The 72,089-nt window shown below is 39.4% G+C and overlaps 1 protein-coding gene across 11 annotated transcripts; it reads right to left on the bottom strand.

Moving 5' to 3' along the window:
- Nucleotides 1-43,116: 43,116 nt before the first annotated feature.
- Nucleotides 43,117-57,747, bottom strand: LOC116056535. Of its 11 annotated transcripts, none has more exons than XM_031308950.1 (23): nucleotides 57,645-57,747; nucleotides 57,422-57,502; nucleotides 57,197-57,293; nucleotides 54,885-54,918; nucleotides 51,413-51,608; nucleotides 51,184-51,312; nucleotides 51,019-51,075; nucleotides 50,852-50,905; nucleotides 50,713-50,736; nucleotides 49,546-49,584; nucleotides 49,412-49,450; nucleotides 49,275-49,313; nucleotides 49,145-49,183; nucleotides 49,007-49,045; nucleotides 48,877-48,915; nucleotides 48,733-48,798; nucleotides 48,609-48,647; nucleotides 48,478-48,504; nucleotides 47,842-47,907; nucleotides 47,339-47,505; nucleotides 45,412-45,476; nucleotides 44,054-44,154; nucleotides 43,117-43,836 (listed from the first exon to the last, which is right to left on the bottom strand). In XM_031308950.1, exons 5-23 carry the CDS (start codon nucleotides 51,603-51,605, stop codon nucleotides 43,727-43,729), a joined length of 1,332 nt encoding a protein of 443 aa, XP_031164810.1. In that variant the 5' UTR covers nucleotides 51,606-51,608; nucleotides 54,885-54,918; nucleotides 57,197-57,293; nucleotides 57,422-57,502; nucleotides 57,645-57,747; the 3' UTR covers nucleotides 43,117-43,726. The 11 variants fall into 11 exon arrangements, with proteins under 11 accessions (XP_031164810.1, XP_031164897.1, XP_031165321.1 ...); XM_031309037.1 differs by having other exon boundaries at nucleotides 48,733-48,783; XM_031309461.1 differs by lacking the exon at nucleotides 48,733-48,798.
- Between the last annotated feature and the right edge of the window lie 14,342 nt (nucleotides 57,748-72,089).

Genomic DNA, 72,089 nt, shown 5'->3' with positions numbered 1-72,089 from the left:
CTTATCTGGAATATATGTGTGAAGGGTTGATATGAAGAACATGCAAACAAGATCATTAAAGCTCCATTGTGTAATTTTTTGAGTTGATTGTTAGCAAAAAAAACCTTTGTTCTTTCACAAATGTGCTCATTCATGTGTAATTACTTCCACCAACTAATCAAAGTATTCTTGTACGCGTAGTATCTGCCATTCAGAATCATTCAGAATACATACGAGTGAGTCGCTCTAATGCCAGCCGCCATGTTGCGCCTCCATCTTTAAAATACATTAGCCAAAGAGGGACATACCTCTGCCTTTCGTGCTTTTACACTCAGTGGCACGGTGACGAATGCCAGGGAGGGGAAGAAGATTACTTGTGACTGCCAGCAGATTTGAAAGTCTGTTAATGATGGAGGATCACACCTATTCTCGAGGACATGTAACAGATTCGCCAAGGAAGTTAAAAAGAGAATTAAAATGACAACGCGACAGGCAAAGCAACAAGACCAAAGATAATATTGGAGTGGCTTTTCCAAGATGGAAAGAGATCCTAAGGAGCAATGATTTTAAAAGGGATGTCAAAGTTTCCTGCTTTCTTCTCAAAAGGTAATTCTGCCTATTTCTGTAAATTTGAAATTTTATAGTTGCTTGGCTAACTATAGCATGGTTGTGCATAATGCTAGAACGACGTCTAGGATACTTTTCCTTGCGTCAATGATGAAAAAGGATTGTCTACCTTGTAACATAAACATAATCATATTTGTCATGATTTCCCTGGCAGACAACTCACGACATGTGCAGTTGTAACACAGAGGTCAGTGTATCTTTTGGTCATTCGATTTTCATTTCAAAAACAGGTATTAAAAAACAAAAAACGAATGGTCGTTTGATTTTTGTTTTAAAACACAAAATTTGAAATTGAAATACAAGGCGTTTTTTCCCTTTCATGGTCAAAAGTGGATGAGAGATATTTAAAAATATGCTTTGATTTTCATTTTCTATTTCATATAACCAAAAATAAAACAACAGCGCCAGTGTACCAGTGTTGCTTTCAACACAGGCTAAAATGACTTTGGAACATAGACTGTTAATATTAATATTTACAGTATATGCTTTGGAACTTTTGCAAATGACTGATGTATTGTCTAATTAAATATGTGCTAATTTGCATAAAAAATGGTGTTTCAGTATTTTTCAACTTGGACTTGAACTTATATGTTATAAAGGTTGTTTTTTTATGAGTAATAAACATTTGTCAAATTTTCTGTTGCAATTTGTCGGAGATTCACTCCTTTTTTTCTCACAAAATGCTTGTACTATCTCCCCCCGCGAAATGGTAACAAAATAACGTAAAATTATTATTACACTGGAAGGAACACTCACGGACAAAGTCGTACTTCTTGGAATAATACGGCCACCATAGGAGTTAAAATGCACTCGGAATGGGAGGGGCTAGAGAGTAATATTCAGTTGGTTGTCATATACAATTTCACCGCTAGATGGGAGAAATTATTACACAATGTAGCTTTAAACACTAATGGTACAGTTAATTAGCTAAAAAAAAAGTAAAATACATATCTATTGAATGCCAATGTCATTGTGATCTACTTGTTGTTACTGTTGCTCCGTGCATAAGCAAAGTCCGCATGCATCAGAGGGTGTACGCATAGGCTCTTTGCGGACATTCACGTACCTCCAATTTGTTTTGACCGTACGGACAAGTACACTACAAATGATAGCATAGTGATCCACTGTTCATGTGTGGAATGCGTCCTCCAAGCAGGAAGTGGGAAAGTAGCATAAACAGAATTACTACGCATCTGTGATTTTGGCAGCTGCACGAGTGTCACAAATAGACAATGAGGTACTTCATAACTCCACGCCACACACATGCACGCACATCCGCACGCACACAGGGTTAGTTTTTTTTAGCTGTACACTTAATTTTAGTAGACAAAAACAGCTTTAATACAGTCTGTACTTAAGAGGGACTACAGTTGTGGCCCAGTGTTGCCAAGTCCGCTTATTATAAGTGACTTTGGGCTTGTTTTTCTGTAAAGTCGCTTACAAATATTGGTAGTCGCGGGTCGTGGTTTTTTTGGGCTTGTTTCTAAAGTGTAGTTGCTTATTTGGGCTTGTTCCTAGCTCCATAATAAGTTGTCAAGCAGATATTTTCTAAACGTAGGAGTTTGCCTTACCTGTTCCTTCTGGTCCTCCCCTTTCCCCATACACACAGGAGACAGCAAAGTTTTTTCCCACCCACATCCTGCTAATTGGCTCTGACCCAGATGGCAACGAGTACTAGCCAATCAGAGGCAGAGCAGGGCAATCTTTTTTTCTGTTTAGGAAAAGGTCCGTGAGTGATGAGAAAGATAATGGTGGTGTTATTCTTTATATATATGAGGGTAAAGTGTTAAGAGTCTTAAGAAAAATGTTTTAGACCAAGCCTCATCCTCACATGTTTAAATGGTTTTGACTGGAATTGTTTTTAAACCAGTTTAGTTTGTTTAAGTCTTTTCTAACTCACTCATTTGTTTAGCAGGAGCCACTTTATTGCTACACACTAAGATTGTTAATAATTTCTCCTGTTTCTGGGTTATAGTTATTTAAAAATGGGATCTTCTGCAGTCCCTGCAATAATAAGTAACGAATTTGTGAGTTCAGGATGATATTTATTTGTGTGTGCAAATTTTAATTAGGCTATCAGAGGTTTACTGTGTATATCATGTACTTGGTACATCAGTCTATATTTTATATCCCATCAGTTTTCTAATGTTAAATAATGTTAAAAGGTGGTTTAACTAACTCTTGTGATCATTGTCCTGAAGCTCAGGGGGGAGAAAAATAAATAAACTACCGTGTGTACAGTTTTGCAAAACTGCGCACAGTTTACCAATCTGTCCACATGGATGTAAATTGACAATCTGTACCCACAGTTTAAAATCCGTCCCCACGGATTGTAAAACCGTGCACACAGTTTATTTATTTTTCTCTTCCCGGAACCTAGGGGGGCTCCGTAGAAAAAGTCGCTTGTTTTGGGCTTGTTTTCACAGACCTGGTTGCTTATTTGTCTCGCAAGATCTGGCAACACTGTTGTGGCCAGGTTGGGTCAGTGGGTAGAGCAGGCACACATATACTGAGAGGTTTATGCCTCAACACAGAAGTCCAGGGTTCGAATCCGACCTGTGACGATTTCCTGGATGTCTTACCCCTCTCCCTCCCCTTTCTCACCTAGCTGTCCTGTCAACAATTAAATGCAGAAAAGCCCACAAAATAATTGTAAAAAAAAAAAAAAGAGGGACTACAGTGTCAGTAGAGTCACCCTGTCAGTAGGCAGGGAAGGGGGCCGCTGGCACCCGTATTGTCCAGCTGACTCTTCCTGGTCGCTGCGTCCGTGCAGTGCCGGTGGCTAGACGTACTCAGCGCACTCCTCGCTGTACGACAGCCTGCCCCTTCATCCTGGGTTCAGCTCCGCTGTCCCATCGCCCGTCTCACTGCGCGTCAGTCCTGCACACCCAAAGGGTGGCTCAGCAGTTCTCGACATGACCGCAGATCATGACCCCCATCTGGACCAGCACCATCTGGCCCTGTCCTAGGCCCAGCTGTGCTCTCTACGCCAGTCCCACTGTGCGTCGTCCTGCATATCCAAAGGGTGTCTCTGCACTTCCTGACCCCTATCTAGCACCACACCATCTCTGGTCTCTTCTACAGCTGAATCTCTCCTGGGGTTACGTCCCATAGAACTTAAATTACCTCCACTTGCCTCCCTTCCTTAGTCCCTCCCACCGAGGAGGCCCAGGAGAGACGCGAGGAAATCATCGGAGGATAGAGGCAACGAGCAAATGTGTTTTAGAGGAATGAGATGTCCTTTCCTCTGAAGCGTCACATGAATTTATGTATTTATCAAGCCACTGAGAATTACTCACAAGAACACTGCTAAGAATTGACTTAAAGTGGCCATATGCTCATTTTCAGGTTCATAATTGTATTTTGAGGTTGTACCAGAATAGGTCTACATGGTTTAATTTTCAAAAAAACACCATATTTTTGTTCTACTGCACATTGCTGTAAGGTGAATTTCTGTGTGTTGTAGCAGTGTTTTGCCATTGAGAACGAGCTAGCATGCTAGCGATAGCATGCTAACGGTTAGCCCCCTAGGCCCCTCGTCTCGGCTAGTGACGCAGAAAGCCGTGCAGATTTTGAACAGCTTGCCCGGAGACTGAAGGGAGGACACATTCAGAAACCATATCTCACTCAAAACAGCATGGGTGGTTTTTTTCAAAGTTTGTATGTGTGTGGAAGCACCAGAGACACAACATAACACCCCAAATCCCAGATAAAGTGATTTTTTCATAATATGGGCACTTTAAGAGTAAAAAAAATCTTGGCTCAAAGCTGCGCTTAAAAGTTAGTTATCAAGCATCTCAGTCGGAATTTAAGTGAAGTGTAGGACTATATCTTAAGTGTCAGTCTTAGAGATGATTCACGACACTTGTGCTGTACCACAAACGGGATTTTGGATGACAACATGGACCAATCACTGAATAGATTTCCTTATTTAAGAATATTCTCAGATAAATTCACACTGAATGGTGAAATTCCTAAGAGGAGTTTACATTCAACACACGTTTGACAATAAAGAATTTTCTAGAGAATACATTATGATATACACATTGGAAATGAAAGATAAACGCATTTTCCACCATGTATTAATTACTAATTTAAAACTGGTGTGCTGTTAACTGACCTAATTCTCAGCACTTAAGACTAAAATGGCACTTTGAGAAGCTTGATAAATATAGGCCCAGAACTCATATTAGTAGCTCCCAACTCACTTCTCTCCCCTGATTAGGAGATGCGCTTCAGGTGCGTTTGGAGGTGTTCTCAGTGTCTGTGCCAGGCAAGGAAAGAAAACCCAACAACCCAAAGAAAAGCACCACACTCAATATTTACACTAACAATAATATGAAACAACACTAGCTGCCTGTCTATACTCTGTGACGCGTGTATGCATCCGTTTGGGAATATAATAAATAAATCCTTCAGTTGAGCTGAATACCTTTGTAGTAATGTTGTGAAAAAATTTATTTAGCTACAAACTAGTATTCTATGCTAGCAGACCTGATAGCACAACTGCTGTGGGTATCTGCTTTCTTCTACTTTGCCTTGCCCTTTTTTTTGTGTAAAAATTGAGTTTTGGAACACTATAATATAGGCCTATAAAGGGAACCAATATGACAACAGAAGAAAATTAAATCCATGAGGAGAAAAGCTCATTAAATGGGCTGTTGTCATGTCAACAATACAGGTTCTCTCTTGTGAGCCATGTTTTTTTTTTTTAGCCTATAGTTGTTCACATTTTGGTACCATTTAAAAAAATGCCAACCTAACTTGTTTCTGTTGGCAATGTACCAATGCATGTACTGTACAGACAACTATCACAGGATTACTTTGAAATTGAAAACTTCAAAAGGCTTCAAAAGCGTCTTTTTATTTATTTTTTTATGAATGCTAAGCAGATTCATGGATGTTTATTCACAATGATCGATGAAAGAGTACAATTTTTCACTCAAATTCATTATCTTTGCCTTGCGTCGCTCCCTCCCCACCTCCTGTTCAACTCCCACAAACCCCCCCTGGAGAGGCTTTTGGTTTCTTCCTCTTCTCTCACAGACCACAGTGGCTGCTAAATGCCATAATTCACCACTTTTCAGTTGAACTACCTCACCTGCAAAATAGAGATCTACAGAGGCATGTGTCTCCTAAATAATAGATGTTATACCCAAATGGCCAGAAAAGGAGACACATTTACCACCCACGGCCAAAACTGACTGCAGCATCGCAGTTATTGTGTCCACACTCCAATGTTCTAGCCTCAGACCTAGTTTTCCACTCCCTGTCAGGAACACACTGGGGCATACTGTGATAGCAGCCCTGGAGTTTAGACCAGCATAACAGGCATGTGAATACCTCCTGGCAGGGTTGTAATGGTACTTTTACATAACAGTTACCTCAAAACCACAAGCTAAATGCAGGCACATGTGCAACAAGGGTAAATTGAATCATAACAAAAGAATGAAGAAAGAGCAATGTGACACACAGCGATTAGCATATTTGAGTTGATTCTAACCTAAGGATGACATTTACAAATTGTAAGCTCACACCAAAGAATATCAGTAAATGTGTCAAATGAATGACTAACCCCCATATCTGTGAAATATAAAAGTAGCCTGCATTCCTTATTCTTTATCAAGTTATATTTTAAAACCTAATTTGTTCCCTGTTAGATACTTTGCAACTTTGAAAAGAGCTTCAATAATGGTACCATTAGAACTTATTGTACAGCACAACTTAGGGGTAATGTAAAGACGAAAAGAATTCAGGCTTCTGCTCATCAACAATGACAAATCACACTTGACCCAATTGGTGACTTAAAAACTAACTCGAAAATATGCATTTCCTGCAGAAAATGCAAAATTAAAATGGCAAAGCATTGCTGAAAATGTTGAAATCTTAAAGCCCAAATGCACTGAACTGCTGTAAAACCCAGAAACTAAAATGTGAAAGTCACAGAATTGGTAAATGAACTGTATCACCTAAAGAAGCAAGGATCTGAAATGCATTGCTAGAAGAGCTGGAAATTTGAAACATGATTTTTCTTTTCAGTATTTTATTTTCAGTCAAACTGCTGACCCTACAGTTCCCACAAGGTGTGCCATGCACTCTAACCAGTCTACCACTGAGCTGAGAGACAGAGAAGACTTAAACGGCTTTACATTTTATAAAGCATAAAGGTAAAAAAACTTTTATCGGAGCGTGTGTGCTGTAGGGCCTGAAAATATTTGTTCATTGTTGAGCAGAACTGGTGATAACCCTGCCGAGGTACAGCTCGAACAAGACGCCAAAACTCAAACTGTAGGTCGTATCGCTGAACTACTTTCACCGTGTGCTTCAGAAGACTTTACAAAAGATGTAGACATGATAATCTGTGTAGATGACGTTAAAAAATGACTGAGAAATCACAGTTTAAAAAGTCTCAACATTTGTGTTTTTGCTCAAGAGTGTCAAGCCAGGGGCCAAGTGTCCAACTCTCTCCTCTGCATGTACAGTATGCCGACTCTTATTATTCTATTTTTCAACCCAGGCTCAGCTGTAGTGTTGCAGTAACTGAGTCTACCATCAAATTATTTTCTCTGTCGATCGTTTTAAGCAGTATTTTTTTTCACCAAAATCCCTGCTCCATCTATGCTAGCAAAAACACATTTTGTAGAGCCATCCGCCCACCTTAATATCCTCCCTAGAGGGCTTTCACGCTTTAGCATAAACATATGTTGTGTTCGGTCACTTGCTGAAACGACTGAAACCCTAACTTTGTATGGATTAATTGATGTGAAGACAGTGCTGGTGAGTCCCTTCACTTTCACAGTTTGAAGTTACTGATCAAGAGGTTTCAAATCCCCCTTTCTTTACTTCAGGAGACTTGTCATAATGTCCTCTACAGCAGCCAGCTTGCAACATCATGATTCGACTGCAGTAAATGCAATATGACATAGAAGATGGCTTTTTTTTTGTTGTTGTTTTGGAAAAAATAAAGCTCCCATTCTTTGGCTTCTTGGAGAAAACATCACTGCTGACTAATATCTAGGTGGGCAGCTATTCAGGCTCAAGCTGGGTCATTTGAGTCATTTGCGCACTAGACTGTTGTAGTTTCAATGGCCGTGCACTTCTGCTTATCATCAGGCTGCCTCTCCTCCTTACCCTTCACATTTAGCAAAACAAGTACAATATGAGCCCTTGATGGCATCGGTGGGATGGAGGTTTGTTGCCTACAAGCCAAAAATGGTTATGTTCCATAAACCTTGTCTGTGCTCACCTCAGCACATCACTGGTACAAATGGACCATCACGCTAATGGAGCCTAACAGACAAAACACACGTTCAGCTGCCATTTTTTAAAAAAACTCAGAGGGAGCCAATTACAGCAAATCCCTCTTGAACAATGCAGCACAGTGCCTCATCCCAAGAAGCTTTGCAGAGGTAGACTGAAAAGGCCAAACCACAATTAACATGAGCAGCAGTTACAATAACCTACATTCACAAACCTGTCAAAACAAGAGCTAGTTGTTGTTTAAGATGTATGTATGTGGAACAGATTGTACCTTTTTTTTTTTTTTTTTTTTTTTTTTAAAGGGACAGTTTAAGATTCCAGATAGGAAAACACCTGAGTAATGATGGTTAGAAACATTTGGAGGCCCTCAGACTCTCTTTGGAGTTTTCATTTTGACTTTGACCGTGACCAAACCACTGGGTTAAACGTGACTTTTTCAATTTAGTGGTCAGTTTATTTACTGTATAGGTTTATAAGCCAGGCAAAGCTTATAAACAAGTCCAATGCACTCGAAAGTTGTCAACTTGTAACTTCAGTATTTTTCAACCTGGACCCCATTTTCCCCTGTTTTTGTGTCTCAGTGACTAACGTGAACAGTAATCTTTGAAATTAGTCCAGTATTGAGCAAGACCACTACAGCCGCAGCCGCGATGCAGGCTGCATTGTAACCACTCAGGACATTTATGCACCGTCAATTTCCATCCAGTAAAAGTGCATCTTACTCTTTACAAAAAGGTCTGCCTTTGTATGAATCCTTTCCATAATGTTGTCAGACATTTAGAATAATAATCTGAGCATGTCAGAGGCAAAACATGCACGTTTTGTGGACGTAAATTGAGGGTGCACATATTGCCCATTAACATTACATTGCAGCTTGTTTCGTATGGAGCTAAATCAGGGCCAAATGTTTTGTTAATTTGAAAAAAAAAAAAATATATAAAAAAAATATATATATATATATAGTTGAAAACCTAAAGCTTATAGAAATTGAAAATTTAAGTTTTGGTTTAAAACTTGAAAAATAAAACCATGTATTCAAACTAAAAATAAGTGCACCAATTTTTCTTTCAGTTTAAATAAAATTTAGATTAAATTCTGGAATTATTTTGAATAAATTATTAATTTTCATTTTTCACTTTTATATTTGTTTTCAGTTCCACATTTCATGTTTTCACATTCAAAACTTATTTTTTTTACGGCTTCAAATCTTTTTTTTCAGTTTCAGATCAGTTTTTTTCAGTTTCAGACTTTTGGCCCAGAGTTTGCGTAGGGGGCGTGGCTTCAACTCAGAGGGGCGTGGAATTATGAGTGACAGCCTAACAAAGAAGGCAGAAGACTCTCCTCAGTCATGTTGCCTTCAGGAAATTGTGTTACTGCGAGAACTTTGACTGAATGCTTTCTATCCACTATATACACATGTGATTTTTACTAAACAAACTGATGCCAGTGACAAAGTTCCATTTAAAAAAACTGTTTTGGACAACACGTGGTACCAATTACACTATAAGAGCAATAAACTGTGCCAGATTGTGCAGTTAAGCAGGAACAATGACCTCTCCCACTTCCACGTACGACTTTGAATGAATGCACCACAGTATTCACTCGGCAGTCAGCATGGCGTCCGCTCCGCCAAGGCAACCCTGGTGCCAGCGCACAGGTAAGACGTGAAAGATATTAGCATTTTTGAATAGATACTTTGGGATTATCCCCGCAGTGGCATTTTTTTGTCAGTAACGCATAAAGGGAAAATAGGTGGACAGCTGGACAAAGCTGGAAATGAAGCATCGCAGCCACTGTCGAGTTATGGTCATTCTGACAAACAGAGGTTAACAAAGACACTACACTACACTACAAGTCAAAAAATTTGAGCTGGACACTGAAATTAGTGTAAAAACACCAGCTAGTGTGAAGCTAACATTAGTTAATGCTAACTTTAGTGCTAGCAATGCTTCATTTCCAGCTTTGTCCAGCTGTCCACCTATTTTCCCTTTATGTGTTAATGACAAAAAAAAAATGCCACTGCGGGGATAATGTATCCGCAGGTATCGATTCAAAAATGGTTGCCTTGGTGGAGTGGACGCCATGCTGACTGCCGAGTGAATACTGTGGTGCATACATTCAAAAACATACGTGGAAGTAGGAGAAGTGCCACAATCTGGCACAGTTTATTGCTCTTATAGTGTAATTGGTACCATGTGTTGTCCAAAACAGTTTTTTTAAATGGAACTTTGTCACTGGCATCAGTTTGTTTAGTAAAAATCACATGTATATGGTGGATAGAAAGCATTCAGTCAAAGTTCTCGCAGTAACACAATTTCCTGAAGGCAACATGACTGAGGAGAGTCTTCTGCCTTCTTTGTTAGGCTGTCACTCATAATTCCACGCCCCTCTGAGTTGAAGCCACGCCCCCTACGCAAAATCAGGGCCAAAAGTCTGAAACTGAAAAAAAATGATCTGAAACTGAAAAAAAAGATTTGAAGCCGTAAAAAAAATAAGTTTTGAATGTGAAAACATGAAATGTGGAACTGAAAACAAATATAAAAGTGAAAAATGAAAATTAATAATTTATTCAAAATAATTCCAGAATTTAATCTAAATTTTATTCAAACTGAAAGAAAAATTGGTGCACTTATTTTTAGTTTGAATACATGGTTTTATTTTTCAAGTTTTAGACCAAAACTTACATTTTCAATTTCAAGCTTTAGTTTTTCAACTAAAATCATATTTTTTTCAAATTAAGAAAACATTTGGCCCTGATTTAGCTCCATAGTTTCGCTGCTGCAGGTCTTGCATACTGCAAGGCCCTGCAGTGCCCTGCTATGACATGAACTACTATGACTACTATTTCTTAGTCACTGTTCCATTATCTTCATTGTAACTATTATTTCCACTGTTCAGCACACCCCCAACCGGCATCGTCAGACACCGCCTACCAAGAGCCTGGGTCTGGCCGAGGTTTCTTCCTAAAAGAAGTTTTTCTCATTACTGAGGTTTCTTCCTAAAAGGGAGTTTTTCCTCGCCACTGTCGCACTGAATGCTTGCTCTTGGGGGAACTACGTGAATTGTTGGGGCTTTATAAATTATAGAGTGTGGTCTAGACCTACTCTATCTGTAAAGTGTCTCGAGATAACTCTTGTTATGATTTGATACTATAAATAAAATTGAATTGAATTGCATAATACTGGACCAGTTTCAAAATGTGTTCCCACCAGTGACTTAGACACAAAAACATGGGAAGATAGTCTAGGTTGAAAAATACCGAAGTTACCCATTAATTCCAATATTTGCTTAAACCCCTAAGCATTCAAACCCTCACAGACTTTAAATAATGTCACAAGCATTATCAGTGTAAAAGCCAGAATGATGGAGGATATGAAGACATTTATAGGGTCCTACTTAAAATACAGTATAGTCAGTCGACGGCCACGTATCTGCCCCCCTGAGGTTTGCATTAATCAAATGTGACGTTGAAGTTTTGCTAAATTATATTTACCTTCACATACTGGAGGCGATGTGAAGGTGCCGTGCAGCACCAGTAAAGGGTGCATGTTTCTTTCCATCTACCATATTCCATCAGTTTTTTTGATTGACATTAATTTATTTAAGTGTCCCTTCACCACATTGTGCCCCTCCCAGCATTGGCTTAAAAGACACTAAACAACTGCACCAGGGTAATGCCCATGAACCATTTCATCTCAAACAACAGGCTTCTTCGTGATGAACTGCGCCTCGCCTGTAAAGTGGACGAGAGCAGGCGGCAGCAGCTGGGGGCGGAGACAATAGTCCGCCGTCAAGTCAGACAGTTTCCAGCCGTTTCCAGCAGCCTTCAGGCTGAACAGGAAGTGACAGAAACACTGTGGTCCGATTTAATAAAATGTTATCAGACCCATGTATCAGCTTGTATAGAAGTCTCCAGTTGTTTTTATTAAGACAGAGTAGCTGTTAAAATGTTCTACATGCGATCTGTTGCTGATTTTAATTAACAACACACTGTAGATGATCTGTAATCAGAACAGATTTAGTCTCTCTGACTTCTAAACGTAACTATCAGCCACATGACATATGGTTTGTACAGAATAAGCCTTTAAATCATACAAATAGCAGTTAAAATCCCTCCAATTCAAAATCAATGAAGTTTATATAAATCGTCATCATGTTGAGTCGATTCTGAACCAATCAGTTGTTAGATCAGCTGAGAGGCAGGCATTTCCCAGCATGCCCTGGGTCCGCCTAGGTCTTGCAGTCGGTGAAAAGCAACTGCGCTGCCTGTGTCTCAAACCTGCGGCCGCCTTGATCTCGTGAGGTTATTGTTGCCCACGTGTGCATGACGTCAGAGCAAGTAGGGATCAAGTCGGAGACCTGGCTCATCTCGAACGAGCCTACTCTCTCAGACACGGAGCAACATGCAACTCTGACTTTAAATCAGTCATCTCATCTCAGCATCAGAGTGTCAATACAATCAGCCAAGAAGTGCATGCTGAAGTGGTGGTGCCAGTCTGGTTCTTTCCATTGAGCTACTGATAATCAATTCCCCCTACTCAACATAAGAGTTTCGAAATAAGAAAACTTGATGGAATTCTATGTGCAGAATAAAAGCACTTGGTGGAGGTGGACAACGTGTTCATTAAAGAACAAAGAATCCTTCAGCTGACAGTCACACTGTTGTCCCTCATCCCAAAACAACTATGACAGCATGCATTGTTTTTTGCCACACTAGAGCGGTGTTGCTGTAAGGATGGCAATGTTGGTCGGTCACTTAGACCACAACTTTGGTCCAGGGTGAAATATCTCAACAACTGTTGGATGGAATGCCATGAACGGCACAGATATTCATGCTTTCCAGAATATGTAGGTCTAATACTTTGGCATATGACAAAATACCTGCCAAACATTTCTATTGGACTCAGCTGTATGTTGCGTGCCAATTTGAAACTCTAACACGCTGTTGAGTGATTTGATACACAATTTTGAAATTGTTGAGTCAAAGGTAAAAAACGTTTCTAAAATGTTTAACATAGTAAATACTGTTTGAGAACATTTGTATATGTAGGCTGTAGCTACCTGTTAAAGATTTCGGATCTGTGATCTGTTAGTTTAACCTTTTTGAGAAAACTGATCCGTGATTGATTAGTTATGTCTGCAAGGTCGGAAGCCTGAGCTCTCAGCGCGATGTCTCATTCTCGGTGGAGCTACCGAGAGAAAACATCGTTGCCTGAGTGATCATTTCTGTCTCGCATTTCCAGGTATGAAAATGAATGTTTATGTGCTTAAACTGTAAGAAATATGTTAGCGAAATTCTTTGTGCATTTTGGTTTTGTTTTAGATGTATTAGAAGCTGTATATTCATGTTAAGTGCTTAGTGAAATATTACTAGTCTAACATGACTCCTAGCGGCCATTACAGATTGGTAAAGGTGGGACATGAAAGGTACACGTGGTGTATGTATGCACAGACTCTAAACTACTGGCGCACACAGAGCCTGAAAGGTTAAATGGATGTGTGTAATAAAAAATGACTGTGTATTGTGTTGCTATTTTTGGAAACTGTTCATTTGAAGTAAGAAAGACTTTACAGAGAAATTGATATGTTTAAATAATGTTTTGGTTATTTAAAGTATATTTAAGAGTGTATATATAAGGGACTGTTCGTTATTTTATTAAGGGGCCACCGGAGGAGTTTTGTGGCCTCTAACCTAAAAAGACGTGACCCTCCCCTCGTCAGTAATAATTTTACTATGACCCTCCAAAATGATGTGAAAAAGAGGAATGACCCTCCCCTCGCGTGCAAGTTTGCACTTAGCAAAGAAGTACAGATACCATTTGATTTTTACAACCATGACGTACAGGAGTTAACCTCTGCATTCTCATCTTACACATCCCACTCCTCTGTTATGGTGTGGTGGCCATTTCAGTAGATTTACTCACTAATATTGTTGTGGAAACACAATAAGCATGGATACTAAATGCACACTTCATGCATTACTGCATTACTTCAAATACTAAGTTACTCCTCTAGTAAACTAGTATTCATATGAAATAAAACAATAAAACATTGAGACCATTCAGCAAAGGATGCTGGGATATAGGCTAACCAATTCAACACTGGTTGCTATGGACTTGTCACTAGGCTTCGTCATTTGAAAAGGTGTCCGGCAAAAGGCCTTCCTTTCTCATTTCATATATCACAATGCATTTAGAGAGAGAAGCGTTAACGGAACTGGAGGATCAGGGCATGGCAGAGTTACTGACACTTAAGGATAAAATTGCCGAGCTGCAACAGGTTGTTAAAAATACAGCACAAGACAAGGTAACCTTAAGTGAAAAACGGATAGATTCTGCGGAAGAGCAGGTCGCTAAGACTTCAGAGGAAGAGCGATTAGAAAAAGAGATAGAATCATTACAGCTAGCATTAGCATTATCACTGCAGGAGAAAGCAAATAAAACCAGAGAAACAAAAATGTCAGTCAGTGGGGAGGGTAATCGTGTTCATCATGAAAATACCTCTGCTCAGCAGACCCCCCAGCCTCGGATCTCACTACAGTGGGGTAAAGAATTCAAAATATCAGGCCAGGTTGGTGAGCCAGGGCAGAAGGATAAACTTACCTTTTCTAGTCTCGCACACCAGATCGAACAAGGCATCAGTAAGGGGTTTCCTGAAATAGAAATAGTTGATGCAGTTATAAGGGCAATAGCACCAGGTTTACAACTGCGTAGCTATCTGGAGGGCAAAACCAGCCTTACCTTACCTATCTTGAGGAGGATCCTGAGATCCCATTACCAAGAAAAAGGCGCAACAGAACTGTACAAGCAGCTCACGTCGGAGGTTCAAAGTACTAAGGAAACTCCACAACATTTCCTGATACGTGCTTTAGACTTGAGACAAAAGCTCCTGTTTGCATCACAAGAAGCAGAATCTGGACTAAGATATGATCCTGTCATTACATTACATTACATTACATGTCATTTAGCTGACGCTTTTATCCAAAGCGACTTACAATTAAGTGCTTTCAACTGTGAAGGTTCAAACTCCAGACCACAAGTAGTAAGTGCAAATACAGTAGCTTTAAATAAGCAAAGCTACAAAGAGACATATGAAAGTGCAGGTTCGAAAGTGCAAGTTCAATATATTTTTTTTTTTTTTATCCGAGGTGTACTCAGAAGAGATGCGTTTTTAGCCTTCGGCGGAAGATGTGTAGGCTTTCGGCCATCCTGATATCGATGGGGAGCTCGTTCCACCATTTGGGAGCCAGGACAGTGAACAGTCAGGATTTCGTTGAGTGATTAGTTCTCCCTCGCTGTGAGGGAGTTTGGCTGATGCAGAACGAATTGGGCGGGTTGGGGTATATGGTTTGACCATGTCCTGGATGTAAGCGGGTGCTGATCCGTTCGTGGCCCTGTACGTAAGTACTAGTGTCTTGAAGCGGATGCAGGCCGCAATTGGTAACCAGTGAAGAGAGCGGAGGAGAGGTGTAGTGTGAGAGAACTTGGGGAGGTTGAAGACAAGCCGAGCTGCTGCATTCTGAATGAGCTGCAGGGGTCGGATGGCACATGCAGGCAGGCCAATCAGGAGGGAGTTGCAGTAGTCTAGACGTGAGATGACTAGAGCCTGAACCAGAACCTGAGCCGCCTTCTGCGTTAGAAGGGGACGTATCCTTCTGATGTTATGCAGCATGTATCTACACGATCGGGTGGTTGCAGCAATGTTAGCAGTGAAGGAGAGTTGGTCGTCAAGTGTTAAACCCAGGTTTCTAGCAGTCTTGGTGGGGACTAACTCCTTGTACAAAGTATGTTTCTCCATATGGTCTTAACAGGCCTGCAAAGTGAGAGCATTAGGAGCGATCTCCAGCCGTACCTGCAACAAACAACAACAAGTGACGAGCTGCTCCTTGAGAAACTCAATATTGCCTGCTCCAATGAAACAGAAAGACAAAACAAAAAGAAACTACTTGCCCAACAGCGACCAACCACTGTGCAAGCAATCCAGTCTCCTGATACACCTGCCAATAAAAAAGGTAAAAACATGGATTCAGAACGTCCAAGCAACATCCAGTCAGATGTGTTAAACGAACTGAAAGAAATGCGCTCTGACATGGCAACATTGAAAAACTTAAGTGCTGAAGTTGCACAAATCAGAGAGTCAATCCAACAGCCCAACTCATCACAGACACAGTATCTGACCGCACCTATAGTGCAGGAATGTGCCCCACCTTCTCAGTTTCAGTATCCACCACAAAGCTACTGGCCTCCACAAGGACCGGGACGAAGAGGAGACACAGCACAATATCAACAAATGTTTGCTCCACAGCACTATTATCCCATCCCAAGTCGTGCACGCCGGAGAAAATGTATTGGCTGCCAACAGAGTGGAAGTGAGTATTGCACCCATTGCTACAGATGTAGTAGTACTGAACACTTTCTCGCTGGTTTCAGAATGAGAGTAACCACGCAGAATAAGGACAGTCCTTTAAACGAAAGAGGGTTACCCCCGCGGGACAGGGAGTAGCCAACAACAGAGTAAAGTCCCCACATTATTGCTCTCATTGTGGCATTGCTGAGACAGACCAAAGACTCAAAAGATGTGCATCCTGTAAAAAACACTTTTACTGTTCAAAAATATGTCAAGCCGAACATTGGCCAAAACACAAGAAACAATGTAACCAGTATTTTCACCAAAAGGTAAGTGTCACTTGCACCAAGAAAGAGGACAGCCAATCTCGTCTTGTAGCTCTTGTAGGTAAACAATGTATTGTTGAGTGCTACATACAAGGCCATAAAACTCGTGCATTGTGGGATACAGGCTCTCAAGTCTGTATTGTTGATGAAAAGTGGAAAAGGAGACATTTTCCGAGAGAAAAATTAAAAGATGTCTCTGAATTACTTGATGCATCTGATGGTTTGAAAATAACAGCTGCTAATGGACAAAATATGCCTTATATAGGTTTCATTGAAGTCACTTTTGGACTAGCTGCAGAAGGCCCTAACCCCAAAGAACTTGTTGTCCCCATGTTAGTGATGAAAGGTGGAAGACTTTCGCAGCCCATCCTAGGCTACAATGTCATTGAGCAAATAATAAAAATATGTACTGCAGAACAACTGGATGCTGCAAAAAAAGAGCAGTTCCATGAGACATTAAAGGCTGCTTTTCCCACTCTCGAGAAAGGAAGTATTCCAGTCTTCATTGATCTTGTGACTACTGAACAGCTGTGTGACTACATGGTGAGAACAACAAAAGGGAGAGTCACCGTGCCCAAACACACCTCTGTCCAGATTGACTGCAAAGTGCAAACATGGCCATTGAAGAAAGACACTACACTTCTCTTTGAGCCTGACCTTAACCCACAATGGGCTGAAGGCCTCGAATTTTGTGAGACTTTGGTGACAATCAGAAGAGGTGTTTCACCTTACATTGTTCTTGATGTACAAAATCCCACTGATCACGATATTGAGTTATCAGGAAAAACTGTTGTGGGCACAGTACAGCAGGTCCAAGCGGTTTATCCAGCCACCATTTTGGAGAAACCTGATAATTCCCCCCCAGTCTCAATGTGTCAAGCGAATGCAGATACCGAACAAGTTGCTGAGAGCTTATGGGATCCACCAATCGACCTAAGCCATCTGAATGAACCAGAGAGAGAAGTGGTGCAGAACATGCTTCGAGAAGAGTGCTCATGTTTTTCCAAGTCAGATGATGACATCGGACAAATAGAGAAACTGAAATGAAGCATCTCATTGAAAGACATGGATCCAGTAGCACACACTTACCTAAAGCCAGTACCGAAGCCCCTGTACAAAGAGATGAAAGATTACCTACACAATCTCATTGCACAAGGTTGGGTAAAGAAATCTAACTCACCTTATGCTTCACCAATTGTCTGTGTAAGGAAAAAAGATGGAAGCCTACGTCTTTGCATCGACTACAGGGAATTAAACAAGAAGATTCATCCTGATAGACAACCGATTCCTTGAGTGCAGGATATTCTTGACAGTCTTGGTGGCCACTCATGGTTTTCCTTATTAGACCAAGGAAAGGCCTACCACCAAGGTTTTATGGATGAAGACAGCAGGCCTTTGACTGCATTTGTGACTCCATGGGGCCTATACGAATGGATAAGAATTCCATTCGGGCTAATGAATGCACCAGCAGCCTACCAACGCTGTATGGAGGAGTGTCTGGAGGAAGCGCGTGACAACATCTGCGTCCCTTACCTGGATGACACGCTAGTCAATCATCGGTCACGTCAGAAAAGTGCTCCAGTTATTGAGGAAATTCTGAGTCAAATTAAAGCCCAGCAAATGTGAATTATTCAGACGTAAGGTCTGCTATCTGGGAAGGATTGTTTCAGCTGAAGGGAGTCAAATTGACCCAACTGACACTATTGCTGTGAGAGCTTTGAAAGATAAGAGACCAAGCAACGTAGGAGAGCTACGAGCAATCATGGGCTTATTAAGCTATTACAGGCAGTACATACAAAACTTCTCACGGATAGCGGGGCCACTGTATGACTTGCTGAAAGGGACAACAGAGGACAACAATGTTCCACAAAGTAGGACAAACATAAGACATTTCACAGGAAAGGGGAAAGGAGTACCATCATACAAGCAGATTGAGTGGACTGAAGATCATCAACGCATTTTGGAGCAGCTGATAGACTGTCTGGTTGAGCCTCCAGTCCTCGGGTTCCCAGACTTCTCACAACCGTTCATCCTTCACACAGATGCCTCGAATCAAGGCCTTGGAGCAGTTTTATACCAGCAACAAGGTGGCAAACTCCGGGTGATAGCCTACGGTTCCCGTACATTGACTGCTGCTGAGCAAAATTACCATCTCCACTCAGGAAAGTTGTAATTTCTTGCATTAAAATTAAAAATTCAGAGATTATCTGTACTACGCACCAACTTTCACTGTCTTTACCGATAACAATCCACTTACATACATCCTGTCAAGTGCTAAACTCAACGCAACTGGATGTAGATGGGTAGCAGAGCTAGCAGACTTCCATTTTACCATCAGAATGCCTTTCGAAGTTGAGGGGATGATGGAACAATGTGTAGAAGAGCTTACATCAGATTGCATAGCAGCGACAACCCAAGCTATTGAGACTCAAGACTCCAGTTCACCGTGGGTTTGTTCAGTGCTTACCTCTCTGCAATGTTCAAAAGCTAATGCAGACACACGAAAAACATTGTCAATTGCTGAGATCAAACAAGCACAACAAGATGACAAAGACATTGCTCCAGTATTGCAGTGCAAATTGGAAGACAAAAAACCATCAGGACAATAATTTAAAGCCCTCAGTATGCATAGCAAGTGTCTGCTACGTGAGTGGGAAAGACTTGAAATTGATGAAGAGGTACAGCTTGTATTACCTGAGCAGTATAAGACCACAGTACTAAAAGAGTTGCATGATGAGATGGGACATCAAGGCATTGGTCGAACAACATCACTGATTAGAGACAGATTCTTCTGGCCTTACATGCAAAAAGAAATTGAACATTATGTGGCAAGGACTTGCACCTGTCTGAAACAAAAGACACCATGTAAGGAGACACGGGCACCACTTACCAGTATCATCACAACGCAACCCTTTGAACTTGTGTCAATTGATTTTCTCCACTTGGACAAATGTAAAGGCGGATACGAATATATATTGGTAATCGTTGACCACTTCACCCGTTTTGCCCAGGCTTACGCCACCACCTCCAAGTCTGCCAAAACAGTAGCTGATTGAATATTCAACGATTTTGCCCTAAAGTTTGGACTACCAGCGCGGATACACCATGATCAAGGCGGCGAGTTTGAAAACCAGCTCTTTGCCCAGCTGAAAAAGAACTGTGGTGTACTCGGATCATGAACAACACCATATCACCCTCAAGGTAATGGGCAAGTCGAACGTTTCAACCGGACGTTGTTACAAATGTTAAGAACACTCACTGAGAGACAGAAGACAAACTGGAAAGAATCCTTGAATAAGTTGATCTACGCATATAACTGTACACGATGTGATGTAACAGGTTTCTCTCCTTTCTTCCTGTTATTCGGAAGATCCCCAAGGTTACCTGTTGACCTTCTATTTGGTTTCACTTCAGAAACAGGAAAAACAGATCACCGAACGTACATGGAGAAATGGAAACGAGAAATGCAGGAAGCCAATAACATAGTACGAGAGAATGTAAAGAAGTCCACAGAGAGAGGTAAAAGACACTATGATGGCAAAGTGAGAACATCAGTCTTGTATCCTGGTGATCGTGTCCTTGTTCGAAATCTGACACCAAGAGGAGGCACTGGAAAGCTCTGTAATCACTGGGAAGAGAATATCCATATTGTGATCCGGCAGGTTGGAGAACACATCCCAGTTTATGAAACAAAACCTGAACAAGACAGAGGAAGATCAAGAATCCTACACCGAAACTTATTACCATGTGATTACTTACCTTTGGACATTCAGCCGAAAGCAACATCCAAACAAAAGAACAGTACGACAGAGACACCTGCAGAAAACGCAGATCAAGACGATGACGAAGAGGAATGTGTCTACTTCTATAAGCCAGTAGTAGAGTATCAAGTGCCTATTGCAGACAGTACTACTGAACATGACACACAAAAGGACAGCTACCAAGAGACACCATCACTGGACACTGATGAGCCCAAACTCAATACAAACAAGGCTGAGATGCAGCAGGAGGATGTACTGTTGGAAGAGGAAAATCAGTGTGATGATGAACCACAGGAAGAAGCACAGGATGACGTTCCAATGTTCCCATACTCTGATTCTGGTGAAAACGAGCGACAAGAACAAAGACGTGACTTACCAAGGAGAGAAAGACAACCTCCTAAAATTCTCACCTATGATCATCTTGGAACTCCTACATGCTATAGTGTGTGTGTATATATATATATATATATAGCACATACAAATAGAATACCTTACCAGTATCAGCCCTTACCATATAGAGAAGTTCAGCCAGCGACCGTGTGGATAAATCCATACCAAGTTTACCAATCTTACTGTATGCAGGGATATTCGGCATAAAATAGACTTGGAATCATGTGTGGTACATCCAGGTTATTTGTTAAGCTCATAACACTTACAGGGTTATTACTACCAACACACAGTTGACAATTAGGAGATGCTAGGTAGTAACTATTTGTTCATAAAGATTGTGATGTCGGGACGACATCTAATTTTGCAGGGGAGTGTGTAATAGAGTGATTTGATACACAATTTTGAAATTGTTGAGTCAAAGGTAAAAAACGTTTCTAAAATGTTTAACATAGTAAATACTGTTTGAGAACATTTGTATATGTAGGCTGTAGCTACCTGTTAAAGATTTCGGATCTGTGATCTGTTAGTTTAACCTTTTTGAGAAAACTGATCCGTGATTGATTAGTTATGTCTGCAAGGTCGGAAGCCTGAGCTCTCAGCGCGATGTCTCATTCTCGGTGGAGCTACCGAGAGAAAACATCGTTGCCTGAGTGATCATTTCTGTCTCGCATTTCCAGGTATGAAAATGAATGTTTATGTGCTTAAACTGTAAGAAATATGTTAGCGAAATTCTTTGTGCATTTTGGTTTTGTTTTAGATGTATTAGAAGCTGTATATTCATGTTAAGTGCTTAGTGAAATATTACTAGTCTAACATGACTCCTAGCGGCCATTACAGATTGGTAAAGGTGGGACATGAAAGGTACACGTGGTGTATGTATGCACAGACTCTAAACTACTGGCACACACAGAGCCTGAAAGGTTAAATGGATGTGTGTAATAAAAAATGACTGTGTATTGTGTTGCTATTTTTGGAAACTGTTCATTTGAAGTAAGAAAGACTTTACAGAGAAATTGATATGTTTAAATAATGTTTTGGTTATTTAAAGTATATTTAAGAGTGTATATGTAAGCTTTTGTTTTTACTATTTTTACTATTTTTGTTAATGTTCACCTGAAAGCGTGTAATTGTTGTAATTGTGCATTCAAATATCTTTTTGCATTTATTTTAAATACAACAATTCTCGGTGGAGCTACCGGAGAGAAAACATCGTTGTCTGAGTGATCATTTCTATCTCGCATTTCCAGGCTGTTACACTGTAAGATATCAACCATTAACATGTTAACATTGTCACCCTAAAGGCAAGATAGCTGAGAACTTGTGGTGAATAAATCATTGTATAAACTGCAGAAGAGTTGTGAGATGTGTTTTGAATTTGGATGGACAAACATTGGTAACAAAACGCTGGCAATAGCATTTAGCTCAAAGCACGTCTGCTTTTTCCACCTCTGGCTAAATTAAACACTGTTTTCTAATGGTGTTTCTTTTTTAATGATCCGCCATACGCCCCAGTTTTTTAATAACATATTTCTGTAATTAAAAAAGAGATTGCATCAAGAAAGAACTGAAACTTGTCTCTCAGCTGTTATCGCTCACTGCAACTTGTTGAATGAAATATGGTAGTGACGGTGGTTTCCTCTGTAGCGTCTTCAATCAAGTTTGCTGTCAACTTTGATCACATTTATGCTCTGAATGGGAAGACCCTTTTTTATTATAATGACCTCATTGCCTTTCCTCACCCCTAGGACACGGTTTACATTATCAGCCCTGCTTACAAATAAAGCTCTGAAATCAATAGTATTCCTTTTGATTTAGAATTCTTGAGACAGAAAAATAGACTTTATTTTTTGCAGTGTTTCGACATAGACAGTATCTTTGAATTGGCAAACATGAATGATACTGGAGGTAGACAGGAATACTTTAGTTGTTTGCATAAAACATGACTACTGCTTTAAATTTGTGCTCTCTGTAATAACTCAAAAGTGTGTTGTTGATGTCCCACAGCTTGTAAATTGTGCATCTGTTTTATCACCCCACTGAGACTGCTGCAAATTTACAAGACGATGGGGCTTGTGATAGGAGGACTCTCTACTTCTGTAGGGTCTGTTTCCTATCGGTCCCTCAGGAAGCCATTACTGTGAACTACCTCTGTTTATAGGGAGTCTCGATATGAACGTAGCTGAGCTTGCTGGGTTGGACCATAGTGAAGTATTGTTTGTCTGGTCTCCCAAGATAAAGACAGTTTTTCAAATTTACTCCTTGTTTTACAAAAGCTGTCAGCATAATTGCTTCATGCCTGCAAAGTATTGTGAAGATAACTCCAGAATATGAAGAATAAGTGGAGCAAAACAAAAATGCAAACACTGGTACTTGTACACACACACACACACACACACACACACACACACACACACACACACACACACACACACACACACACACACACACACACACAGATGTTCAATAATAGCCTCAATTAGCTCTAAGAAGGACATTACATCATGATAACATCTATATGACTTCAGCTTCTGTGTATAACAATTCAACTGACATATTAGTCGAGCTGTGCAGTAGAAAACAAATTTGTTTACACAGGAACGCACAGCTACATCTGCTTACAGTCAAACTGCCTGCTGCCATCAGCCAGTGGAGTTCTGCGCTCCCATTTTTCTTCTCAGTGGTCCTTTGTCAACCTAAGGTGGCAATATGACTTTGTTTGCTCATTACCTGAACACATGGACAGCCATTACAGTAAAAAAAGGCTTTCATTTCAAACAGTATCCGACTATATAAAAGAAACAAGTGAGAAATGAGGTGTTTAACCAGAAGGCTTCATTTAACCGTGCATATTGTGGCTGTGATTATTTATTCAGCCTTCGAACTTTTTAATTAAGAAAGTTAGAACATCATTGATTTATTATGAAGCTCAAGTTATAAACTGCATTAACTAGGCATGATCTAAACTTAACAATTTCCCAAACCAATTAAGAATTGGAATAAACAATTTTCTTTCTTTTTTTTTTAAACCTTTAGACAATTAGACGCTCCCTTATAGTTGCACAGGCCAGAACCCTCTCACTTCTGCAACACATGCTTTAAACATTTTTGGTGTTCAGTGGCTCAGTGTCTAGCACTGTCACCTCACAGTAAAAGTATTGGGTTCAAATCTAATGAGGCGGCATGTGCCCCGACAGGCATAAAATTGTTTTTTACAAAAATGTGAGATTTTTCACTAGGTGTCTCATCCCCATCTGCAATTTATTTGAATGTGTTGCATCTGTGAGCAGCTCATCCATTTCATCAATGCACTGTGGGACAGTGTCTATCAACAGCAAACGTGTTTTATAGCATGCTGACTTGTTAATATACTTTGAAGAAACTTCTCCCTCACACTTCTTCCTCAGCGAGGGGGGGGGAGTACAGTGGACGCGGGACCAAAAGCGGGACCTGTGATGATGGCTACACCTTAAGTTAAGGGTTGCTAGTTCTTGTAGTGGAAATGGCCTAATATATGTGCCAGCCTTGTTATACACAAGCAATTTGTCCCTGGGTGTACCAAGCCTCTTGCCCAAGCTGGGCATGAGCTGGGATAAGTGCCAGTCTCCTGTAATCCTGCACGGGTGATGGGATGGGTTGTCACTCGGATTGTCAGTTCTGGAAAGTTAGAAAAAAAATTGCCGTATTAACACCGTTATCTACACTACATGTCATTGATATGATCAGCTATTGTTAAAAAAAGAATACCCACAGCAGTAACACGACACCAGCTTCAATGCTATTTTCTATTCTTACAATACCTGCATGTTAACAATGCCTTTAGACAGCAGATGGCATTTATGCTGTTGCGTTGTAAGACGCGTTAAATAGAAACATAACACTAAAAGTGTTGACACGGCTTGTTCATTATTAGAAATTCAATTTGGTACTTTCAAGTGAAGTGCCTGCTTCACGATTTGACACGAAGATCATCAGCAACGCACACTAAGCTGTCAGAACTTTCTCCTAGAGACATTGTACTGTGCAACATTTCAGATCAATGTGACTTAATGTTGTGAAGATGATGAAGGGAAGGTCAACATGAACAAATCTGACTATTCTGAATTGGAGATGCAATGTTCAAAAAAGGCCCTTTGAGATTGATCTCTGCTAATGATGCTAATGAAGCCCTTTGATATCCTACTGCATTGTCTCATTCTCCTCTCAGCCTTCCTAATCACATCATCACTAAATATTTTCTCCTTTTTTTCCACAATAACGTTGATAGATGTGAAGGCCATTTATCATCGTGGTGACTGCCTAATGCTATCAGCTCCTGGCAGCAAGTTTTAATCATCCTCTCATGGATAAAGCTGGTGGTACATTATCCAATACTGCACATCTTGCAGAGTAGGAAATGTTATTAAAAAAAGTTGCAAAGCTGGTAGATTGTGAGACTGGCTAACTGCAGAGAAGCTCTCAGTTTCAATATCTGAGTGCTGCATATCTAAGAGTACAATGAGAACAGTGTATCATCAGTGCTGAAACTCCAATAACCTCCAAAACCAGCCAGGCTACACCTGGCTCATGTATCGTATCATATTGCATGCCGAACCTGAGCTTAGCACTAAAAGTTAAATTACCTGAGCACAAAATGTAATAGCATTTGAGGCAAGAAACAGCAATCCCATCGTCCTGGTATACCGCCAGGCACATTCTGCTGAAACACTACAGTAATTGCTGTGTGCTTTGAGTCATTCATTGTAGAGAAGGTGTTTTTTCACTCTGAAATGTATTGTCTGAGCCATAGGAGCACAGGCCTAATTCAGGAATGCTTCATTCTTTTTCTTATAATTGGCTCATAAAAAAGAAAAATCTGAAACCCCTCGTGTCTCATACACAAAACACGTGAAGGGCATCCGAGCAGCATTTCAGCAGTTATGTGCTTGTGTGTTATTCAACCGTTTGGTCTCATTTTGTTGTTGCCGTTGTTAAACATTATTGTGTTTATTCAAATAGTAAATGTCGTTCCAACCATTATTTTTACAGTCTATAGTTCCAACACTGGCAACCGAAAGAGGAATTGAGAGTGGCTGATCTTGTAAAAATTGAAGCTTCTACATAAATGAGCAGAAATGAGAAGCAAGAAGAGAGACAGCTGGATAGATGTAAGTACAACTGAAACATTTTGTGCCGTTTTTTATGCCAGTGCATGGTCTGCTTTAACACAAACACAGTTACAATGCACCTACGCTCATTCTGTAATTTCCTGGCTCCAAACACACATGCTTGGGTGGATGTAAAGCGGTAACTGAGGATGTGTTCATGTAGATCAGGCGACACAGTGCTACTTTGATACTCATTTTGGCATGAAATTACACATTTCTGTCTGTTTAGACCACCTGTCATCGGCAACAAAAAAGGCTTAAAAGTACATAAACATAAATACACACTGTGGTTGGTTGCCAACAATCCTGTGTCCAACCCATAATGTAGCCTCCTTCCTTTAGTATGCATACATTTTTATACTCAGACACTCATTTAAAGTCAGAATCAGCTTTATTGGCCAGGTTTGCGTAGAGAAACAAGGAATTTGACTCCGGTAATCTTTGCTCGAAAAGTACAACACTCACTTAACATATTAAGAATAAAAACAGAAATGACGGTAAGAATATAAAAAAATACTGTTAGTGTATAGTGTAACAATAGAATTTACAATTTTACAAAAAGTATACAAAAGAGAGGGAAGGAATAGTGCAATATCAGTCAATAGTCTGAGATTTTAGGATTTAAATATGAGTACAGTGCAAGGCAGATCAGGGCAATGGTAATATATTAACAATATTGTAATTGTAGGATTGCAATAGACATGAGGTAGATGAGCAGAACAGTGGTGATTGACTTTGTTCAGTGTAAGGGTGGGGGCTATTTCTGAGTGTTCAACAGAGTGACTGCTTGGGGAAAGAAACTCTGTATCGGCTGGTTTTGGCGAGCAGTGCCCTGTATCTCCTACCAGAGGGAAGGAGGGTGAACAGTTGGTGACCAGGATGCGAGGGGTCTGCAGAGATTTTTGCTGCCCTTTTTTTGACCCTGGACCGGTACAGGGCCCCATTTCAGAAAGCAGGTTTAGTGAAAACTCTGAGTTTGTTAACCCTGAGATGAGGGAAACTCTTGGTTTTCTGTTTCAGAAAGAGAGGTAACTTCACCTCAGAGTCAGTTACTATGGTAACTGAGCCTGTGAACCTAACCTGGTCAGGAGTAGGTTTGCTTCAATAAACCTCGAGTTTCTCTCAGTCTCCTCCCTCTGACACAGCGCTCTTTCATAGCCTCATTCATTCATTCAGTCTGTATCAGGCGCATTTTAGCGTAGTTTGTTATCGGCATGAATAAAAAAAACAGTGTTGGTTTATTAACTGTATTAGACAGACTATAAAACGTTTTTTTTCTTAAAACATGGCATTTCCTTTTGTCGACGATCCCGTTGATGAAGAAGCTGTATTACTTCTGCTTTACTTCGCAGGGTGTTATATGTCAGGAGTTGATATTGAAGCCCCGACATTTTAATTTTCAGATAACTTCCTATTTGAGCGGTATCGTTTTTCTTCCCAGTCTGTGATGCAGCCTACATAACCTTATCCGTCCTCATATCACTAACGTCACCCATCTTGGACATGCTCTACATCCCAGCACATTATTTGTGTCATTTTTTTTTTTTTTTTAAACAGCAGTTTTCTTTACAACATTGGTGATGCGGAGCATATTAGTAAAGCCACTGTATAGCAAAGCGCCGTCAGAAGAATGTGACTCGCTCTGAAACATGTTTTAAACATTTTTGTAGTGTTCCCTGGACACAAACCAGTAAGAGCCATTAAAAATATGTTCCACATGATTGCAGGTGAATGATGTAAACCCTTTGAAATAAAAGATTATGAATTATAATTCTGTTAATGATGGTGCTGCTGAGTGGGATTAGTAGGCGTAGTACTTTTTCGCCCGCAGTATTGCACCTAAATGAAATAGATTATAGGTTCAATATCATTTCACCAGTAATATTAGGCTATAGCCTACTTATGATTAAATATGATATACACTATATTGAAATATACGCATTTACTCTAGTAGCACTTTTCTCCCACGCAAATTCTCCCTTTTGCAGCAGCTGCTGTGTTTTTTTAACTCGCTGTATGTGCGCATGAGTATTTCCGCCGACCCGTTTGTTTGTGGTTGTTACCATGGTGAATCGTAGTATCATGGCTCCATTCATGCTGCCTTTTTTTGTGGTGGTACACGCACGTGAACCTACTCTGAGTTGATTGAACCAACTCAAATCAGCTGTTCTGGAACCGAAAACTCAGTTTCCCATCTCAGGGTAAGTCAACTCAGAGATCAGGGTTAGACTCAGAGTTTGTTAAACTCTCCTAAAGTCCACTGTCATCTCCACAGTCTTCTTGGGGTTTAACTCCAGGTGGTTCTGACTGCACCATTGGACCAGCTGTTCCACCTCCTGTCTGTAAGCAGACTCATCACCATCCTCAATCAAACCAATGACGGTGGTGTCATCTGCTAACTTCAGGAGTTTTACAGACGGGTTCTTTGAGGTTCAGTCATTGGTGTAGAGGGAGAAGAGCAGTGGGGAGAGGACACACCCCTGTGGGGCGCCAGAGCTGATGGACGGGTTTTGGATGAAATGCTCCCCAGTCTGACATGCTGCTGCCTGTCAATCAGGAAGCTGATGATCCACTGACAGGTGGCGGCAGGCACTGAGGACTGGGTGAGCTTCTGATGTAGGAGTTCAGGGATGATGGTGTTGAAGTCCTTTTTAAATAAGGAAGGAGCAGGACTTTCCTTTCCTCTTTTTAGCCCTATTTGCACAGGATTAGTATTACCTGGGGCCTGTTTCAGGAAAGAGGTTTAACAGACTCTGAGTCTAACCCTGAACTCTGAGTTGATTTACCCTGAGATGGGAAACTCTGAGTTTTCGGTTCCAGAACAGCTGATATGAGATGATTCAATCAACTCGGAGTAGGTTCACTCAGAGTTAAGCGCGTGCACCACCACTATAAAAAGGTAGGATGAATGGAACAATGATACTGCGATTCACCATGGTAACAACCACAAACAAACTGGTCGGCGGAAATACTCATGCGCACATACAGCGAGTTTGAACATATATTTCGTTAAAAAAGCAACACAGCGGCTGCTGCAAAAGAGAGAATTTGCGTGGGAGAAAATTGCTGCTGGAGTCAATGCGTAAGCTCTAATATAGTGTATTAATTTCATATTTAATCATAAGTATAATATTACTGGTGAAATGGTATTGAACCTATAATCTATTTCATTTAGGTGCAATCATGTGGGCAAAAAAGTCCTAGGCCTACTAATCCCATTCTGAGGCTGTAGCACCATCATTAACATAATTATAATTCATAATCTTTTATTTCAAAGGATTTACATCATTCACCTGCAATACTGTGGAACTCCTTTTTAATGTCTCTTACTGGTTTGTGTCCAGGGAACACTACAAAAACGTTTAAAACACGTTTCAGAGCGAGTCACATTCTTCTGACGGCGCTTTGCTATACAGTGGCTTTACTAATATGGTCCGCATCACCATGTAAAGAAAACTGCTGTTTGCAAAAAACAATGTGACACACAGAATCTGCTGGGATGTAAGAGCATGTCCACGATGGATGACGTTAGTGATATGAGGACGGATAAGGTTATGTAGGCTACATAACTGATAGACTGGGAAGAAAAATGATACCGCTCAAATAGGTAGGCTAGTATCTGGAAATGAAAATGTGTCTATAGTTGGGGCCTCAATATCATCTCCCGACGTGTTTAACTCCCTGCGAAGTAATACAGCTTCTTCATCAACGGGATCGTCGGGCCACCGTAGAAATGCCATGTTTTGAGAAAAAAAAACGTTTTATAGTCTGCTTAACACAGTTAATAAATCAACCCTGGTTTTTTTATTCATGCAGATAACAAACTGCGCTAAAATGCGCCTGATACAGACTGAATGAATGAATGAGGAAATGAAAGAGCGCTGTGTCAGAGGGAGGAGACTGAGAGAAACTCGAGGTTTATTGAAGAAAACTTGCTCCTGACCAGGTTAGGTTCACAGACTCGGTTACCATAGTAACTGACTCTGAGGTGAAGTTACCTCCCTTTCGGAAACAGAAAACCCAGAGTTCCCCTCATCTCAGGGTTAACAAACTCAGAGTTTTCACTAAACCCGCTTTCTGAAAAGGACACCAGGTGACATCTAGTCATTTGTAAAAACTACGGAGGTTGTCTGTGCTCTTAAAGGACAATTCCAGCGCAAAATGAACCTAGGGGTTAATAACATATGTGTACCGAGTCGACCGTTCTTTGGGATAAGTTTTCATACTAATCGTAATCATACTAAACCTAATGTGTCTCTAGCTTGAAACAAGCGCAAACCGGTGATAGCTTATAACGCTAGCCTTCGGGGCAGAGAATGATTAAAAAGAAATCTCAATTTATATACCACTAACAAGGCTCAAAATAGCACCACACTTCCACGGTAGCATCATGAGAGTCCCTACATGTTAACCGAAGCATTGAGAACTTTGTAAGTGTACAGACAGTTTATTAAAAACATAGTTTATAAAGACAGTACTGTTCATGTATACATGCGGGTGCCATCTTGGGAAAACAGTCATGACCAGACGAACACCGTGTTTGAGCTATGTTACTGGTTACTGGTTGCACGGCGTTCGTCATTCGACTGGTCATGTTATGTTAATGTGTCATTAACCCCTAGGTTCATTTTGCGACAGAATTGTCCTTTAATCCCATGCGAATCAGCCACGTCTGTAATTAGTCACGTAAAAATTTCCCTGCAATTGACCTACCATATTTCGCCGAACACCGAGGTCCTGTGATAATATTAGTCCCGTGCGAATCGACATGCCTGGGATTTGGCGGGATCGTATATCATTTTTTTCAAGGTTTTTGTATGTGTGCCTTTTTATCCCTCTTTTGCGGATAGGCTATGGGCTTGCAGTAGGCTGCGTACGCTGTCTTTCATGACCAACCGAGTCTGGACCACTGCCCGACCGGAGACCTCCGTCCCCGTGTGAGGGCTGATGGTGATACTGTGTGGGTGCCGCCAGGGCGAGGACAGGGCATGCGCCTCTGGTAATCTCTACCAGACCCAAAAAGATCCAGAACCCCGACCCAAGTGCGGTGCAGCGGCCTCACCCTGGCTGTCCTCCGCATGCCTCCGGGTACCCAACTCTCAGGGTACAGATATGTCAGTATACAATTCGAGTAAAAGTAGACTTTGCTTATCCCGTGTGAATGCACCACATGAAACTCAGATGTGGGGGTGTAATTTCTAAATCACACTAGTTCCCCAGATTTTACTAATCCTGTACGAATAGGGCTCTCTCTCTCACTCTCTCTCTCTCTCTCTCTCTCTCTCTCTACAGTGGTCCTCACCTTGTCTGTCTAACTGATAGTTTTACAGTAAAAAAAAAAATGTACTACAATATTTAAATAAATGAAACATTAAGACTATCTGGGTGGGTGGATGGGTTTGTGTCTCTCTCTCTCTCTCGCTCTCTCTCGTTATGTCTCTTTCTTATGTCACGTTGAGCTTGTCCTTATTTATTGAAGAATAAAGGTGATTATCGATATATATTTTTTAATCTCACTTTCTCTGTTGCTTTTCCTCTGTTTCCTACAACATATGTATTTATGCTACTATTTGTTTTCTCGTTTTATGAGTCAAAATTGCTGGCTGGATTATGTTAAGTGGCAATGTTTTTTGAGAGAAGGAAGTGCTATGTTTTTGTGTTACATGCAAATCACAATGATCTAGCTGAGGTCCATCCATCCATTTTATTTTAATTTCTATTTATAAAGGGCTTTCATAATACTCAAAGACACTTTACAGAGTGTCTTTAAAGAAAAGCACACACTAAAAATATATAACATGACATTAAAAGCAGCCCAAAAAAGGTGAGTTTTGACTCAGATTGGACAGATTGGTGCAGTCTCGGATGTGTTTGGGGAAAGAGTTCCAGAGGGAAGGGGCAGCTATAGAGAAGGCTCTGTCGCCCCAGGTCCGGCGCTTGATCCAGAGTGGGGGAGACAGGAGGTTGGCATCAAAGAAGTGGAGAAAGTAGTGTGGTGCTGGAGTAGGCCGGTAACATGGGAGTGGGCCTGATTTTGCAGGGTTTTGTGGGTGAGGACTTTAAGTTGGATTCGTTGTGAGACAGAGGATCTGAAGTACAGTAGTCTATATTGACAACGCTTTATTTAGGGGACCGCTCCAGTGCCGACGGAAAATTTACCGGATGTCTCTAATTTTCTTTTGCTTTCGTTGTTAACAACTAGTTCAATCAACCCAGGGTTTCTCAATCCAGCAACGCGCACGTTCACATAAAAGAGGCGGTGTTTGCACAGCTTGACCAATCGCAAACATCTACCAGAGCCGCATATTTTACATAAGAAGAGCAAACTATAATTCTACACAAATATGAAGAACACAGACACGGTTTTACAGGCAAAACGCAGGAAGGAAAGCTGGCAAAAAAAAAAAATCCGACTCTTGTTATGCGTAACTCACAGCGTTTATCAATATCACTTCCTCATCAGTCAGGCACAAGATCTGACCATAATTACACTTTTGCTTTCCATAAACTGTCATTGCTTTAGCCTATTATATTATCAGTTGCAACCCTGGCAGTGGTAAGCGATCGTGACAGAAAATAAAAAATATAAAAACACAATTCAAACCAATGTGTGGCATTGGCAACAAGCAGCTCAAGAAGCTGACAAATATCCCTTACGTAATTCCGTAATTATTATTATTATGTAATATATATCTTTCATAAAAATACCCATCAGGGAATGTTAACGGGGTCGGTCTCTAAATGTTTTAACTTTTATGAGTGCATCTCTCTCTCTCCGCGCACCGAGCTCCACCGGATCTTCTAAGAACAGTGACGCTGTTATCTTATTATTATTATTATTATTATTATTATTATTATTATTATTATTATTATTATTGGTCAGTAGGCAGTGCTTTAACACCGGTTGATCTCTAATCTCCAACATAACCTTCTTCCTGATACAGAAAACCCTGGGTTGAACCTGAAGTTACCTCGTTAACGCCAAATCTTGTTTCGTAGTACAGGCCTCTGGTCTACAGAAGATGCTATTATCTATGCTCTCCACAATGCACTATCCCACCTTGAACACCTGGAGGGTGGGGGGGCTATGTGAGGATGCTCTTTATAGACTTTAGCTCTGCTTTCAATACAATAACTCCTGGGAGACTTGTCACCAAACTCATTGATTTAGGACTCCCCCTATCCATCTGCCAATGGATTATGGACTTCCTGACCAACCGACCTCAAACTGTTAGAATAGGCCTACACATCTCCTCCCAACTCACACTCAGCACCGGCTCACCCCAGGGCTGTGTGTTGAGTCCCCTGCTCTACTCTCTCTACACATATGACTGCACCCCCATCCACTCTACCAACACCATCATTAAGTATGCGGACGACACAAGCGTGGTTGGTCTCATCTCAGACGAGTCAGCCGGGAGGAGGTCTGCAGACTGGTTGAGTGGTGCAAGGACAATAACCTCATCTTGAACACATCCAAGACAAAGGAATTAATCATTGACTTCCGTAGGAAAACGGCAGACACGGAACCACTCCACATTAATGTGGGGAATGTGTGGAAAGGGTTCCTGTCTTCAAGTTCCTAGGCACACACCTCGCAGAGGACCTCTCTTGGACCAGAATCCTCAGGATAAACCACCTGGAGGAGAAGCTGCTGGTGTCCTTCTAACGCTGCTCCATCGAAAGCATGCTGGCCTACTTCATATCCACCTGGTATGCCAGCTGCTCAGCAGCGGATAGGAAGGCCCTCCAGAGGGTCATTAACACTGCCCAAAAGATCAGCGGCTGTGCCCTGCGCTCCCTGCAGGACATCTTCAGTTCCCGCTGCCTCACCAGATCTGCCAACATTCTAAGAGACCCCTCACACCCCGGACATCATTTGTTTGCACTGTTGCCCTCTGGCAAACGCTTCATGTCCATCAAATCCCAAACAAATAGACTCAAAAACAGTTTTTACCCCACTGCACGGACACTGAGAGTAATGCCATCCAATTTCATTGTATCCTGGACAATGACAATAAAGAATTATATTCTATTCTTACAGTAGTTGCTATGAGCAAATATTGTAACTCAACATTTTATGACCTCCTCCAAACCTTTAAAGAGTTACATATTGTTGCTAGGAATGCCTTCTGTGCTATCTGGATTTTAATTTATTTATGGAGCCTAATTTGCCATTTATTCAGTATTGATTATAGTGTGCCAGATGCGTAAATGATAGTTAGGATTAATATCTGCATGTGTCTTCAAGCTCAGTGTTAATTCTGGGAACTCGGCTTCCCTGAATGAGACACTAAGCTCCCTCAAAAGCACCATTTGTGAGAGTTTTCGAGTGGATCTTACACAGTAATTGGCAATTTGTGACACTCTTCTTTACAACATGAGTTATTTAGCAATGTATTGTTAATAGAAAAGACATGCTCTTATGCAGTACTTCTCTGACTCACATTTACATACACACATGTCGTTCACATATACTTATTGTCCAGAGTTTCTGTAGTTTCCCTAAAAAGCAACACTGTAATCCTCTGCAGCTATGGGCTAAATCCATCACTCATAGATTTTGCTGTAACTGGAGCTGCTGAGGCTGGATTGTTTCATTCTGCATTAATGTGGGGAAACTTTATAACGAGGGGGTGGGAAAATGCAGTTATTTTTCCCATCGATGACATGTTAATATTTGACTGACCAATGAATATTTTGAACAGTCACAAGCTTTAAATCCACTAAAAGTAACCAGTGAACAAATCCAAACTGTGAAATCTTGGGGGGAAAAAATAGCCTTAGAAATAAATAATTGCTTTGCATGCCAGACAAATATGACTAGCAGAGTCCTGTCAATTCTTCTGCTGCAAGCATCAATCTCAGGTTGGTGAAGATTGAGATGAGACTGTGGAATTTTAAAACGGTTACAAGATATTCTCACATTTTGAGATTGCTCTTTTTCAAAAGGCTCCAAAGCTGCTTGAGGGAGGAGGGCTCTGCAATCTGTAATAACGCTTTAGGAGACAAATTTACATGTTGCTGGCTTGAAAAAGTGGGGAAAAAAGTAATACTGGACCTACCTTCTGCTTCAAATGCAACCAATAACTTGACTCACTTCTAGATTGAAATGTGTAACTGTTAACCCCCGTTCCCCACCCCCCTTAAACCACACAAAAAGGTGTGGCTGTCTGGGAGATGTCAGCCAAATTCTTGGTAATAACATTTTATTTACTACATTTTATTTATTATATATTTTTTTAAAGAGTTTATTTGCAAAACAACGCCTAAAAGAAAACACACAGCAGTGTGTAAAATCTGCAATTTAACCCTAACCTCCTAACTAAGTAAGGAAGCATAAGGCCGGTTACACACTGGATGCGTCGCGTGAGCGTGTCCGTTTATATTTCGGCTCCCATGTTAACAGGTTAGAGCTTACACACTGCCTGGTGACACGCGCGTGCCTGCTAGAAATAGAACCAACGCCTATTTTTCACGCGACATGCAAGCGTGTTGGAAGCGTTTCCAGGCAAAATAGAATAGGAAAAGATGTTTATATGTCGTTTAGACACAAATACATATTAATAAATGACATGTTGATGTTTCAAAGTCTCTAAGTTTTGATATAAATGCAGATATATAAATGTAAAATCTAATATTGCACCTGTCAATACAGAACGAAATATTCTGTAGCCTATTTTGCCGTCAATACTGCCGACGTTGTCTTTGCTGTAATCAAATCAGTATATATTAATGTTTAACATGGTATTTAATTTTATCAATGGGAAACATACATGTGTCCAGACAAGGCTAGCAGCAGCAGCACCGCGTCAGACACGTTTCTGGTGTGTAAAGACATAGAAAAATCCATGCAGCTGCCCCGTAGCTGACACGCAACAGAAACGCCATGCAGGCAGTGTGTAACCAGCTTAAAGAAAGTTAAGAGTAAGTGATGCTAGCGAAGCTAGCTATATAAAGTTATCAATCTGCCTCTGTACCAAAACTATTAAGAAATCTCTTCACCCCTCACTGAAAGGGATTTAGCGAATATTAGCTAGTTGTGTATATACTGTATGTTTCAGTTGTTTGGTCTTGGTCTTGGTCTTGGTTATGACTCGGTTTTGCTCTGCCTTGGTCTTGGTCTTCTCTCAGTGTCGATACACTCTGGTCTTGGTAATGACGGTCTCGGTTTAGGGGGTCTTGATTACAACACTGATGGGAGCAAAGCAGGAAGAAAAGTCTCACAGCAGTTCGTGTAAATGTCATGTTATTTGAATCTATTGATTCGTGTTCATGGGGACGTTTTTCTCGTTTTTTTCGTGGTGGCCAGCACGAAAATGTGAAGTAATGTATTTTAATGGGAAGCATATTTCGTGTCCACAGCACGAAAATGTTAGGGAGTAATATAAAAAGCCGAAAATCTGCGTAGGGAGGTTGGTCGGGGTGGTGGATGGGTCAAACAACACAGGACTTTCACCTGGGCGAGCGGGGATCGCGTCCGGCGTGTGGCGCTTTGTTTCATGGGGATGGCGTCTTTTGTCCCGTGTGTTATTGTGCCGCGTCCCCTGTCCCCCGCGGCCGTCTCCCAGCGCGTAAGACGCCCTTTCCCCGTTGGGTTTCTCCTAAACCCAACCTCCGCCATACCGTTATTGTGGCGCATCCCCAGCGGGCCGCCTTGCGGCCACTTCCCAACTTATGGAGCATCATTTTTGGGGCGTATCCCAGCCGTCTCCCGCCGTTTATTGTGACGCGTCCCCAGCGGGCCGCCTCGCGGCCGCTTCCCAGCTTATGGAGCATCATTTTCGGGCGTATCCCAGCCGTCTCCCGGCGTCCTTTCCCCGAGAAAATAACGTGACATTTACACGTAAAAAACAAACATGAACACGAATCAATAGATTCAAATAACGTGACATTTACACGAACTGCCTTGAGACCGTGAGTATACATGGATTTCTCTGCAACGTCATTACTGCTTGCGCACGCAAACGGGGGGCAGAAAGAAGACGCGTTTCGTTTAGCTAGTAATAGTAGCAGCATAGCGTAAGTAGTCAAAATGCCAAGGAGTTGTTGCGTGGTAAATTGTACAAACAGAGCCAGTGATGGGTGCCTGATGTTTAACATACCTAGGGGGAAGCATGCTTTTGCCAAAAACCAGCGGAGGTTATGGCTTCAAACCATAAGAAGGGCAGATTGGGGTCATATGTAAGAGTCAGGCTCCCACTGTATCAATCAGAAAAGTTGCAGCTTGTTCAGCTAAGTGATATCTACCTGTCAGGGCTGTAGTACCGAGTCCGGACTCGAGACAAGTTTAGACTGCTAGCTAAAGTTACACCAATGTTTTGCTAATGTTAGAGCAACAGCGTTAGCCTAGCCTGCTAGGTAGGCTAAATATTACGACTGCCTTCGGAGTTTCTTATATCTGCGTCCACGTTGTCAACATAAGACCTGTGGCGTTAGTGCTCCTTTTGTACCATAATTTTATTAAATTCAATATTAAGCTTCGCTCCTACGAGATGGGTGTGTTTTTATTACGTTACACACAAAGCTAACTGGCTATAGTTAGCCTGTACATTAGCTAATGTTGCCGAGACAGCGGCAGTAGAGTTTCGGTGAGCTAACCACGACAGTGTTGGCGCCCTCTCGCCCACAATCAACCTCTGCTGCTAAAAACAGTCAACCTGCAGTGATGTTTTGAAATGGAGACACACATATCGTACCTTTTCCCGGAAATCCTGGCCATTATTTTAAGGCACTAACCAACCATAGCGGTACACTCAGGGGTAACCCTGCTGCTAACATTGGCTATTACATTAGCCTAAAATGATAATAATAGCCATACATATATATCACAGTAACGCTGCAAAATTAAAGACAGACAAACAGATCCAACTAAAATCTGTTATTGTTATTGAGTCAGCAGTTATATACAAACAATAAGGAAAGCTTCAATACTTAAGGTTGTTGCAGTAGTGGACCAGCTCACCAGTCTGGCTTTCTGCCCCTGGTATGCGCACGCGCCTGTAATGTTTGGAAACAGGAAACCCGTGTATAAGAGCGCCAAATTCCGGAGATAGGTTGGGGTGGTGGATGGGTCAAACAAACACAGTACTTTCCCCAAGGAGACAGTTTTGTGTCGTTTTTTAACTTTACAGAACATATGGAACTACAGTATGTCATGTTCTGCGTCAAGTAGGTAACCAGAAGTGAAGTAAAATTAAGTAACAAATGTACTGATTTTAACACAAACCACAATCTTTTTCTAATTAACCAAGGAATTTTGATGCATAAACCTAACCAAACACCTGTTTCACTAAGTTAACATGTTTTAAACCACGGCCGTTACGTTCTCTGGTTTAGATATGACGACAGAAAACTCTCCTGTTATTTGTGTCGATTGTCCTAACACTGTTAGGGGCGTTAATTTATGAAACGCTCCTATGGGTCGAATTAGAGGGTAGGAATAAATTATCAATGTCGTCGTATGGTTTGGAGAACTTGTTTAGAAAAACTATTTGGTTGATTTTTAATTTGGTAGAAGGTTGTAGAATGGGCCAAAGAAGAAACCATTAAATTTGGGGGTCGATCCGAATCACAATCGGATACATGTTCTTTTTTTTCCTTTCGTTACAGTTTTTTTTCGATTGCTAAACGACAGTGGGCACAACTGAAGCCACATGTGCAAAACTCAAACTACAGTCTGCATAACCAAGAGTCACCTGAACTAAACAGTTCACATCACCTGCTAAACTCATTCCAAGCGACACAACTCTTAACACACATCTCATTCAGGCTTAGTGCAGAAAAACACTATATACAATCGTCATCTAGATAAGGCACACTGTCACTCAGAACACGCTGAGAGTAAAAACACTAGCGCCAAACACCAATAGAGAAAATACAAACTTTTCATATTTACAGTTTGAACAACTGAAGTGACTTCACACTACTCAATAGTTTCTTTAAAGAAAATGTATAGATTTTATAATATACCAATTTTTACGTAAGGTAAACAAGAAGGAATGAAAATCAGCAGTTTGCATCAATATAGTATTTTGTCTCTACTAATTTATGGAATTACTGGAAAAAAAAAAACTAAAGGTACATAACAGTAACAAAGAATAGTGTGACTGATCCTGCCTGTCTCCAGCATCATGCGGCAAGTTTTCTTCATCACATTGGATGTCTGCATCATCTCTAAATACGAATGAGTGTGGTGTTTCCATTGCATTCACCTCCATTACTTTCTGAAAAACAGTAAGAACACAATTTTACTATAGTAAAGGAAGTGTTTTTCACTTTTTATTTTTACTTTTTGTAGCTGTGTACATAACCTCAGACATCTTACCTGGACATATTGGTATCTTTGCTCTTTTACCTGTTTCTCTCAAACGGTACAGTGTATAACTGTTTCATTCTTATTTGGCATTTGTATACAAAAAAAGGCTTTCTGAGCTTTCTCTATATAAATACCGTATATGTTCAATAACTAGTCTAAAACAACACACCTGCTTAGGCTTTCAGCTAAAATTGCAATCAGCAGTGTTTGATAGGCACCAGACTGAAATCTATTCTGTTTTGAATGTGTGGTTAACAGTTTTGACAGCAGTGTGTTAGCATTTGAACAAAGTGCTGTAAATCCACAGTGTTGTGCATGTTGTGGTTAAAGTGATGGGATAAGTCTGTAGAGTTTTGAAAATTGTGTTCAAGCAATGAAAAACGAACTACAGTTTGGTCCACATGAACTGCTGCTGTGCCTGTAGTTAGAGTTTTGCACATGTGGCTTCAGTTGGGCCCACTGTCGTTTAGCAATCGAGAAAAACTGTAATGCGAGATAGGGCATTTGGCCTTGGAGGGGGCAGGGCTCTATAATTGCTCTTCTAGTTTGGAATGTTTTGATTCTCAGAAGTCACACGTATGAGGTTTGCCTGATGAAACGTCATAAATAAAGTGAGTACAAGTGATCGACAGTATGCAGGATCCAAAAGATCCTTCACAGTTAGAGTTTTTGATTTGACACCCCTGTCTATAAGACTTTCTGGTGTTGAAGAAGTTTGAAGTAAACATTGAAACATTTCACTTTTTTCTTCATAGCTGTGCTTCAAAAGCTTCGAAATATCCAAAGGGCTATACTACGAATCAATATCAACATGCCCTAGATTTCTTTCAGTTACCCGGCTTCACTAACCCTAACAACCGCGGTCTTGCATAAGCTGTGTCACGACGCTGGTTATCAACTAGTTCAGTCAACCCAGGGTTTCCAAATCCAGCGGCGCGCGCGTTCACATAAAAGAGGCGGGGTTTGCACAGCACGACCAATCACAAACATCTACCAGAGCCGCATATTTTATATAAGAAGAGCAAATTATAATTCTACATAAATATGAAGAACACAGACACGGTTTTGCAGGCAAAACGCAATACAGTCGCTGCTTCCTAAAACAGGAGGAAAGCTGGCAAAAAATAGCAGACGATGTAAATGCGTAAATCACAACACTTATCAATATCTTCCCCATCACTCAGGCACAAGATCTGACCATAATTACACTTGTGCTTTCCATAAACTGCCGTTGCTTTAGCCTATTATTTCAGATGCAACCCTGGCAGTGGAAGCGATCCTGAGAGCAAATAAAACATATAAAAACATAATTCAAACCGATGTGCGCGTTGGCAACACGCGGCTCAAGATAGCCGATAGCCTATATGTAATTCCCTCCCATAAAAATCTATGTAGTTCATAAAAATACCCATCAAGGAATGTTAACGGGGTTGTCAGTCTCTAAATGTTTTAACTTTTATGAGTGCACCCCTCTCTCCCCCTCTCTCTCTCTCTTCCTCTCTCTCCCTCTGCGCACCGAGCTCCAGCTGATCTTCTAAGAACGGTGACGCCGTTATCAATCGAGTATTGATTGGTCAGTAGGCGGTGCTTTTACACCAGTTGATCTCTAATCTCCAACTTAACCTGCTCCTGACCAGGTTAGCTGTTCAGCATAAGTTACCACGGCGACTGAACCCGGTAACAAGTGATCCACCGTCGTGATACAGAAAACCCTGGGTTGAACCTGAAGTTACCTCTGTAACGCCTATTCTTGCTTCGTAGTACAGGCCTCTAACGCATATCATAAGATTTAACAGAACCATATATTATATCCAAACAAGGCTTAGTGATGAAGTTGAAGATTATATATAATATTTATAAAAAACACTTAGCTGTCTGACATTTCCCTCTGGAAACAGCCGGTTGCCCCCAAAGTGGCGAGTACCTGTATTTGGACCGGGATGGCACGGTTCCAGCGCATTGCCCTCTCTACTGGACCCAATTCAGTACATAGATCCAAGAGCTCAGCTTTAGGGAATCTAAATCGGCATATTAACCAGTCATCGTCATGGTCCCTGAAGTCTCTTTCTCTCCTGATTCTTCCATTAGCGTAATCCTCCTGCAGGGCCAGCAGTGCCATCATGCAGCATTACGCACGGGGTCACCGCAGTATGTATATGTTTACAACAATTTGTGATTGTTAACACCTTGCCAACACAGCATCAACTAGTGGTATCCCCCACCCCGAGATACAATTTGAAGACGAAAGAAAGTGTAATAGGCAAACACACTTTTCTTCATGCAGGTTTTGTCACAAACAGTATTAAAGTTCGGACTGATAAAGAGGACATTAAGGGTAACGATTGCACGAGAGCTTAACGGCTGTATTTCCAGACTTTGATATTTGATGATATATGCACAGTATTAAAGAAAGATAATTACTTATTTACACTGTGTTCTGCCGTTATCTAATGCAGGTATTTGATGCTATCCTGTAATCCATGCAGTCGGGCCATCCCCTCCTCCTGGGCTCCGTAGCGGACGATGTGATGGTGAGACAGCGCTGATTAAACATTAAGAACAATTTTTTATTTAAGATTTGAGTTGGAGGTGTTTATGGAACAATTATCACTCAGTACAAGCGGAAATAACACTGCTGGATATAATTGTCATGGTAACGTGGATGATATGGAGTGAAAAAATGTGCGTGTGGCATCAATACTTGAAAATATTACGAGTAATCGTTATTCCCATTTACCTTCTGCAGTCTGACTTCAGTTCACCACCTCACCATCTGCGTCGCCAATTCCTATTTTGTCTCCAAAATGTGCGTACTCATGGGTCAGAGTTTGCGTGGAGGACCGCACATTCTCCCGTCAAGTTAGTTTTTTATAAATCACCACCTTTGCGTGGGAACTGCGGTACGCACATTTTCAGCCATTTCAGTGTGTACGCCACAGTTATAAATGAGACCCCACAATTGTAGTATAAGGAGTGAATTCATGGTGTTTTAGTTAGCTGTGGTGGGATTTCATAATGTGACACTGTGATTCTGACTGATGTGATTCTGAATCCTAAGGCCAGAACCACTCAAATTGCATCTCGAGTTATATATTTGAACATTCAAAACTAAATCATTGCCCACATGTTGATCCTGCTGTTTGAAGAAATAGCATTGGTTGGGCAAAGAGAAAAGTCTATTAAGGTTAAATGGTGAAAAAGAAATATAATAAATAATATAAAGGAGCAACTCATTAAATGGAACTCCTTTGGTAATCATTTTCTTTATGCTGCTGCTTTGTGCAGCCTCTACTGATGGTCAGGTGTGATTGTTGCCATTCATCATTTTCCACCTGACTGTGTCTGAGCCACATTCATCTTTTTCCACCTGCCTGAGCAGAGCTGGGCTGCAGAATCACAGAGCCTGAGTAGGAAACAGAAAATCACAGTGATTGAACGTCAAGGGAAGCAGATGTCAAACTGGTGTTGGCCCGGAATGACACACAGGGCCCTCGCTTTCCCCTGTCACTTTAAACTGTTCCCAGCGAGCAAGAAGTAGTCTAGAAGACGTCTAAAAGACGTCATTCTTAGACGTCCAGAAGACCTCTTCACAGGAGCCAGAATGAAAGTTTTTTTGACGTCTTTTCTGGACGTTGTTTAGACGTAAATTAAAGACGTGCTAAAGACGTCATTCTTAGACATCCAAAAGACGTCTTTTCTGGACGTTGTTTAGACGTAAATTAAAGACGTGCTAAAGACGTAGTTGTTAGACATCCAGATGACGTCCTCACAGGAGCCAGAATGAAACTTTTTTTGACGTCTTTTCTGGACGTTGTTTAGACGTAAATTAAAGACGTTCTACGGACGTAGTTGTTAGACATCCAGAAGACGTCCTCACAGGAGCCAGAATGAAACTTTTTTTGACATCTTTTCTGGACGTTGTTTAGATGTCAAAAACGTGCTAAATATGTCTTTTTTAGACTGCCAGAATAAAAGTTGTATTAGATGCGTTTTCTGTAGAAATGTCAAAGATGACTGTTAAGATTCTGTTAAGAAAGGCTTCTATTAACATGGAAATCCCATCTGGACATATTTGCAAGGATCAAAATAAAAAATAAAAAATGTTTACTTCAAACAATGGCGTTGAGTGAGTTAGTTCTCACTGAGAAAAACCCAGTTACTCATTGTTAATGGTTGTCGTGTCATGAAACTGCAGACAGACCATAGACCTAAATTATTTGAAAGAATATGGATTATATTGATTATTCAATTGAATAATTTTTTAGTTTATATACTAGTCTTGCATTTTTGTATCTTATCAATATAATTGTAATAAACTGCTTACCATTTTTCTGTAAACAAACTGATCACTTCAAGAAATCAACTATTTAAATTTCAAAATATATTTTTATTAGTAATATTTAGAAAAACTTAAAACCAGAACAGCAGTTTAAATTAAACCAACAACACACTAATACTTAAAACAAGAACAGCAAGTATAAATTAACACAATAACATAATAAAACTTAAAAGTCAGAACAGTAAAGTAAAATAAAAGTGCTATAAAATTTTGTAATATTAGCACAGTATATTTATTTATTTATAACCACCACCCCCTACTCTCCCAGGGGCATGTTTTAGGTGGTCCGATGCCGCCGACTTTATTTGGGCCTCTGTGGCAGCTGCGTCCCATTTCATGACAGCAGCTACAATCAAAGCAAAAAATCCTATGTAAAATAAATCAATTCAAACGCCACTGTTGTGGTTTAGCTTGCAGCATAGATACAGATTATGTTTAGATGAAAATTTGAGTAACAAATCAATTAAATGAAATAGATCACAAATTAAGTAAAATTACATCAAGCCTGATATTAAGCATTCCACACACTTTTTTTTTTAAATTACCATAATATAAAATCTTACCTTTTATTGCTGAAAACAATTTCTTGTCTTCGAGCCCAATTTTATCTTTTTTTCCCTTCCCTTTCAAATTAAACAGTGTCATTAGGTTGTTGGTGAAGAGCCTAATCCAATCCAAGACAAAAATAATATGCAATTATTCCACCACATGCAGAATTGTCTTCAAATTTTGTGATTTTGCATTGGCATTAGGAACAGCCACACTATTTTTACCTTCATCAAATCGCCTGAAAAGACACTATACAATATAACCATACAGATCTCTACATACATTACACCTCTTAGCTGAGAAGGACATAGGGCTTCATAAATTAGCCAGCGTTAGCCTTAGGCTGGCTACACAAATTGGCTGCGTCGCATGAGCCTGGCGTTTCTGTTGTGTGGCGGCTGCATTGCATTTTCTCTGTCTTTGCACACCAGAAACGCTGCGCTGCTAGCCTTGTCTGTACACACACGTTTTCAATTGATTTACTACAGTAGTACACTTCATGTTAAACAAGACAACTTTGGAAGTATTGACTTTTATTCAAGTAAAAAAGTATTGAATTTTTTTATTACATTTATATCTGCATTTATGTCAAAACCTAGAGACTTTCAAACAACATGTTATCGCGTGAAAAATGAGCGTCGGTTCTATTTCTAGTATGCATGCGTTTTCGGCGCGGCATTCTGGGATTGGAGCCAGGCAAAGCCACGGTGCCACTGCAAATTAGCCTTGGGAAGAAATTTCTTTTGGTGTAACATACATGTTCAAAAGTTGTTTTAGTCGTACAACAGAAAACTCAGATTGGACAGATAGTCTAGATAGCTGTATGGATTTACCCTGCAGAGATCTGAGGAGCAATTTACATAAATCGACAGAGTTTAAAGTTGTATTAATTTAATTATTAATTTTAAAGAAAGATAACAGAAATTTGGCCAAGAAGAGTGAAATCTGGTGGAATTTCCTCTCATGCCCTCTTTTGTCCGTGAGCCCATGTCTGTCTCTCCTTCTCCCTCTCTTAATCCTCCTGTTATTGTTGTTGGAAACCAGAAATAGGGCTTTTTTTTATTCAACGTAGGGAATAAAACAGGGAAGTAAACCGCTGCATTTTATTTTAATGACCATCCGTTTAAATAAAAGTGCATATGTCATCTCTAAGGTGGCTTTGACTTACAAATGTAGCCATTTTCATAAAATATATAATATACAGTTTATCTTTTAGCACTATTTAGCTAAAAAACACCAAGATATAAAAACTATCCATATTGCCAAACCCTAGTGCACAGTCCTACTCTTTACTTAAACCAACAACTAAACCAAACTACCAAATGAAAACAGATTGCGGATCTGTTAAGTTAATAAGTAAATAAATAAATACCTGTCCATCACTTTGTGCGTGCAGTCCTTTACATCTTTCCCACCCACTCTTGCCAGCTGACAAACCTATAATTAAAAAAACACATTCAAATATATTAATGGTAAAAAATTGAGAACATTTGGGTCCAGTTGTTTGCTGCCCTAAAAACACAACATGTAAACCATACAAAAATCATATGTATAATCATGAAATAATTGAAATATTTTAACTCAAATATAACATTTTTTTCCAAAACATTTTATCAGCAGGTAAATACAAAAAGCTGAAAGAATTTGCTGGATCGATATTGAAATGTATCAATATATAAGATCTCTGCTTTATTACTCTCTTGCATATATTTTCTGGCATAAAATGCGACTGCAGGGTGTGTCTCCTTACAACAAAATTAGCACGCATAATCTTTTGGAACCATATCACCCTGACTGACTTGCAGCTTGGCAAAACAAAAACTCCTGCTGTTCGGATGTTGCCATTTCTGATATATTAACATTTCAACATTTTAATTAAAAGAAATACACTACAGTTTGATCAGAAATACAAATTTTATTATGATAAGCAAAACTTAAGTTACCTAAGACATCACCTACCACTGCAGATGTGTAGTGTACTGAAGTGAAAAGTGGAAATAAGTAGGGATGCACGATATTGGATTTTGGCCGATATTCGATATGCCGATATTTTCAAACTGATTTTGTCCGATGCCGATATCGATATTTTTCCCCTGATATATTTACACTTTAATTTTACTGAAGAGAAAGTCGCTCTCCTGTAGCTACCTTTACCATATTACACTCATGTGTTGTAGATAAGGCAAAACACAAGACAAACAAAACACATTTAATTCTACCATGTAGATTTTACAAATCTCCACTGAAAAAAATGGTACATTATTTCACTTAGAGAATAAATGATATGCCAGTGCCACATTTACATTTTTAAGTTCAGACTTCAGTACTTATGAGTAAAATAAATAAAAATTTCAAATAAAAAAATGACATCTTTTACTTGAACGTCTACCAATCCTCCACCACACACCATAATCATATCGGCTGATATATATCGGCAGAAATAATCATATCGATGTTGTGCCGATACCGATGTTGTGCCGATAATATCGTGCATCCCTAGAAATAACACCTGTTTTCCGGTTAGAACGTTCTGTGTTCCGCATAGCCCCCTATTGGCATTAGTCAAGTCAAGTTAGTGCTGGGCGGTTTGACCAAAAATTTATATCACTTTTTTTTTTTTTATAATGATGACGGTTTTCCGGTTTATGACATTTTTTTATTTTATTTTCATGCATAGTCAAGTGTTCAATGCATTTTCTACTTGTTGAGAGAGGAATTACTGCAGTAAATTGACTTAGCATGGTCTATTTTACTGTCATTAGTGAATATTGTAGAATATTTCCACACTAGTAATAAAGGGTTTGCATGGCCCTGGAAAAATATGCTGTTGCTTACAAATAAGAGCCAGTCATGCTTCTAATGTAGTGAGGAATCAGAATGCAAAGACAATTGTAGTCAAAATTCAGAACTTTAACTTTTCAAATTTCACTTCTTCTTTTTTTTTTATTATAAAAACCAGTACAAAAAATAGAACAACTTGCAATACAGGTACATTACACAGTATTCAAGTAAATATAAAAAGGAAATATAAAACAAGTGACTTAGTGAAGTTACAATTTGCATTAATATTACATACACTATCACACACACACTCTCTCTCTCTCTTTCAATAAGTGTTTATGTTGAGAGGAATGGATTCCAAATGGCTGTTCTCTATCATTTTACATTCAAAGCTCTGGTTTTTGTGTTTAGCGTGAAAGCTCACGTGATTGCCACCAACTCGGGATAACTATCACGAATACGTTTGTTAAGGATAATCAATAGAATTGTAAGCTCATTAGAGGTTGAAAAATTCTTACCAAGGTTTCAAATTTGTTTTTATCCAGAAGAGAAGCCTCCTCCCTCTCGAACTCTTCCAAGGTGTTAATCTTTATGATCTCAATGCTAGATTTAGGCATGCTCCTCTGGAGTTGTTTGACCTCATCAGTGAGAGTCACCAGCTTTGTCAGCACTATTTTTTGGAATTCTGGCAATAATGAGAAATTAAGAAAAAAAAATTACTCACTATAATCATGGTTCTCTGGTAACAGCAAGGCATTTCAGTAAAAGTGTGCTCTCTAGAAATCCCAGAAAAATGAATAACTATTCAATTTGTTACATAACACTATTTAACAGGTAAACTTTAACCCTGTATTTGACAAATCAGTTGTATTAAATAACAATTTTATTAAGAGATGGTTGTCATATATGCCAAAGCATTAAGATGAAAACCTGAAGTCTGATTCACCAGTTACAAAGAGTATGTAATGTTAATACATAAGTAATTAGTCTGGGTGTTACATGAAAATATTCTTGTACTTACTCGCTTCTGACAGGGGGAATGTGGTTGGCACATCCCTATTATAACTGGACATTTCATGTGAAAGACCTAAGCAGGAAAGAAAAAAAGTGTGTGAAGCGATCAATATATTTAGAACACTTGTACAATGTGCCTCATTGAGTGATACAACCAATGACATTCACCATCTATGCAGACTGATCTCATGAAATAGCGTATGTATGACACGCCAATTCGTATTTCCATTTGTGGCGTGCTATTAACACGCATAATCACTTTTTTGCGTGTTTATCAACGCCGTTTGTTGTCCATTGACTTAACGTTAAATTACTATAAATATATATGACCTACCCCAACCCCGTCCCTAAACCTAACCGTCACTTGGGTTAAGAACATTTATTAATCTTTTCATACCATCTTAGGGAAAAAAAATATCACTCCCCAGATATAGATATTCATTTTGTTCCGTTTCACGCTGAACTTTAATGGCTTTGACATACACGCGGACTCACTGTGACATTTAACGGCGTAGACTGACATGCGGAATAACATCTTACCACGCGGATAGCTCAAAATGCGTATAGATAACACGCCACTTGGCATGAAAGTGGCGTGTATGTTTATGCAAAGTCATGATGTCATGTTGATCTATGGACCTACCTTCCACAGCCTGGGACCTGTGTACACCTGAGAAACCCAAACTACCAACATTAGTTATCCAGTATGAATAGTATTATTCATGCTAATTTGATATTCAATAAGACAAGCCAAATGTAACTGGCAATACTCACGACTGCTTGAATTGTCCCAGCCCACAGACCTGGATGAACCTGTGCAACCCAAATGTAGCCATTATCAATAGTGCTAATTACCTATGCTAATTTAATATTCACTACTGTGCCTGGCTATACTTACAACTAATTGAACTGTCCCGGCCCACAGACCTGGACCTGGACCTGGACGAATCTGTGGAACCCAAAACTGAAACATCAGTTTGTCATGACCAATTAGTAACCTGCATGCTGATTTGAAAATTTAAAAATGAAAAGTTTAACTCACCACTAGTTGACCTGTCGCGGTCCAAAGACCTGGGTGTGCCTAAGCAATGCAGAGCAGAAACATCAGTCATTCATTATCATTAGTCCTAGTGACCTGCCTGCAATATTCAGCAATGAAAGGCTATACTCACGACTAGTTGTCCTGTCACGGCCCACAGACCTGGCTGTACCTAAGCAATGCAGAACAGAAACATCAGTCAGTCATTATCAAGTGTTAGTTACCGGCTGCCTGCTGATTTGATAATCTGGAAATTAAAAGTTAAACTCACGACTAGTTGTCCTGTCACGGCCTGCAGACCTGGGTGAACCTAAGCAATGCAGAGCAGAAACATCAGTCAGTCATGATCAACAGTCCAAGTGACCAGCCTGCAATATTCAACAATGAAAGGCTATACTCACGACTAGTTGACCTGTCACGGCCCGCAGACCTGGGTGAACCTAAGCAATGCAGAACAGAAACATCAGTCAGTCATGATCAACATTGTTAGTTACCTGCATACTAATTTGATAATCTAAAAATGAAAAGTTAAACTCACGACTAGTTGACCTGTCACGGCCTGCAGACCTGGCTGTACCTAAGCAATGCAGAGCAGAAACAAACATTAGTGATTCTTTATCAACAGTCCAAATGACCAGCCTGCAATATTCAGCAATGAAACGTTATACTCACGACCAGTTGACCTGTCACGGCCCGCAGACCTGGGTGAACCTAAACAAACCAAATCGAAAATGTCAGTCAGTCATGATAGGAAGAAGTAGATGATAGAAGTAGTAGGGCAGCACAATTAATCACATTTTAATTAAAATGGCAAAATTTGTTAAAGGCAAAATATGTGTCATACATTCTAAAATAAAGGTATTGTGGTTCTGCAGAGACATCCTTGCCTACAAATAGTATCCTACAGTCTAAAAAAAAATCTTTGTTTGGTACAGATCCTCTCAAAAAAAGAAATATTTTTAATATTTAATTTTATATATATATATATTTTACAATGAGCATAATGATACAAAAATGATCATTCCCTCAAATATCATAAATCATATCACAGTTGCAATATCAGTAAAATTAATTGCAATTAGATATTTTCCTAATATCGTGTGATCACAGTAGTGATTACTTGCATGTTGATTTGGTATTCTAAAAATAAAAATTAAACTTTGGAACGAATTGTTAAATTAAAATATAATTTGAATAGTAAAAAAAAAAATATTATTTGATTACTAAAATCACAAAATGCTCGATATTTGATGAACAATTGGCTTTATGCACAGACACTACTTCCTGAACTTCAGCCTGCTCCTTTGTTTCCTGTTTGCCATTATTGGACAAACTGATGAATCCAGGTGTGCTTGGCCTATGTAGTCACAGCAACACTAATCAGACACACCTGGATTAATCAGTTTGTCCTATAATGTCAGACAGGAAACAAAAGAGCTGGCTGAAGCTCAGGAAGTAGTTCAACTGTGCATAAAACCAATTCAAGTAAATTCAAGTTAGCGAGAGTGCGAAACATAAGGCAATGTGAGGTTTTTAGTTTACTGAGCTAATGTTATGTATCATGTAATGTTAGTGACAGGCTGCGGCTGGGATTCGGAAGGATGGGTAATAGATTTAACATTAAGTTTAAAATTGTCATCCACCAAGCCAAAATGCTTATGTTATCATTATCATTAGACAGCCAATTATGTTTGTTTCAAATTATTCTAATGTTTCATTACAGTGTTGATAATGCATAATAGTGAAGTACAGGCTTCATTTGAGCATTAAATATTTGAATATTAAAAGAAAAATGAAATTTGAATAGTATTAAATGGGAAGATTGACAGCTCTACTCACCACTATTTGATCTGTCGACGCCCACTGACAACAAAGACAGATAGTTTAATACAAATACTTAACTTAAAATTTGAATCGATTGCGAATCGATTCAAATGCGAATTTGAAAATGCGCATGGTCATCTTAGTAACAACTCACCATTCTTTAACTTGATTGGTGGGGTGGGAAATACTGGAATTATTGGACTGGAATCTTAGTAAATAAGGGGTATAGCAAAATTAACAGACAGTTTACTTGATTTTGTACTGAGCACAGGCAACTTTTCAATACACATTAAATGAATGCCAAAATAAACATTTCTGTACCTCCTTTCCGCTTTTCTTTATCATCCTCCTCAGCAGTCGCCTCAGACAGGTCAGATCCTTTTAATATTAAAACACGTTGCAATTGTAACATGAGTTTGTGTGTTTTCTCTATTCAAATGAATAGAAATAAATAGAATAGAATAGAAACAAATGATGGGGACATACCTTCAACAAAATCGTCAAACTGTTTTGTTTTTTTCATCCTTTTTTTGACTACAACCTCTTCGTCTTCATCTTCTTCACATAGTTCAGCATGGCTGGTTTGATCGTAGTCTTCACACTCATGGAAACTTTCTGCAAAGACAGCAAGCATGTCATCAAAGCTTATATCAATGTATAGTCCACATAACTTCTCCAATTTGTTTTACCATTGTATCAAAATATAAGAGGTTACCTGAGGTAATTTTTACTTTCAACAATGGGAAAGTTTCCCAGTCCTCCTTAGGAGCCACATGGTTGTCAAAACAATATTTTGCCCTCGTCTTTGGCCATCGAAGGGTTTTCTCAGCTACATTAACCCAGGCATCAGGGATGGTCCCCTCCATTTCCTTCCCATTTTCATTCCAAACGGCCCTGACGAAAAGCATAACCTGCAACAAAAATGAATATAATAAATAAATGAACTATTATATATATCAAGTCAAGTCACGTTTATTTATATAGCGCTTTTCACAATAAAGATTGCCACAAAGCAGCTTCACAGTATGAGTATATATATGTATATATATATTTACTCACTGCTCTTGACTAAAGAACTTTTGAAGCTTTAATAAGGATAAGTCTATATTTATTTATATTTTACGCAGTGCAGGTTGTTTGATAATTAAATTTCGGTATATGTCCAAGGCCTACCAGTTAGACAGTAAGGGCACAGGTAAATATGACATCTTTACTGTTGTACTATTGAGACAAATAACAAGTTTGCAGTATTGCTAAGATGTCAATATTTAGTTTAATTATATTTTATTTTAGAAAGCACAGTGCATTTAGTTTTTGCTTGTTTCGAGATTTGAGTTGAGCAATACACATTTCATGCAAATCATGCACCCATTTACAACGTACTTAATGTCTTGCCAATCTTCATCATGAATGTTCAATGCCATGCAGCAGAGGAATCATGACAGAGCCATTGTTGAAAGGAAGGCAGGCTACTTTTCGACCAAGGTCTTTTTCCTTGACTTCTTTTCTTCTAAGTCTACGGCCATTCCCTATGTAAGCAATGTTCAAGAGGTTTGACGGACATGGTTTGTCAAACAGGTCGACAGTGTGTCTCTGTTTTACCACATCGCAAACAACTGTACCATCTCCCCTCCTCTCTTGAACAAAAGCAAAGCTCTCATCTTCCAGAAGGAAACAGCTGTCTCTTCTTTTTGATGAAATGTACATTTGGGGCTTTGCTTTAGGCTGTGCAGTGGAATTCCCCTGGGCATGTTCAATTTCGACCAGGCGTTTGGACACCTGCGCTAATGGATTTTGGCCAGTCCTGACCAATCTTTTGATCTGCTGCAAATAGTTCTCATATGGAAAGCAACATATGTCATTTAAAGAGCACCTGAAACGAGAGACATCTTCATGGATGTGTAACAGGGCATGCACATTGTACACCGTAAATGTTTTTCCATAGAGTGCAGGGCAGCTAGACACAAAGTGCCTCATCAGATCAGCAGAAAAATCCAAATAGGCAGCTCTTTTCCTCTCATCTGAGTCCAGCATGATGGATACTGCCACGGTTAATGTCACAAAATGAGCATACAGCTGTGAGGAGACTGTATTTTTTAGTACTATGGGTCCCGTGTACAGAAGAAACTGACGGAACTCTGTGGCTTTCCACCTGTCCAACTCCTGAAGGCCACGGGGCTGTCGTGCAAACTCACTGGGCATCTGGCCTCGTAGCAGGTTTAGTTTTTGTGAGATTTCATTTTTCTGTCTCAGAGAAAGCCTACACAGTTTTGGGCCTCGAGTCAGATACACCAACAGCCGCCTAACAACTCCCAAGCAAACCGTATGCATATAATCCAAAACAAAGGCACTGACACAGGGAATCCCAGCAGCTATTAAAGGGCTAGATCCATTTTGATGGCAGGAATACTCTAACTGACTAAATCCTTCATCTGTGCGCAAGGTTGATGTCAGCTGATTGAAGACAACTCTTCTTTCAACATACTGACCTTTCACTTGGCACCTCTCACAGCTGTCATATGCAGTATGACCTTTAATGCATTTTAAATATGCTCTTGCGGGTGCATCACAGATAAAGGTACGAACATTTACGGCATACTTTTTCTCACGAAACACCAGGCCATTCTGTTGGAGATTTTTGAACTCCTCCAAAAAGTCATGAAGATACGCATCAAGGGGCTCAGGTTTGCTTTCCCCGCAGTACAATGCCACAATAAATGGACTGAAATTGCTAAATGTAACCAGTATTGGCCAGAACTGGACTTTACTACTTTTGAAGATTGGTAGTCCATCAATGTTGACATCCAAACTGACTGTACTGTGTTGTTGTCTAAAAGCATCATTTTGAGACAGTACACGGGAAATGCCCCCCTCCAAGCCATAGTAAATATACTGTCCATTACATTTTGAATGGCTGTCAATGACTTGAGGAGTGTCTAGTAATGTGCGTGCATCTTTAGGGAGTACATGTCCATGATCCCTTAGAATCTGCAACAATTCATTTAGGGACCTATTAGTAATTTGATGTCTTGTACTCCACTCTCGCAAGTCATTGCCGATGTTTCTAACTTGGACCTCTGGTTCAGGGTTCAAAATCTCCACATCTGATTCACATATTCCGATGTCAGTGTCAAAGTCTGAACCATCAGTGGTCACACTGATGCTGTGGTCATCAGTATTGCTTCCACCATCATCATTGGTTGTTTCCTCTCTGTCATTTGTGGTTACTGCGTCATCAATTGTCACCGCAGTGTCTTCGTCAGAGTGGAGAAGTTCATTGATGTCTGCTCTACGTTTCCTCCACATTCTTAAATAAGCCATCTTTAACCCTTAAGTTGAAACTGTCAAAACAAAATTCAGTAAAATTAAATATTTTGAGTGTGCACACACACACACTAGAGATGTGCGGATGTGCGGAGATTGTCCGTTTTTTATATGCAGATTCCGGATCACGTGTTCAGTTACAAATAAGTTAGATAGTATAATGTATATTTGGATTACGGGCTCTCTTTGGCGTTTTTTTTTTTTTCAACAGACAAAAAAAAAAAAAACTTATTTGGGTTTATTTCGCGCTAGATTGCCTTATATTTAACAAATGAACGAAATCAATGCTCTGCTAGTTAACTGGAGATGTTTTATTTATTTGTATTGGTACATTCGTGCTGCAGGATGTTTCAAAAGTGGCATTAACAACCTTGGCAAAAAGTTGTTTCAAAAAGCAAATTATGCCTATGCATAAAATTCTAGTCTAAGAATAGCATAGCAAACTGTGCTTAAAAAATTGAGGGGTAGAACGGTACACAGAAATCGCAGTTCGGTTCATACCTCAGTTCGGTACGATTTCGGTGAGTGTGTTAAAACCCACGTATTGTAACTTAAAAGCATTGCAGTCTACTATTCCTGACAAACTTTCATGGTTGCAGTTAGTGTTACTACAGTAAATCCATGGTGAATGTTGCTGGACACTGGATAGTTCATTCATGGCACAATGTTTCTTCCTGGTTTCGACTTCAGCGCTGTTTGATCAGTTAATAACGAAGAAATTTGAATGTTTCTAACTAGATTTCACAACGATGGCATTACTTCTGTGGCAAATTTGATATATATATTGTATATATGGTACTTTGAAGACTAACTGTGTTGATAATATAACATTGAGACAAAAAAGGTAGAGGGTGAATACTCACTTCTCTTGTCAGCTACTCAGATGAATGAGGGATCCTGGCCACAGAAAAATAAAAGAAAGAGAGGAAAGGGGAGAATTAATTAACAAGGGTCACATTTCAGTACTAGTATCATATTAAGCCAAACAAATATTAAATTGTTTCTTTGCCAACTTGAGGTGAAAACAAATTCACAGTTACATCAATGGACATTGCCTAAAACGGAAAGTCCATGGCAAGATGTGTTTTTAAAAATTAAATCATTAAAACCTAATAGTCTCTAATGATATGCTACTAGTGCTTATTTTTAAGAACACTATATCTATTCAATTAAGTGCTAGTACTTATTCATTAGCTACTATTACTGATTCATTAGATATAACATACAACATAGTTACGTTTTTGATACAGCCAAAAGAAAGAAATGCCCAAGAAATTTCTGATTCTTTTCAAAATTGAAAAATGATTCTTTAAATTATTTTTTTTAAATAAAACTAACATCATATTACTGTTGAAAGAGCCACATATGGACATATTTTGGATTAGGCTAATGTCATGTTGCCCTAAGGGGCCGTCACACAGCGCGTTTTTGCGTGTATAAATTCATAATTTCAAAAAATGTAGGCTCACGACAATCACGCTCATAATAGAAGCGACGCGGCACGCTCGTTTTCCCAAGCGCCTCTGTAGCATATCAACGACAGACACCATGGGAGAGCATGCGCTTATGGAAAGGAGAAAGCGGTGTGAACTGCGTTGCATGATGGCGAAGAGGTACCAGCAAATAATTAATTGATTTCAATATTAGTTTAATACAAACACTTGATTGTTCGTGTTTGTACTTGTATACTTTATTCATTGTGCATTAAATAATGTTAACAGATTAAATTTATTAATTTTAACAATGTAGAATCTTTTTTTATTTACCCCAAGGAGAATAATTGCTACAGTAGGCTATATAACTATTTTTTATTGTTATTTTATTATATCTAATGTTATTTAACAAATGGAATCTTATTGTAAAGTGTTTTTACTACAGTTTCCATCTTTGTAACCGTGATATATACTTTAATATATGTACATTTAAATTAAGCTTTGGTACCGAAATTGGTACAGAAAATCGTGGATTATTACTGGTATCGGTACATAACTGGTATCCGTGACAACACTATAGTAGTTTAATGTACTACTGACACTAAAACTCTGAAAAAAATTCTTTTTCTTAAAGTAATTTTTATTTTGGGTGAACTATCCATTATACATATTGTCATTATCCACAATATGTATTATTGCATTTTTGTATTATTGTTACACTTTATATTATATTATTACTTTATATTATTTATATTATTACATCCCTAGAAATAACCGTTCGGTATGAGGCTTTCGGTTCGGTATGCATTTTCAAATTTTTTTGGTTTAATATGAATACTTGTACCGTTACATCCCTAGTACTTATTTATTAGTTACTAGTACTTATTATTAGATACTAGTACTTATTCATTAGATAGTAGTACTTATTTTGATGGTGACTAGTAACTATTATTTTGTTACTATTGAACACTACAGTGGCTGTTCTGACTAGTCATTATAAAGAATAAGCACTAGCTGACGTTAATGAATAAGTAATGTTACTAGTAATTAATGGAATAGATAGTATCTAAAAAAATATGTAATGTTATTGACCCATTTTCAGTTTTTATAAACATGGGGACTTTTTTTTGGGCGGAGCCCACTGTCCAGAGCCCCAATTATTTTTGTTTGCAAAAGTTCATTTTAACGGATGGACATGTACATGCTCAATGGATAGACATTCTGACAGGATTAAGGTTAACGTTGGTAAATCACTGGTAAATCAAAAGGTTTAGAGAAAAAAAAATGAATTACTTAGGCTAGCTGATCCAACTGAGACTAACAAAAAAAAATCGGTAACACTTGATAGTCCACTTTAGACAGTCTACTAACTATAAGTAACTTTGCAACTACATGTCAACTAACTGTCATTAGAATATTAGTAAGCTGTCTGCTTAATATCTACTAACACGTTATTTTGTTGGTCCCCCAACAGACATTCTACTGACTATAATTAACTTGCCAACTACAAGTCAACTAATTCTCCTAAATCGATTCCTAACACCTAACTATAACCTAACAGTCTACTGACTGTCTACTACAGCTTACTAATACTCTAATGAGAGTTAGTTAACATGTAGCTGCTAGTTGAAAAGTTACTTAAAGTTAGTAGACTGTCTAAAGTGGACTATCAAAATAAAGTGTAACCAAAAAAACTTTTAGATATTTTGAAAACTACTCCCTATTATAACAATGTTACTTACAAAGTCCTTGATGGGACGTCGACTCAAGTGCAACACCGTCAAACTGCGACAGCCTTCCTTGGCAACTAAGCTAGCTAGCTTAAGTAGCTAGCACGTCCTTTTAGAGGGAAAAAAAAACATTTGAATTACTTAGCTGAACCAACTTGGACTAAAGAAAAAAAACTTTGATAACATTTCGAGAAACACTCACTATTAGTATTACCATATTATAACAATGTTACTTACAAATTCCTTGATGGAGACGTCGACTCAAGTGCAACACCGTGAGACAGCGACACGAGACGGAGACTACTAACGTTAAGCGATCTTAAGTAACGTTAGGCGTCCAGGGGGAAAAACACATTTGAATTACTTAGCTGAACCAACTGGTACTAACGAAATAAAAACATTATAATAACATTTCGGGAATCACTCACAATTAGTATTATCAATATTATAACATACTTACAAAGTTCTTGATGGGGACGTCAAGTGTAACACGAGCCAGCAAAAAGCCTTGGTGCAGAATGCGGCGGAGGCGGAGCATGCTGCGCGGACTGCAGTCATATATCCGTCCGCCACAGAACTGAGAAACTTGTATTCCGAGCATGTTTGATCATTATATAGATAGATCATGTTATAAAAGTAAAAAAAAATCAAGTAATTGTATCACAGTTTGAAAAAAATCACAGTTTGTATTTTTTATTATCACTATAAAGGTAGAACTATTTTTCACAGGGGATCGAGGGAATCTTCTTGAAACCGGAAGGTGTACCCAGTAAAACCGCCTTTTCCACCACACTTTTAAGAACAAAAACGAAAGGGGAAAAAAACACTCATATCCGAAAAACATGCTTATCACTTTTTAAAAAATATAATTTTATTAATTAGCATACACGTAATAAAAAAAACACACCAAAACAATAAACAATAAAAAAATTGACATTTGTAGGAGTATGGGTGAAATTTATTTTATATTTGGGCTTGCCCTTGCTGAAGGGGTCAAGGTGGTCAGAACAGCGCTCTTTTGGAACCCCAGGCCTTCAAAAAGCTTATGTGGAAATTTACATTTAGGCTACCCATCACCCTCAAACAAAGACAATGACAAATGGAAAAAATACAATAAATAAATAACTTTTTCTAGAATACATAATTTAATATAAAACTTTAGAATAATTGTCCATATTGACTGGAAGTATTTGTGTCAACGTCTACCATTCCCACATCCCAAAAATCATGTGGTTATAACTCACATTATCAGTTATTGACAGTTTGGTTTATACCTCGCCTTAAGTTTGAGGGACCAGATTTGTGCCAAACTGCCTGTATCCTCTAGGCCTACCTCTCAGAGATCAGATCGTAAAAAATCATTAGTCATCCTGCCACTGCTTTCCCCATTGTGACTGACCTGTCTAAGTTTAAAAGAGCAAGGTGACCAAAATAATAAAATTATGTAAAGGGTTGAATGCAATACAATTGTGATATTGACAAGGATCTTAGCGTCAACTATGGCGTCGCTCCTACAGCGTTGTGACCGTTTCGGAGTGATAAGGGGTGATAAGTCTGATTTTGAAGATCTGCAAGGTCTGCCAGCCAGTTAGCAAGCAAACCTGCCCTAAAAAGACTGCTTGCTGGTGAAGTGCTAATTTCAAAATGTTACTGTTACTCACATGAACACTGTAAAGCAATCGGGTGTTTTATTAATATTATGAATTACTAAAAGTCGTTTGAGAATATCTGTTTCTGTCTGAATCATTATAACACACCATTACAACTATCAGTGGTTTCTTTCTTTTCATTTTTATTTATTTATTTAAATTCAATTCAATACTTACTTACCCTATTAACCCTAGATTCTTTAAAAAGGAGACGTAACAATATTGTAGTGTTGTTTTTTTTGCAAATTCAGTGACTACACAGCTGATCAACACTGAACCAGTTGACCAAGTCCAAGTTACTCATTTTTGGAGGTGCACTCCAAAGGAGAAAGCTTATTTATTTTGGAACTGTCTTTCACAGGGATATTTTGTGGTACATTGTGTAAATTTGATCAAATATTATGTGAATCCTAACTTTGAATTTAAATGTTTTCATGAATGTAAAAAGAAAATTGATAATTTTTAAATCTGAAAAAAATCTGTTAGCTAAATTCACAAATGTAAATTTTATGCAATCTTCAAAGATTTAAACATGAAATGAAAATCTATTTTGAGTTTTGAGTTCTCTAAGAATATACATGCTGCAGTGTTTAAGGACTTAGAACTTAATCTGGAATGAAAGACGACGAAGTTTTTTTTTTTAACAGCCTTTTGAGTGGGCAGCCCACAGTGGCCTTTAACATATTTTCTGTCATTAAATCTAGATGTTTGCAAATGTTTATATTGTGGCAAAATTGGACATCTTTATTCACATAATTTGTCAAATAATTCTGGATGTCAACGTACAGATTATAGCCATATGAACATCTTTCCTCAACTAGTTCTGGCTGTCAGTGGACGTTTAGATTATGGCCAGATTGAACATCTTTATTTACCATGGGCTTTATGCCCAGCTGCACTACTTCCTGAACTTCAGCCTGCTCCTTTGTCTCCTGTCTGTCATTATTGGACAAACTGATCAATCCAGGTGTGTCTGTTTAATGTTGCTGAGACTACATAGGTGAAGCACACCTGGATTGTCCAATAATGACAGACAGGAAACAAAGGAGCAGGCTGAAGTTCAGGAAGTAGTGCAGCTGGGCATAAAGTCCATTATGGACCTTTTCTAAATGTCAACGGACATCCAGATATAGCAGTTGCCTAGAACGTCTTTTCTGAACTAGTTCTGGCTGTTAGTGGACGTTATGGCCAGAATGGACATCTTTATTCACGTAATTTATGGACTGTTTCTGGATGTCATCGGACGTCCAGATTATAGCCATTATGAACGTCTTTTCTGAACTAGTTCTGGCTGTTAGTGGACGTTATGGCCAGAATGGACATCTTTATTCAAGTCATTTATGGACTGTTTCTGGATGTCATCGGACGTCCAGATTATAGCCAGTATGAACGTCTTTTCCAAACTAATTCTGGCTGTTAGTGGACGTTTAGATTATGGCCAGAATGGACATCTTTATTCACGTCATTTATGGACTGTTTCTGGATGTTATCGGACGTACAGATTATAGCCAATATGAACGTCTTTTCTGAACTAGTTCTGGCTGTTAGTGGACGTTTAGATTATGGCCAGATTGGACATCTTTATTCACGTCATTTATGGACTATTTCTGGATGTCATCGGACGTCCAGATTATAGCCATTATGAACGTCTTTTCTGAACTAGTTCTGGCTGTCAGTGGACATTTAGATTAGGTCTGGATTGGACATCTTTATTCACGTCATTTATGGACTATTTCTGGATGTCATCGGACGTCCAGATTATAGCCAATATGAACGTCTTTTCTGAACTAATTCTGGCTGTTAGTGGACGTTTAGATTATGGCCAAATTGGACATCTTTATTCACGTCATTTATGGACTATTTCTGGATGTCTTCGGACGTCCAGATTATAGCCAGTATGAACGTCTTTTCCAAACTAATTCTGTCTGTCAGTGGACGTTTAGATTATGGCCAGATTGGACATAATTTCTCAGTGTCATTAATCGACTAATTCTGGCTGTCAATGGACGTTCAGATCATGGCCTGGACGGGCCGACGTGATATCAACCTGTTTTGTACGTCCACAGACGTCGCTTGCTCAGTGGGTTAAGTGACCTTCAAAATAGAAATGCTGCACCATTACTGCTATGCTGTCACAGCCGGATGGTGTATGCTGACGGATGAGCAGTGAGCTACTGAGGCCTTCAGAAAGCACTTAGATCATTAAGGCACGACCACTGGCAGCGATATTGTGATGCCGTCTCAAGTGACCATAAAGGACTTGATGAATTTGTTCAGGCTTTTCTCATGAACCACTTGTACAGTATGCTACAAAAAGTAATGCACTGTAATTGTATGTATTTCATGTATTTATTTTTGTATGCCCCACATTGACTGCCGTTGTATAAGACCGTGAACATCCATGTAGATCGGGGTGGATGGTTGGGTCATAAAACGCAGGGCTTTCAAGCAGGGGAGCTAAGTTCATCCCGGAAGAAGTTCAGGAGAAAATGCAATACTTTCACTAATGAAATGGATGCTTGTGTCCCGGGAGTACTACTTGATGGGACCAGTGTTTTAACCAAAGCCACAAGCTTTTTTTCTAATCTTAACTATTCATTTTGGTGCCTAAAACTAACTGTCATCGCCGCATAACAGTCAACTTTTGTCGGCATAACTTAACTGCAATGGCTCACATGTGTGTCGGCTAAACTTCTTCACTTGACCGGTCGGCAATCAACATAATTTCGTAACATATATACGAATTTGTGCATATTGTTGTGCATTTGTTTTCAATATCTTATGAACAGGTTCATGAGAAGGCGTTGATGTGTTACACATAAGACCATGGGGACCAGGAATGCTCCCAAACAAAAGCAATTGAGACTACTATTTTGATTTGCAATTGTTGTATAATCATTATAAAAATAAAAAAATGTGTGACATTTAGCACACATAAAAAGGCAACTTGAATGACATAGGTAGGCCTTTAACAAACTATACAGACATTAACACATGAAACGGACATTATGATTTGGACATGATACAGACTGTTAGTTGTTTTTGTTGGTGGGATTACTTGGGATTAGTGTTTTGTGCTTGTATGGAAGTGTGTTTAAGTGTGTCATTCATACATGCCTAACTGTGATCAGAGGAATGTGCAGGTATGTGTGAGAAAGTGGTGGAAGTAACATCTATCTATCTCATTAATAATAATAATAGTAACAATGGCAACTTGGGTTTGCAGGGAAGAAGAAGGCCGAGGAGGGCTTTCTGTCTACTGTAATTTAGTTTTCTTATCTTTCATGGGTGTCATTGCTTTGATCCAACCCCAGACCTTCAGGAGGGAGCCTGTCCATTATCATTGAGTTATTATATAGCTGTTATTTTTCTTTTTTTAGGTTTTCTCTTGATCATGAAATAAATAAAACACAACTCAATTCTTTTGACAAGCTACTGTATCATGTGGGAAATAGAAGATGGTCAATGAAACGTGGTTCAGCAGCTAACTCTTAAAACTTATGATCAAAGATATCAGATGAGATCAAAGATATTCCCTGTGACAGATTCTTTTTATCTGAGGATTGTTTCAAGCAGCGGCACTGTATAGCAGACCAAAGGGGCAGCTTGTTTTTGAAGATCCCCAGTAAAATCGCCACTGATTCCAATTAAGTAAAGCCAACTGAAAACGCAGCAAGATGCAAAATATTAAAATGCTATATCTTACAAAAAGCTTGGCATCCTTCCTGAATGTATACCCTGCATAATAATATTTACAAAGCACATGTTTTGGCATATTTATTGTGGATTAACTCCTAAGGAGAAAATGCTAATATCTCCTCTTGTATAAAAGCAACCCTGTCCCCTAGAAATTGTTTATTTATTACTAATTTGTTTTCCCAAATACATTGTGAGGGAAACATAATTGGTGCCTGGATTATGTTCTGTGGCAATGACTTTTTCTAATAAAGGATGTGCTGCATTTTTGTGCAATACACAAGACATCGATGGCAGATGGTGAGTGTTCAAGGCTTAAGACATTGACCTCAGAGACTGGCAACACATTCTCCACCACTGATCAGGATTTACAATATAAGGACTACACTAAAAGGAACACAAATAGCCTCAGACATCACTCACACACTGCACAGCCAGTACAGTCTTCTACCCTCAGGCCAGAGATACTGTCCACTCACTTTCAGGACTAAAAGAGCCATGTCGAGTTCCGTGCCTACATCCATTAGACTCATGAATAGTTGATCTATTTATTTATTCATTTATTTATATATACATACATTTTTAACATTCTTTTAATGTTTTATTGACTATTCATCATGTATTTTGGCTTTGCAAGTTTTACCTACTGACTGTTGGACTGCTGGTGTGTGATGTGTGTGGTAGAGCCCTGCGCAAGACTGATTTCTTATTCCCACTCCTGCCCACTCCCAGTGGATTTCTGACCACCGCAGCATGTGTGTTCTGCACCCGCCCGGTACCGCAAACACCGCGTGTGTTTTGGGTTTTGGGACCCGCACACATTATTAGATTGATTTTCAACAGATTGATCATTGATTTGTGTCTTCTTTTGTCCCGCAGGTAAAACACTTTACTGTGTGTATTAATAAAGATATCATACATGTCTGTAAGAAGTAGCAAAATTGCGTTATTGTGCATAATTGCATTATACGTGTCAATGATGGACTTTATCTCCATTGTCACTGGCGCCTGCAGTGCCTGTGCTCTCCCCTCGCCTTGGGTAAGGCAGAACATCCTTAACATCAAATCTGCCGTATTTAGCAGCTACAATAACAAAATGTTGAAGTATGTCAACAAAGTGAAGAGTCATACGGCCGAATGTCTCTACAGCAAAGTGCGACACATTTCTCGGTAGTATCTTTTTAAATATGTGAAGGAAGAAATGCTTTATCTTTGAAGGGAAGCTTACTTTGACTGAAGAGAATGGAGCAGGTATGTCGCCTCAACCCAGATGTGCCAGATTTGTGCCCATTGTAAACTAATACTTTTGCGCATTTGTCACAACTAACAAAGTCCAGTTCTGTTCCATTTTCGTCAGTAACAACTGAGAACGTTTTCCAAATGTCAGACTTGCCTTGCTGCCTTTTGTTTTGTTATGTAATGACCTGCATTAATCTTTTTTTAAACTTCACTTGTCTGCTCGGACTGCATGGCTGGTTAGTTAGCTCCCGGGACCCGCTGTTCATTTTTGTACCGCCCGTTCCCAGCTGCAGCAACGTTGAAACCGCCATCTCCCGCAAGACTTGCGTTGGGTCCTACGGGTCCCGTGGGATCCCAATCACAATGCAGCCCTATAGTGTGTGGAACATAGTGTTGTGTTGATGAGGCACTGATGTTGTGCACAATGAAGTTCCCAACAGATAAATAAGTTCATTGAATTGATTTCACTCCCAACTCCTGTGCGTTTAGGATTAGGAAACAAAAACACTTTGTTTAAGGTATGTATGTGTCTCATGTCTCAAGTTAGTGCTTACTGTTTCAATATATAACCATGATCTTTCCCTAACTTTAACCAATAGACATGAGTGCCTAAACATCATCATGCTTAAATTGAGACAAGAAAATACTGTAGAGAAAACAAATAAAATACACTGCCAGTTAAAATTGTCCAGATACATTTACTATGACTATTAGCGACTTGAGAGATGACTTTATATTAAACCATTTGTAAGAACAAAACAAACTGTAATTGACCCTTCGTTAAGTCCCGCCCACCTTGGTTACTGTTGTTACCCCTGCCAAGCTTTCGCACTTGGCATGTCACAATGGTGTTTTCAACGATGTCAGTGAGAGATATTCCAAAGGAAGTTTCTGGAATAACAGAGCGGAGTAGAGAGAAAGGACTATAACATTCATTTGAGAGCTACGTTCACAATATAATTTGCCAGCAGAGTATTTTGAATGAAGAGGACATTAAAATTAAGGAAAAAATGCATTGTACCCAATGCAAGATTCAGGAACCCCACGTCTTGACAATTCACAAAACAGGAACAACCATGTTTTTTGCACAGCAGGATAAGTCAATATATTGTTATATTATATTTAAAGCCTACGTTTAGTTATGACTCCTAAAGATTCCTCTATGTAATACATTTTATAATAAACATCAGTGTTGGGAGTAACGCGTTACAAAAGTAACGCAATTACAGTAATGTATTCCTTTTTGCTGTAACGCAGTAATATAACACATTACTAATTAAATTTCGGTAATATTATACTCGTTACAGTCTCAGTAACGCAAGTTACAACGCATTTTAACGCAACATTTAGTGGTGCATTGTTTTATTTAAGAATTCACCAACACCGCGACACATTTCTTCACAGGAAAAAAAAAAGCCGTATTATTTCCTGTCGCTGTATTCGATGGTTGAGATGACTGCAGAGACAGATACATTTGCGAGATGGATATTATTTTCAGGAGTTATTACGCTGCGTTGAAGCAAAGCCCGTCTACGGAAAGCCGTTCCACTCCCTATTAAGCCCCATTGTACCTACTTTGGTTGCAGTTCCACCATAGTTCCACTGGGGGTGATCACGGTCCAGTGCAAAATGAATGGGACCCTATGGAGCTAGACGGCTAAATTTGTCTCTTTCGCCTGATTGTCGATGAGAAATCTCAGATTTGATTGTAGTTTTTGCAAGTTCAACATGGATTATAGGTCGAACGTTGAATGAATGAGTACTTATGCCCTTTCGATTTGTTACAGGTTGAGTCGTTGTTGCCCATAACACGCTAGCATTCTGCTAATGAATGCTGATTGGTCAGTGAAGGACAGATTACGATCGGAGATTCCGCTTGACGGCATCCAAAGCAGAACCAGAATGCCAGAGTGAATATTTCGGCGTGGTCTTTAAAACATTAGCAAACCTCTTTCTAGCACATGTATTGACAGGGAGAGTCTAACCTGTTAGCTGTGTTGTCGATGCCTCGAGAGAAAAAAGGAAGTGACTCAGAGCTTGCTGTAAAGCAGAATCTCTGGCCGTATATGTGTATGACGTCATTGACATTTTAAAAGGCTTTTTAGAACAAAAAAGCCACTTTAAAAAAATCTAACACCCAGCAGTGTGTATTTTCTTAGCCTCCCCTTTCAAATGCAACATTCAAATTACTAGACAAAAAATTATATCCTGAAAGTGGATTTTGAGGGGTATAGCTCCATAGAGTCCCATTCATTCTGCACTGGCCTGTGAGCGCCCCCTATATGGAACTCTGGTGGAACTGCAACCAGTTCAGAAGCCGGAAGTAACGAGAGAGTGGAACTTCTTCCCATATTAGAAATTCTTTGGTTGAAGTGAGCTGTCCTGTTTCTGTTCCCGTGGTCAGAACCAGAGACAGTACGGACAGCATGTATGTCCCAACAGGTGACGGTACGTCAGCGGCTGACAGATATAAACATGTCGGGAATTAATGTTGAGGCTTGCTACACGTAAATATCATTGCATTTTATCAGCGGTGGAAAGTAACTATGCCTGTAGTGGAATGGCTTCGAATGACGACCAAAAACGCTTGTCTTTTACTGTGACCATTTACTGTTCAATATGTTGCAGTTTTACAAACAAGAAAGTGAACAACTTCAGCCTTACGGACATGTTGCATCTCAGTAAGCTAGCAAGAGTAGGCTACACAACAGACAACTTCCGTGTAGCCTACTTCAAAATAAAAGCACTTCCTGTGACGGTTCGCAGTAATACTAAATTACTGATAAATAAGGTTGTGTAGGCTACCTTTTCACAAATCAGCTGTAAATGAAGTACTGTAAATAATGTAAATAGTGAGTTTTAATCACACTATAATTGAACATTTCATTTAGAGTGTTTTAAACTAAACAACATGAATTTCTTATTCAAGTGCTATAAACAAACATTTTACAACAATGCCGTACTTTTAATTGAGTATTTTCATTTTCTCCTACTTGCCTATTATACATTTTACTTATCTATTTTTATAGCTTTAGTTACTTTGCATATTTATATTAATTATACAAAATATGAATAATCTATGAAGTATTAAAGTGGATAAAGAGGAGACTTTATTGATCCGGTGGTGAAATTCACAAGCTAGCTGCCAAATCAAACTTCCCCTGTTATTTTGGTGAAAGTAACTCAAAAGTAATGCAAAAGTAGTGTAACGCATTACAATTCAGAGACAGTAATATTGTAATATAACTAATTACTCTCAAATGACAGTAACTGGTAATCTATAATGTATTACATTTTGGAAGTAACTTGCCCAACACTGATAAACATGTACCTGTCTTTGTTTGCTCACTTGTAAAGCTAACATTAGTCGGCATCTTGGATCAAACAAGGGTTTTTGTTGATCATTGGATCTTAGGTCTTCCACACTGTTTAATTCATATCTCTGCTCTTCCATTTTTGGCTTCGGAAAAGTGACAGATACGACACCCCCTTCTAAAGCTTGACGATAACTGCTGTCGGACTTGCAGGTTTCAAAGGCACACCGTTTTGTCATTTTCCCTTGTTCTGAAAGCTTGACAGGCCTCCCGAGCCGTTTCCGATTGGTCAGTGGCCGTTCTAGGGCGGGGCTTAGCAGAGGGTCAATTGTGGTGGTATTACATTTCTCTCACAACATAATTGCTGTTGCAAATAACTATTTCAATGTAATATCAATAAGTTAAAAAAGATCTGTAGAACAAAATATTGGTATGAACAGGATCAAGAAAATAAAAACAAGCAAACAAAGCAAAAACATACTTCAATTTGTTCCACTAACCACCAGCACCAGCTGACCTCAGCCCTTTTTGTGACGCACATTACAGCCCTTGTCTAGTTAGTCAGAGAGATATAACAAAATGCCTGGACTCTTTGAAAAACTGCAAAGTCCTGCTGTCACTGTCCAATTATATCAAAGATATAGATATAGCAAGATAAGTGGGATGTGTGACCCGTGCAAATGAGAAGAAAAAGCAATTTTGCCAGATCCTTGACATCCATGATTTAAACAAGGTGACCACTGCCCTCCTATTTAATTGTGTTGCATTCATGTTTATAAATCAGATGGATTTTAATCCACTTTCTCAAGCCTTTTATTTTGCACATAGTAATTTCCAGCAGCGTGATCAACCATCACATTGCAGTGATTCAGTATTCCCCACTGTGATGACCTCTCTCTGATGTTGTGTTATCATGTCACTTGTAATGTGATACGGCTGTATGCCCTCCTGTCACTGATCTTCAGCCCTTCAGAATAATGATGATGATATATGAGTGTTTGTGCAGTGGGGTCCTCTGAAACCTGTGAGCTGTGCTCCTCAATCTCTGTCCATCTTGTTGTTATTTAACAGCACCTCAGAGAGATTGCATGGCCGTTAGACAGGAGGTTGCGACTGTGATCTGAACCACAGCCGAGGACAGATTGCAAGATATTTGTTCTTTAGAAATATGGGAAACCAAAAAGGTTCACAGCAGGCATTTTGACTTATAATAGTAGGAAAAGCACAGGTGTTACTAATAACATTAACATGTTGTATTCAAGTGTCCAATAACTCATGACAGTGTGACAGCATGCACAATACCAAGACCCTGAAACCAAAGCAGCAAGATGGAATTCATTCAGCCATATTTTTTCGTAAAGATTTGTTTAAGTGAAAGATGCTCAATTTACAGAGCAGTTGCTGTATGTAGGATACATAAACATTTCCATTCATGCATGAGAAAATAAATATAAAAAGGACAAATACACTTGTGTACAGATAATGTGCTTGTGAGTGTATACTGTATGTGTGTTTGCTGTCACCTATCTATATTATGGAAGCTGATTTCATTACTGATATCTCAGAGCTCATAGTCAATACTTGAGGCTGTTGGCTATTGGCTGTTAGCGAGGGCTAATGCAGCTGTTTGCTGAGGAGACGGTGTGCCATTTGAACCGGGTAATGATAACGTTATAATTGTAAAGGGGTTAAAATAGCTTGAAATATTGCTTAGTCTGAATTCACAAATTACTATTTATTCTTACAGCCCACAGGTGCATATTACTGTCAACTATACCTTTTCGGTTATAGTGTTTGTTTTATTTTTCCTGTTTTGAAATTAGAAAGAATGTTAATTGATAATGATATATCAACAATGATCTATCAAGTGTAAATAAAGGTTGAATGAACTGACTTACACATATATATATACATACACAAGTAGAATAGTGATAATGACAAATATCATATTACTAATAATAAACCTAACCTGTTGTAGTGGTAATGAATGAAAACAAACTACTATATAATAATAATAATAATAATAATAATAATAATAATAATAATAAGAATAATAAATAAACAGAATCAACATATATAAAAAACAATTGTATTACTTTCCTACTGTGACATGTTAAAATGTCTGCTGTAAAAAAGGTCTATTGGATATTCTGTCAATATCTGTAAAAGCAACAGTATGGTGAACATATGGTAATGATAAGTGACAACAAATTAATCAATCATAACTTGGTGAGGGTGGTCTTGGTTAAATGTGAAAATGTCACGGTCTGTCTCTCTGTCCTTCCACCCCAGCCACATTCCCTTATTCCCCAGGCCAGCCTCTTCATTATTGCCGTTTTCCATCCATTTCCCCATCACCTCACCGCCACACCCATCTAGCTATGTCAGTGTTTTGTAAGGTGCTAAGCTTTAAGTTTCCTGCCCTGTTTTAACAGTGTGGTCTTATGTTTTTGGTTAGCAAACCTCATAATGACCGCTGGTTTATCATTGGTGTTTCTCCTGGGCAGAGGATACTTTTCTGCTGCAGCCTGTTAGGAAGTCGAGCGACTTTTTGATTTTGTTGAATTCCTCAGCCGACGGGTTCTTCTTTGGACCCATGAAACCCTGTAGCGCTGGTTGTTTTCAATGACACAGCTGATTCCAGAACAACAATAACAGGAACCAGGTCCCAGTGAAGCAGTAACTCAGATGGCCTCCTCTGCACAAACCATTTTAACTCAGAGGTGATTCAAAGTCATCCAGTGGGCCGGATTGGATCATTTTGCAGGTTGGTTCTTGAGTGCTCGGTCAGGTCTACACACCTGTTCCTACTTTCCTCATCAGCCCTGCAGTTACTAGACCTTCCCCCGCCTACTCTCTCACCTGATCCCACTTTTCCCTCTTTAGCCATGCAGTAGATATACAGTACAAGCCCGGTCAGTTGCCAGTTTGTCAAAGTTGCCTCTTGCCTTTGTTTAGAACCTGAACCTGAACCTGAACCTGACCCAGACCCAGACCCCTTACCTTAACCTGTACCTATACCCGTCTGCACTTTTCCCTGCTCCATTCCTGCTATCCAGGAGTGTCGGATTGAGGGTGAAAAGGGGCCCTTATGTGAGGAGGGCCCAAAAAGATGCTAGTATGAATAGCTGTGGATGTGGGGAGCGACCCATAGAGAATGCTTTTCTACAGGGCCCAGAATTTTGTGCCACACCCCTGCTGCTATTGTGTGGACTTAATACAACTTCTGTTTGGACTGTTTGGTATCCTTTCTTTTGTTAATAAATCAATGACCTGTCCCTGTCTTCCTCAGCTGTCTGCATTACACCCACTGTGACAAAAAATATTGACACTGACTATGAGACATAACGTGAGCCCTGGATGCTGATGTTGAAGGTGAAAACCTTCACACCGACCTGCACAGCTTTACTTTACACAGCAGTATGAACCTCACTGATCTGCATTGGAAGAGGATGTTGCCACTGACCATAAATCACTAATGTCAAACAGTTGCACTGACTCACTACCACTTGTTTGTGTACACTGTTACTGCGGTATATGCACCAACAAATAAAAGCGTGAATCAAAAGAGCTTTCTAACAAGGTGTGAAGGGCATATGGACATGGTGGCTGAAGTTGGCAGATGCTCCTTTGCTCTCTTTGGCTGACATGGACCAAAATAAATAATGATCATTACCATATATTCTGGTATAAGTGATGTTGATGCTGCTGTCAATCTTGCAATAGTGTGCATTGTCATAGTAAATAAGTCATCTGAATTGATTTCTATCAACGATTGAATTGAGGGGGAGTAAAGGTAATGGTTAATTTGTATATTTGGATAATGTACCGCATAACTAGTTCATTCATCGTTGGTTTTCATTAACCCGTTAATTAAAAGAATGTGTTGTTAGTGTACATTTTGTGTTTGCTGTCAGATATCAATAATATGGAAGCTCATTACATTACTGATATGTTGGAGCTCATTGTCACTTAATTATTTAGGCTGTTGGCTGTTAGCGAGTGTGAGATGTCATATCAATGGCCAATTTGTTTCCTTCCCGGCCAAAAGATGGCTGCGGTTTTCATAAGGAAAAGGCAGGCATATTTTGGTGTCCATTTTAACATGAAATTGGCCTTGTGCACGAACCAAATTTGGTGCAAATGCCTCAGTAAGTCTGGCCTTCAGTCAGTAGTGTACTGTAGTAACCTTGAGTCTTGAAGATTATCAAGCCTTTTTAGCAGAGATGCTGGGTATGAACAGCCTTTATACAACAAACTAGACTGATGATGCTTCTATTCCCAACGGCTTCTTCTCTCAAAAGCCTTTTCTTTGTCTGAGCTTCAGGGCTTTGGAAACAGATTGACTGCTGCTGCTGCTGTTGACAGACTACATTCTCCCTGCAGCAGCTGGAAAAGCACAGAAGAAGTAATGTGACATCCTTCCTATGGCAGCCAGAAGATGCCTGGAACTACAGAGAGCTTTTTCATCTGTTACCCTGCAACCAACAGCACCTCCCTGCAGCCTTTCCTGTCCCAACTAATGCGTTTCGGCTTCACACTTTGATCATCTCTCATGGCCGTCCATCCTTTTGAACTGCAACTAATTGTTTTTTGCCCCTGTGGACTATCCTTGTTTTTCACGTTGGCGTGCTGTGTCTTTGATTCCAACAGCCGTGGTATCCAGATTTACTTGTTTGTTGATGGATAATTCACTCGTCAACCCAATGAAAGCTGGATCTCTGTTAGACGGGGGTCACTTAAATAATTTATCATACCAGTATAACAAACAGTTATTGAATTCAAAATGTGTCAAGTGTCAATTTGAGACAAGCAGGTTTCCGAACACAAAATCACTCATGCAGTAAGTAATATGCAGTAAAAACTATTTTCACTCAACTCAAATTTTGTGTTCATATATAGATAAAAGTTGAAATACTCCATATTAATAATTCTAGTCCGTAGCACTGACAAAACATAAGTCTAGTTGTGCTTTAAATTCACCTTCAGTTATTTACACAGTCAGTT

This window comes from Sander lucioperca, chromosome 8 (assembly GCF_008315115.2).
Source record: "Sander lucioperca isolate FBNREF2018 chromosome 8, SLUC_FBN_1.2, whole genome shotgun sequence".
Lineage (NCBI taxonomy): Eukaryota > Metazoa > Chordata > Actinopteri > Perciformes > Percidae > Sander > Sander lucioperca.
Note: the sequence above shows the minus strand (reverse complement) of the source record. Positions and strands in the feature narration are given on the sequence as shown.

Coding starts and splice junctions, on each gene's coding strand:
- LOC116056535 (XM_031308786.2), bottom strand. CDS start 54,018: ATGGCTTATTTAAGAATGTGGAGGAAACGTAGAGCAGACATCAATGAA.